This window comes from Solanum lycopersicum, chromosome 12 (assembly GCF_036512215.1).
Source record: "Solanum lycopersicum chromosome 12, SLM_r2.1".
In the NCBI taxonomy this organism is placed as follows: Eukaryota; Viridiplantae; Streptophyta; class Magnoliopsida; order Solanales; family Solanaceae; genus Solanum; species Solanum lycopersicum.
This window is the reverse complement of record NC_090811.1, coordinates 47,353,257-47,425,345: the sequence shown is the minus strand read 5'-3', so window position 1 is coordinate 47,425,345 and position 72,089 is coordinate 47,353,257. Positions and strand designations below refer to the sequence as shown.

Sequence of the window (72,089 nt, the reverse complement as noted above, 5' to 3'; positions counted from 1 at the left end):
TAACTAACTAGAAATATTGGGACAAGCCCCAGCTAAGTCTAGAAAAAACTAAAACTAACGAATAAATACTGAAAAGAAACTCATTACTATTGTCCTCAGAGAATGAGGGCTCACCACTGAATCTGCTGAACTAAAGATTGGAAAATCAATCTATGCGTGATCTGGATGCTGAGAACGTGAACCTATATCACGAGAAGATGTAGCGCATGTATGCGCCAGTACTTGAAAGGTACTGAGCATGTAGGACAAAATAAAGCTGAAATAAAACATAACCAAACAAGAATAAAAACAAGTATAATATTCTGAAGATGATATGTTGATTTCTGAGCTAGCTGGATGCAATGACCAATTTATAACATGCTGAAACGGAATACTGAATATACTAATAAATGGTTTATGCAAGAAAGTGTGGCTGAACTATGGGAGCTACTAATAACCTATAATAAAATCACAATGATCTAAATGTGGAGTCTGATGTATACGCCTCATCGGGAGGACCCAATATACCCTACAAGAGGTATAAAGTCATACTGAAGTGATCACTAAACTGATTACTCATGGAGGATACTTACAACAAACTTGGCTAGTAGTTCTAGGACTAATTGGGTATGCTGAGCCCTAGTCAAACTCGGTATTATGCTACTCCCATGAATTATGTAATTAACTGATTATGACTGAGTTTCTATAAATACTGGATAGCTCAAAACTGAACATGCAAACTGAGAATGTGAAAAACAATCTGGTAATTATGCATTTATAACTGAGGCATGTACATCTTAAGTAATTGAAATATATAACCTAGCATGTATAATTTTAAGAACTAAATATATACATATGTAGGGTTTTGAAATTCATGCAATACACTGAATAATAACATGATAATCTGATGTGGAACATATAACTAATAAGTTCATGAAGTTCTGTTGAAGTTCTAGAAACCCTATGTCTAATCATGGTATGGAAATTAAGAATCTGGCTAAAAACTAGGGACCCAATGGGTGAAAGGAACCCATTAGTGAAATTCCACATACCTGGTGATGAAATTCACGGAAAAACACATAGGTTTAGGGGATGGAACTACTGGAAACTTTTTGCGTTCTTGAACTAGGGTTCTTGAGCTTTTTCTCCTCATTTGCTTCTAATTTTCTAACTTTTGATTTATGATTTTAACCTATGTAAGTTCTTGTTATGTTTCTAGGCTTAAACTAACTAAAATCTGATGATTTAAGGTAAAAACGATGTATCTTAGGGTTAAAACAAAGTGGGAAAAGACCAAAAGACCGCTGGGTAAGTTTTTATCGGACAAACCGACGACCAGGACAAACGGTCTATCGTTCAATTGATGCTCCGTCATTTGGTCCGTAGATTAGGCCTATTCAACAGGTCTTTACTAAAACAGACATAACCTTTTACTCAGAGCTCTTATTTTAGCAAAGTTAGTGTCTATGGAAAGATAATTCAATTATATATCTATAGATATGTCATGGGACACCTAATTTATTTTGTGCTAAGAGATATGATCATTTGAAGTTGACCCAACTGCATTTTCCCCCTAACTGTCTACTAGTTCCCACCTACGGTCAAACGTACGGACCGTGGGTCCACTTATGCACCGTGTTGGTCAACATAATGCTTGTCAAAGAGTGGCTAAAAGAGGGTATCGATTGACGGCCACGGACTACGGACCGTAGTCTGACTTACGGACCGTAGGTCTGTCCGTCGATCAAGACTTATCCAAATTTTCCTGGGCTAATATTTTGGGAGTGTCTGACCCCATCGACAGATGTGAAGGATGAACCGTGGGTCAGTCTACGATCTTTCAATGCCACCGTTGGTTGCACCTGCATATATTTTTATGTAAAGCTGGTTTTTGGACTCTTTTTGATACGGGGAGTTACATTTTCTCACCCTTGGGAACATTCGTCCTCGATGAAGACTAAACTATCTTGAATAAAGGGAGAGAGCTGAAAACCCTACTACTAAACACTGAAAACTAAGTTTCTGACTGAATTGAGTTTCGAGAATATGCAAATACGCTAAGAAGGCAAGTACAAAATTAGGGAACATGATTCTAAAACTAAATTCACGCATGAATGAATGGAAAACTGAAGAGGAACTATTGCCTCAAGATGGAGTTGAATCGGAAGGAAAGTGGTGAGAATACTTGACTTTCATGGCTGTTTCTGCTTCCCAAGTAGCTCTCTCTATGGACTGACTCCTCCACAAAACCTTGACTGAAGCGACTTCTTTGTTCCTCAACCATTTAACCAGACGGTCAAGAATCTCAACTAGTACAGCCTCATAAGAATTATCTCACCGCCAAACTCTCTAATGTCACTATAGAGGCTGCATCACCCACACATTTCTTCAAGAGTAAGATGTGGAAGACCGGATACACTACTGCTAATTATGCTGGCAACTCTAACTCATATCCCACCTTGCAAACCCTTTTCAAGATCTTGTAAGGGCCTACATATCTGGAACTGAGCTTGCCTTTCTTTCCAAATCTCATCACCCCTTTCATAGGTGAGACTTTCAGAAAAACTCAATCATCAACTTGGAACTCTAGATCTCTTCTCCTTACATCTGCATAAGAAATCTGACGACTTTGGGTTATCTTAAGTCTATCTCTAATGGGTTGCACTTTATCCATAGAATAAAGGAGTGAATCTGGCCCTATTACACTTACTTAAAACAAATTAACATGAAATCTACATCTAGGACCATATAAAGCCTCATAATGGGTCATTTGAATGCTAGAATGGTAGCTATTTTTGTAGGCAAACTCAATAAGAGGAAGGTGATCATCCCAACTACCCTTGAAATCGATCACACAAGCTCTCAACATATCCTCTAAAGTCTGAATGGTACGCTCTGCCTGCCCATCCATCTGTGGATGAAATGTTGTGCTAAGGTTAACTTGAGTACCAAGACCCTGCTGAAATAACTTCAAAAATGAGAGGTAAACTATGGACCTCTATCAAAGATGAAAAACAAAGGAACCCCATGCAATCTCACAATTTCATTAATGTAAAGCTTGGCATAGTCCTCTGTTGAATCTGTAGTCTTGACCACCAAAAATCCAGAAGACTTAGTCATCCTATCAACTATTACCCAAATGGAGTCATGTTGTCTGCGAGTACGGGGTAACCCTATGATGAAATCCATATTGATCACTTCCCACTTCCAAGTAGGAATGTTGATCTCTTGAGTCATACCTCCTGGTTTCTGATGTTCTACCTTGACTTGCTGGCAATTGGGGCACTTACTCAAAAAATCTACTATATACCTCTTCATGCCATTTCACTAAAAGACTTCCCGCAGATCGTGGTACATCATAAAGGCACCTGGATAAATAGAATATCTAGAGTTAATACATTCTGGAAGAATATGTTGTCTCAACTCGCCCACATCAGGAACACACAATCTATTCTGGTAGCGAAGCACACCATCTTCCCCTAGCGAGAAAACCTCCACTCTCTGATTATGGACTGCACACCTAAGTTCAAGCAAGATTGGATCCCTGTCTTTTTTTTCCATAACTTCCACTATCAAAGAAAATTCTGCCCCATTCTGAATTGTTACACCATTGTATGATATGCTCATAAGGCAAACTCTCAAGAGAGTAAGCCTATGAACATACTTCACTAGCTCCTTTCTTTCTTTCTCAACATGGACTACACTATCCATAAATAATCTACTAAGAGAATCTGCTACTACATTCGCCTTACCAAGATAGTAATGCACACTAATATTGTAATCCTTAAGGAACTCTAGCCATCTCCTCTGGCGAAGATTCAACTCTTTATGGGTGAATACATATTGAAAGCTCTTATGATCAGTGAATACATCTACGTGAACACCATACAAGTAGTGTCTCCAGATCTTGCGTGCAAACACTACTACTGCAAGCTCGAGGTCATGAGTTGGATAGTTCTTCTCATGCACCTTAAGCTATCTAGAGGCATACGCTATAACCTTATCTCGCTGCACCAACACACAACCTAGGAAAACTCTGGATGCATCACAATAGATCACATAATTATAGGAACCCTCTGGTAGAATCAAGACAGGAGCAGTAGTCAATCTAGTTTTCAATTCTGCAAAGCTTTTCTCACCATCATCTGACCATTGAAACTTAACCATCTTATGAGTCAGCCTAGTCAATAGTGAGGCTATGGATTAAAATCCTTCAACGAACCTTCTGTAATAACCTGCTATGGCTAAGAAACTTCTGATATTCGTAGCAGAGGTAGGTCTGGACCAGTGTTTCACTGTTTCTATCTTTTGCGAATCAACTCGGATCCCTTCGCTAGATATAATGTGAACAAGAAAAGTAATGGATTGCAACCAGAATTCACATTTACTAAACTTAACAAATTACTGGCGATCCTTAAGAGTCTGTTGAACAACTCTAAAATGACTTGTATGTTCTTCCTCACTACTAGAGTAAAGGAGGATATCATCAACAAAGATTATAAAAAAAAATTTGTTTGAACACTCTGTTCATCAAATCCATGAAAGTTGTTGGAGCATTAATCCAAATGACATAACTACAAATTCTAAATGACCATACCGAGTTTTGAAGGTTGTTTTTGGAATGTCACTATCTCTAACTTTGAGATGATGATAACCCAATTTGAGGTCTATCTTTGAGAAATGGCTAGCACCCTAAAGTTGGTCAAACAAGTCATCAATCCTGGGGATGGGATACTTATTCTTGATTGTAACCTTGTTCAACTTTCTATAGTCAATGCACATTCTGAAACAACCATCTTTCTTCTTTACAAACAACGATGGTGCACCCCATGGTGAAATAATATGTCTCATGAAACCCTTATCTAATAGGTCTTTCAACTGCTCTTTCAATTCATTATGCTCTAAAGGAGTAATTCTGTAAGGATAAATAGAAATAGGTTAGGTTTTTGGAAGGATATCAATTACAAAGTTGATTTCCCTTTTGGGAGGAACTCCGAGAAGATCTTCTAAAAACACTTTTGGAAACTCACAGAAACTGGAATTGACTCAAGAGTTGGGGTTTCAGAGCTAGAATCCTTAACCCAAACTATATGATAGAGATAATCCTTGGAGATCATCTTTCTATCCATAAGGTACGAAATGAATCGACCCATAGGCGCTAAGCTACTACCCTTCAATGTTATGATTGGTTCGTCTGGAAACTGAAAAACAAACAATCCTAGTTCTACCATCGACTGAGGTAAAACATGAATGTAACAAATTCATTCCTACAATGAAATTGAAGTCTACCATTTCTAACTCTACAAGATCTGCTGAGGTAACTTTCTGAGATACTGTGATAGGGCAATTTTTGTATACCCTTCTAGGTATAACTGGGTCACCAACTGGAGTAGAGACTGAGAAAGGTTTTGAGAGAGTTTCTGGACTAACACTGAGTTGGACTACCATGTAAGGAGCTACAAAAGACAAAGTCGTCACTGTTGTCTTTTCCACTGAGTGAACCATATGTGAGTCACATCCTTAAGCTAGTAGGATGACAATTTAACCTATTTCTATGGTTTTATTAAAAATATATAAGTAAAGTAAAAAATGACCAAAATTCGAAAAATCAATTAATCTTACTATTTAAGAAAAATCAACTTTCCAAATTAACATAGTCGTCACTTGATTTTTTAGTAAAATCAAGAAAACTTAAAATTATTTTTCAAAAGATTTAAAATAGATAAAATCAGTTGAAAAATGGTTTGAAGTTCAAATGTACATTATGAGAAGGTATTGGGCCCTCAGAATGCCCGCTAACTCACGGTTGATCGGCGATTCGACTGAATGACCTAATTTTTGACGTGTTTATTTTACTCCTATAATATTTTAGTAGGGAATTTTATTTGTACTTGTATTTTGGGTGTTTTTTTTAAAATATTTTATTGGCTCAAATGAACCAATTTTGTTTAAATTGGGCTGATTTAGATGGCCCAATTGATTTTGACCCGGTCAATAGAAATGGTCAAGATTGAATCTCAACCATTTATGATATTCTGATTCAAGGCTATTATTGGACCAAAATAAAAATACATAACTCCAAAAAATTAGCTTTTTTTATTTTAGATTTTTTTTTCTTCTTCCCTTACTACCATGCCGCCGGCCGATCACCGCCCGGCCACCACTGCCGCCAGCACCGCCCGGTGGCCACCACCTTTTTGGCCGGAAAAAACTTTATAATTTTACCATCTTTTCCTTTTACCCTCCTCTACCTAAATCTACAAACCATTAATCCATATCTATAGTCAAACTATGTAGATCTAAGGAAAACGGAATATGAATTTTACTTTTTTCCTTAGATTTATAAAGTTTCAGTCATTGTCATCCCAAACCCTTTACATAAATGTGTAGAGCTCTTCAAGGACTATCATTTGATATAGATTTTAAGTTCAAAATCCGTCAATTTTTCGTCGACCTTCATTTACCCGGAAGTTATGTCAATCTTTTCCTCCCCCCCCCCTAAATCTTTATCCAAATTCATCATTATCTTTTTTCGTTTGACCATATAAGTCGTTTGATGTCGGATTTGTGTTATTAATGTTCTTTTAGTTTATCATGTTGATGATTTGCTTGAAGTATTATTATTATTTTTTTATTTCATTTTTATGTTTATTATTTTTTATTTTTTTTATTTTTTTCTGCATTATTTTGTTGTGTTTGATCTTTAATGTTTTATAGATGTTTAGATTTTGTGCTAGTGTGTCAATTTGTTTGGGTCTTGCTGAAATGGGTCAACATTTGGGTCTATTTTAGATTTTTTCAGATGGTCGATCAGCTATTATTCAAACAATGAATAAATTAAATGTGTCATCTACATGACATTTGGGCATTTTATTTTTAGATGACCCATTAACTATTATTCAAACAATGAATAAAAGAAATGAGTCATATAAATGATGTTTGGACCTATTATTTTCTGATGACCCATATAACTATATTCGATTAATGAATAAAGTAAATGGGTCATTTAAAAGGGCAAATGATTCATTCAATTAATCTGATTTTTCTTAAAAGAAAATAAAATCATTGGTCATCTTAGGTGGCACCTTGGAAAAACAAAGAGTACAATTCATGCATTGGCTCTTAAGTTTTCAAGAAAAGTGAGAGATTTAATGTTAAACGTCTATTTAAACTCCCTTCTTTTGGGAAAAAAAAGGGGGGGAGAAAAAAAGATAAAAAGATAGAAAGAAAATTGCAAGAAAAAAAAACTTAAGAAAAATTCTTCTTATTAAAAAAAAAAGAAGATATTTCTCTTGGGTTGTCTTAAAAATTCAATTGAATTTGCTTCTATTATTTGCTTGTCATCAACTCTAGGTATCTCTTTTTACAATTTAATGTAATCTTGAATTAATGTTTATGTTATTTTTATGTTCTTTTTTTTAAAAAAAAATTGTTGATTTTTTTTACGAAGTTTATTATGATTCTCGTATGATTATGTTTATTCTTATGTTATTTAGTTATTCTATTGTGTTTCCCATATGATTGTGTTTATTATGATGTACATACATATTATTAATCATATTTAGTTTAAATGTTAGCATTAGTAAGTAAATAAAAAGGTAAAATAAAATAAAAGATAACGATTGCATTTTTTTTAGGTTTTTGGTAACTTTGTTTTTTAAAAACGAACTTAAGAAAAAAAATGTAAAACTAGTCATTTTTTGCAAAAGGGTTTAATCTGGTCATTTTAACAACAAAAGAAAAATGTAAATCTGGTTATTTTTGAAAAATAAAAAATATAAATATGATTTTTTTTATAAAAAAATATAATAATAATAATAAATTCTCTTAAATAAATATTTGAATTGACTATCAACGTAAAAATACAAATTTAACTAATTTGACTTAATAATCTAATTAGTAGAAAATTTGCTTTTTTGCAATCTTCTATTAAATAAGTCAAGGTAGTCATTTTATAAAAAAAAAATACCAAATTGGTCATTTCTTCAATTTTTACCAATATAAAAAAATTAAAATTAGTATATATTTAGTTTAAGAGAGTGTTTAATTAAAATTTTGTAAGAGATTTTTTTTTTGTTTTTTCTTCTTTTGTTGTCATTATCTAGTACTAAAACTTATTTGTTTTTTTTTCTTTTGGTAAAACAATAAATATAAATGCTAATATTTTTTTAATAATAAAAAAATAAATAAATACTAATGATTTTTTGGTCTAAATGTTGCACCATTTTTTTCATGCATTTTTATCATTTTTTAAAAAAAATTGAGTAAGTAATTATTTTGTTTTTTTAAAAAAAAATAAAACTTCAAATGCCATAATGTATTCGGTTATGTTCCTTGGTGTGTATTCTTTTCTAAAAAGAAAGGTCTTGTGTGTGGTTACGCTCTTAGGACAATCAAATTTTTTAAAATAGTAATTAATATAATTTTTTCACTTTTATCCAAAAAAAATAAATTTTTTTGGCCAAATATAAGTTATAAAGTGATCGTTCTAGAACCACGGGACTCGGGGGTGCCTCATACCTTCCATCCGGTCAATAGAATTACTTACCCAATCTCTTTTTTTTCGTAGACCAAAACAAAACAAAAAAGAGTTTTTATTTTTATTTTAAACTAAGAACTATCTGGTGACTTTGAACACATAAAAAACTCAATTCCAAGTGGCAACTCTATATATATATATATACATATATATACATATATACATATATATACATATATATATATATATATATATATATATATATATATATATATATATTAAAATCCGTTATATCCTCAACAATTGTAAAAAATAAAAGAGATGTGACAGATTTAGCGACTCCGCTAGGATCACTTTTTTTATAATTCGAGTTTTGTAACTTTTTTTTGGCTATTTTGTTTATTTTGATAAATTTTATGTTGGGATGTTAATTGTGTTATTTCTGCAATTGTTTGTTTTGTTATTGTATTGTATATAAAGTATTTCTCTCACACACCTCTAGTTTCTGTAATTTTATTATACACTGTGTGTGCGGTTACGCTCCACAGGACTTTTGTCTAGGATGAGTCAGTGTGCGGTTACGCTCCTGATTCTAGGTTGTCAAACATGTTTGGCGTGGTTGGACCACCAGTTAAGCCGGAATAGCTCTGTTACCGGTACGCCGACCCTCCCCGACTCGTGTAAGCCAGGCTAGACACTCTCATAAATGTCAAACCTAGAAAAAATTTCTCTGGTATGCTGTTTTTTTTCTTTAATCATGTACATTTGACCTAGCAAAATTTAATATATGTATCCGTGCTAGACCAAAATGTTCATTTTATATTCTATGTAAAAATAGTTGGTTCAGAAGGTCTTGACATTGTTGACCATCTTCAAAACAACTTTGTGAGTTTAATTTTTTTTTAAAAAGGTCAAATAAAAGTGGTAGTATTCCCAAGAGAAGTTTTTCTTTTATGAACAACGCACACCTGATTATCACTAAAAAGAGATACGTAGGCATCCCTTCAAGGGGTCGGTGTTTGTACAAAATGGTGTTTTATTTTTATTTTTTTAAAAAGAATTAATTTTCTTCCTTCACTCTGTTAGATTTTCTCATAAAAACCTTTATTGCATTCTATTTAAACGTACAAATGGCACCATCGACAAAAGGACAAGGTTCAAAAAGGCCTAGAAGCGAAGGAATTTCAGAGTCCATGATCGTAGATAATATACCAAAAGATTTATGAAAATGGTGGACAGACATGGGAATTCATGAGAAAAAACAGTAAAGGAACACTTGGGGCATTTAGTGCATCTTATTGATATTGACCTTAGAAGGGATGTGGTCGAGGCATTGATTCCTTTTTGGGATCCCAAAAATAATGTATTTTGTTTTCTGACAGTGAGATGACACCAACTTTGGAAGAAATTGCCGGCTTGATGTGGAAGGGGTCTTCTGTTTGAGGTGCTGATCTACGCAATAAAAGACCCATAATTCCGAAACATGTTGATGCCAAAAAATTCTTGGAACTTCTCAAAATTAACCAAATAGAGAAAGAGAGTTTGAAAAATGGGTGGGTCTCATTGGACTTTCTATACCAGAGTTATGGCCAAAGGGATGGTTTCAAAAAATATCGAAACCAGTTGAGTAATCAAGGGGTTAAGAGGCTTTGAAGGCAAATGGATGTTTTGCTTTTATGGTCGCATTTTTGGAGCTCATTATTTTCCCCCAAAGGTACAAGCATATTGACATTCGTCTGGGCTGTGTGGTGAAGGCGTTGACCATAATGGAGAGTCCAACTATTATTCCTTTGATCCTGGCAGATATCTTTCGTGCATTGACTAAATATTTAAGTGGAGAAATTTACTTTGAAGGCTGTCATATTTTGCTTCAAATATGGTTTATGGAACACCTTTATCACCATGATCGTGCGCCTTGGTTTACTCCAGATTGGTGCAACTATGTTTCCTCTCATAAGGAAATGGAAACCAAAATTGATTTTCCAAAAGAAATAATAGCGTGTGAAGCAAAACTTTCATTAATCACATCTGATGAAATAGTGTGGAATTATTACTGGTTCCCAGCTGAGGATATCATTTGCATGTCTAGTGGTATCTTATTTCTTGTGTTGATTGGTCGTAGAGGTGTTCAACCATATGCCCCACTTCGGGTTATGCGTCAACTAACCAGAGTTCAAGAAATTCCACCCAATGATGATATGAGTAGGTTTGCATATGACACTCCACAAGGTTTTGCTTTTAATAGCAAAGAGATTCTGAAGATTTGGTACGTGGGTATTATTTCTGAGCTAAGTGAAATGGTTGTGGAGAAAGATAAAGGAAGGTGGTTCCTAGGTACCTATCGTGGTTTTGTGATTCAATCACATTTGGTGAAACTCCCGAAGGATCTAGCAGAAAAAGAAGAGATCAACATATTAGAAGACATTTGAAAAAAGAGTTGGAGAAGGCCAAAGCAACCATTGCACAGCAAGAAGTACAGGTCCAAAGAGGAAAAAACACAAGTTAGAGTTGCAAGATATGGGAGGAGAATTGAAGCATGTAGAGGGAAGATTAGCCCGATTGGAGGAAGAATTGCATAGAAGAATCCACTTGGCAAGACAGATAAGAAAGGAGCATAGTTTTGAGATCTCTCGATTGAAGAGGGACTTAGTCGCATCCGAAGAGGTCGTGCACTATCAAAAGGGATAACTTAAGCGCCATAAGGAAAAATTTGAGAAAGAAAGATCGTGTTGGATGCATCAGTTAGAAGAATGTAAGAGAAAAATCAGTCATTATGTTGATATCGAAAAGGGGCAAAGACAATTGATCATCGAGAGCAACACTGCGCCATCAACTTGAAGCAGCAAAAGGGCGAGAGGTTCTCTTGAGGAATAATCTGGGTGATCATCAGGCTTGTTAAATGACTGTCATCAAAACATGGGAAGGGCTAGACTTCAAGTTCATCAACTGGCAGAGCAAACCTCCTATGTTATTCAAACTCCATATGAATGATCAAGAAGTGGCTGAGCAAGCACGGACCATTGTTCCCCATCTGCCGAAGGTGTTGCTGAATTTGTATGAGACCTTGGGACGAAAAAGAAAGCCCCAAGAAAGTGATGAAGATTGAAGAGAAGTTTTTGTTGTTTTTGTTGTTGGTTTCATTTTGATTGTTGAAAGACTTGATTTTTAGTTTAAAATTTGGTGTTTAAGGATATTACGTTGATCCGGGTTGTGTTTAAACCTTTTGATTTTGTCGTTTTCTTGATGTTTTTGCGAGTGAATTCCAAATTAATCTTTTTGAGTTGTCTAAATCTTTGAACTATATAATCATCTGATTCATGCAGTAACATGATACGTAGGCAACCTCCAAAGGGTCCGATCAAAATTTCTTTTTCAAAACTTTTTCTTTTTCCAAAAAAAAATGACAATAAGCAAAGCAAAGATGGGATAAAACAATGGCCTTCTGAACCCATGTTACTATGTGAATAATAAGTGTGTGATTGATTTATAAAATTGTCAAACCCCTAACTAGTTTGTTCATTTCACATCAACTCTAGTTAGTTCGGTGGTTGGTTTGTGGTAAACTGGCAGAGCACTCGTACTTTACCAGGTCTAAGGTAAGAGCGTCAATGACAACCAATACTGAAACTATAGTGAATCTAGTGGATACTCCAATTGATTGAACAACAACAGATACAGTCACTTTTGAAGAAAATCGGACGTTGAGACATATTATGGCACAATTATGGCAAGACTGGGCCAATGGAAAAGAACCACCAACGTCTATTCCTTGTTTTCCTGAGATCACTAGTATCCGATCTTCATTTTCTCAGGTCCCAATATCAGAACCTTTCTTCCCTCCAGGGTATGGTCCATTTGATAATTGGGGGGCCAGGCCATCAACAACATGTCCTCAAGGCATGCCATTCAGGAATACTCCCATTGTCACAACAACTGCACCGGTCTATACACTCCCACAACCGACTGTGACGCAAAGAGCAGCTCAAGAGGGACAGTTTACCACTCATCCAAAGCAGTACTATACTCCTGGGATAGAATTTGGGGGCCCTAAATCTATTCAATTTGACTCCCCCATTTATGTTGAGAGGCCTACTCCATGCTCAGAGCAAGAAGAAATGTTGAAAAAAATTAAAAGCATCGAGCAACATATGAAGAGCATGAAAGGGTTAGGAGGGCACAAAAGTGTCTCATTCAAAGACTTGTGTATGTTCCCAAATGTCCACCTGCCACCTGGGTTCAAAACCCCTAAGTTTGATCAGTATGATGGACACGGTATCCCATATCCCACCTTAAGAGATACTGTAATCAACTTCGGGGTGCAGGGGGCAAAGAAGAATTGCTCATGGCTTATTTTAGTGAGAGCCTGACTGGTGTTGCCACAGAATGGTTTATAGACCAAGAGATTTCCCACTGGCAAATATGGGATGATATGGCTCGAGATTTTGTTACACAATTTCAGTACAATGTCGATATTATGCCAGATCGTGAAACACTCTCCAATACAAGAAAAAAACCAAGTGAAAGCTTCAGAGTATATGCTATCAAATGGAGGGAACAAGCAGCCCGAGTCAAGCCCCCATTATATGAGCAAGAATTGGTTGATATCTTCACAGAGGCTCAAGATCCTGACTACTTCCACCACCTCAAAGCCGGAATGGAAAGACCGTTTCATACAGCAATCAAAATCGGGGAAATGGACGAAAGTGGTCTCAAAACATGAAGGATCGTGAGCCAGGAAGCAATCAAAGCTACCACACAGGCCATTCAAGGTGGTTCAACAAGTTAAAAACTTCGTAAAAGGAAAGAGGAAGTTATTTCACTGGCATCAGGGTCAAGGGGAGCTGAGAGAAAGTCTAATTGTCTTTACACATCAGTTCAGGGACAACATAGCTATCCTCAACATTATTACCCTGATGCCCCTCAATATCCAGTATCTCTATCTCCGCACACGGTCTTAAATGCTCAGTCATGTGTGCATTCTCCCAATCGCCCATATTTTCGGGCCCCATCTCAAGGAAACTTTCAGCCACAACGGCCACCCTATCAGGTCCTTTACAACTCCCCTCTTATGCATAATTATGCTCAAGATCAAGCACAGAAAAAGAAATTCACTCCATTGGGAGAGTCGTACTCCAACTTGATTCAAAAATTAAGAAAGATATGAGTGATTGAGTGTATCCCACTACATTGTCTAAATCCAAATGCTCCAGGTTTCCAAGCCAATGAAAGATGTGAATACCATTCAAGATCCCCAGGACACAACACTGATAATTGTTGGACCTTGAAGGGAGCAATATAGAAGCTGATCGAGCATGGAGTTGTTGTTCTGACGGATGATCAAAACACTCCCAATGTGACCAATAACCCACTTCAAGCTGAAAACAACTTAGTGGGTATGGTTTGTGATGATCAAGAGTACAAACTCCTCAGCAAAATGGGAAAGTTGTTTAGGAAGATCGAAGAAGAAGACAAGTCTATGAAGAGGTTAGAACCAGTTGCATCTCAAAGTGTGGAAGGTGTCAATCTTGACACCAAAGTCTTGTGCGTCCTGGGGGATTCAAAGGGGATTGAAGTTTGAGCAGCTATGCCAAAGTTGTATGTATCAAAGGCTTTTCATTAACACAACATGACCAAAGTTGATTGATCAATTTGAAAGAGCATATTTTTGTTAAGCCCGTTCAACAACTTCCAGTAATTGATTCAAAGGATGTCCCTTGGAACTATAACAAAACAACAGTGGTTTATTGAGGAAAGGAGATTGTCGAAGAAGTTAATGAAGCGGGGGTTTTGACACGTTCCGGAAGATGTTATTCTCCAGAAGAATTAAGAAAAGGGAAGATGACTGAAAATATCCAAGTACCACTAAAGAAATCAGTTACTGAGGAAGAAAATGTAGAATTTCTAAAAAAGCTTAAGGTTCCAGATTACTCTATCGTGGAACCATTGAAGAAGACGCCTGCACCGATTTCGCTGTTGTCTCTACTTTTGCACTTAGAATAACATCGTCTTGTATTAAATAAGGTTTTGAATGAAGCACATGTGACAAAAGAGACCACAGTAAATAAGTTTGAGAATATGACCAAGCGCGTCTTCGAGTCAAACGCCATCACTTTCACTAATGATGAGTTTTCCAAGGAAAGAGGTGGACACAACAAAGCTTTGCATCCTATAGTGACATGTGAAGGTTACTATGTAAAGAGGGTCATGATAAATGGAGGGTGATGGGTAGACATATGTCCTCTTTCTACGCTGCAAAGCTTGAAAGTTAACATGACAGAATTCACCCCAATAATGTATTTGTGCGAGCTTATGATGGCTCAAGGAGGGATACGATTGGTGAAATAAAGTTAAACATGACAATTGGGGCAGTAGCCTTTATGATTGTGTTCCAAGTAATGGATATGGAAACATCTTATAATTTTTTACTAGGGAGGCCATGGATCCACATGGCTCGAGCCGTACCATCAACTCTATATCAAGTTGTCAAGTTTGAATACAACAATCAGGAAATCATTGTTCATGGGAAAGATGATTCACCTATTTACAGAGATCCATCTAACCCATATATTGAGGCAAAAGAAGGATGTGATTCTGTTTTTACTAGTCTTTTGAGGTTGTATTAGTCGATCTCTTTAAAGAAGGAGAATCTATCATCCAATCATGTATCTCTTCTTCCGCTTCAATGGTAGCAACGATGATGCTCAAATATGGTTATTAAGCCGGTAAAGGTTTAGGAGTATATTCACAAGGAATCGTGGACCCCATTACTCTCTTAGGAAACCAAGGCACCTCTGGACTCGGATACAAACAAAGAAAGAGAAATGGAGATAAAGGTAAGAACCACAAAAGGATTGATTGGTCGATTCCACAATTGATTCCCCATATTTCTCATTCTTTTATCAAACCTCAAGGTCTAGAATTAAAATATTCATTCACTCTTGAAGACATTGAAGAAGTTATTAAGGATCTCTGTCACTTGTTTTGTGAAGTAAATATGGTCCAAGTTGGTGAAGGCACAATTCATGCCAATATGCAGCTCGTGAGCTCAGGTGTTGAGTTAAGCATTTGGGAAGTCACTCCTTTCCCCATAAGGAAGGAGTCGTGGTAGTTTGTTTTGCTACTCTTTTGTGTTTTGTTGTTCTCAGGGTTGTAATCAGAAAATTTCAAAGTATTTTGTTATTATCAACCCTTCTGTCCCTTTTGATGTCAATGAAATGAAATTAAGTTTCATAGTAAAATTTTTTTTTCCTCACTTAATTCTTATTCTCTATGTTTCAGTTCTATAAATGTCGGCTTTGATAACATGACATGCATGCGGAATTCACTCCCTGATTTCAAAGAGTTGTATATTCTTGAATCACCAAGTCAAGAGGTGGAATATGATGAAGAAGAGGCTTTTAGGGAAATTAATAGGGAACTGGAACAGTTTGAGCACAAATCGAAGCCTAATCTTAGTGAAACTGAGACAATCAATTTGGGAAGTTCCGAGGATGTTAAGGAAATAAAAATAAATTTACATATCAATCAGGATATCAGAGAGGCAATAATACAACTTTTGTTTGAATACAAAGATGTATTTGCTTGGTCTTATGATGACATGTCAGGTTTGAGTGTTGATTTAGTAGTTCATAAGTTTCTCGTTTATCCTAATTTTCCACCCGTCCAACAGAAAAGAAGGAAAGTCAAACCGGACGTGAGTGAAAAAATCAAGGAAGAAATAATGAAACAATTGAATGCAAAGGTGATCCAAGTTATTCGTTACACTACTTGGTTGGAAAATGTTTTTCCTATGCCGAAAAAAGATTGAAAGACAAGAGTTTGTGTTGACTATCGGGATTTGAACAAGGCTAGTCCAAAGACAACTTTCCATTGCCAAATATCCGCATCCTAGTTGATAATTATGCAAAACACAAGATGCAATCTTTTGTGCATTGTTATGCGAGGTATAATCAAATCTTGATGGATGAAGAGGACGCTGAGAAAACTGTTTTCACCACTCCATGGGGACTTATTGCTACAGGGTCATGCCATTTGGTCTTAAAAATGTTGGAGCCACTTACATAAGGGATATGACCACCATGTTCAATGATATGATGCATAAAGAAATTGAAGTATACGTCCACAACGTAAAAATCAAGTCTAAAACACAAGTTGATCATGTGCAAGATCTGAGAAAATTCTTGGAAAGAGTGCGAAGATATGACCTCAAGCTTAATGCAGCAAAATGTGCATTCGGAGTTCCATTTGCAAAACTTCTGGGTTTTATTTCAATTGAAGGAGAATAGAATTGGATTCCTCCAAAATAAAAGCCATTCAAGATTTTCCATCCCCGAAAAATAAGGCCGAAGTCATGAGTCTACTTGGGAGGTTGAATTACATTATAGGGTTTATTGCTCAACCCACAACCACATGTGAGCCCATTTTCAAACTTCTGAAGAAGCATGCTGCTGTCAGATGGACAGAAGATTGTCAACAAGCTTTTGAAAAAATCAAGGAGTATTACTCCAACCCTCCACGTGTTGGTACCGCCTGAACCTGACATGCCTCTCTTTCTATATCTTTCAGTAACAGATAATTCCTTTGGCTGTATTCTCGATCAACATGATGCTACAGGAAGGAAGGAGCAGGCTACGTACTACTTGAGCAAGAAATTCACTAGTTATGAGGTCAAGTACACCCTTTTGGAAAGGACGTGTTGCACCCTAACTTGGGTAGCTCAAAAGTTAAGGCATTACTTATTGTCCTACTCAACATACCTCATATCAAGGATGGATCCTTTAAAGTACATCTTTCAAAAGCCAATGCCAACTGGTAGACTTACGAAATGGCAAATTTTGCTCACTGAATTTGACATTATATATGTCACTCGCACTGCAATGAAAGCCCAAGCTTTGGCAGACCACTTGGCAGAGAACCCAGTCGATGGTTATTACGAATCATTGGATACATATTTTCCAGATGAAGAGATTAACTCAATTGACGAAGTAGGTTCAAATGGAAATCAAGCCTGCCAATTGTACTTTAATGGAGCAACCAACAACAAAAAACACAGGGATTGGGGCAATTTTAATATCGCCCACAGGGCAACATTACCCTACAACAGCTCGACTTTTCTTCTTTTGTACAAATAAGACGACCGAGTATGAAGCTTGCATCATGGGTCTAAATATGGAAATAGATTTGGTGTGCAAGAATTAATTATGTTGGAAGATTCTGATTTTCTTATCTGACAAGTTCAAGGCGAATGAAAAACTCGAGACCTCAAGATCCTTCCATACAGACAATGTGTGGAAGATCTTAGCAAAAGGTTTATGTACATCGAGTTTAGATACATCCCTAGGTTTCATAATGATTTGGCCGATGCCTTGGCTACTTTGGCCTCAATGCTTCCCTATCCGGGAAACACTTACATCACCCTATTAGAGATTCAAGTTCGGGACCAACATGGATATTGTAATACAGTGGAAGCAAAACCTGATGGTGAGCCATAGTACTCAGATATCAAGAGTTTTTTTGAAGACAGGGATATGCCCCGAACATGCCAACAGAAGCCAAAAAAGAACTGTTAGACATCTGGCTAATGGTTTCTTTTTTAGCGGGGATGTTTTGTATAAACGAACTCCGGATCTGAATTTATTGAGATGTTTGGATGCTGAATAAGCCAAGAAAATTATAAATTAAGTGCACGCTGGGGTATGTGGACCGCACATGAACGGATATGTCCTTGCAAAAAAGATACTCTGGGCGGGGTATTATTGGCTTACCATAGAATGGGATTTATTTTACTTTGTGAAAAAATGACATCAATGTCAAATCCAAGGAGATCTCATTCATTCACCTCATTCAGAGTTGCACCCCATGGCTGCTCCTTGGCCCTTTGTTGCATGGGGAATGGATTTAATCGAACCAATTGAGCCAAAAAGCCTCTAATGAACATCAATTCATTTTGGTTGGAATTGATTACTTCACCAAATGGGTTGACGCGATCACTTTCAAAGCAGTCACCAAGAAGGCGGTCGTGGATTTTGTTCATTCAAACATTATTTGTCGATTTTGTACCCCAAGAACTATCATCACGGATAATGCTGCAAACCTCAATAGTAATATGATGAAGGAAGTATGCGAGCAGTTCAAAATTGTGCACCACAATTCTACTCCATACCGACCAAAAGCCAACGGAGTTGTGGAGGCAGCCAACAAGAATATCAAAAAGATTCTAAGAAGTATGGTTCTAGGCACTAGACAATGGCATGAGAAGCTACCTTTTGCACTTTTAGGATATCACACAATAGTGAGCACCTCGATTGGTGCAACTCCTTATTTGCTGGCATATGGAACTAAGGCTGTGATTCCAACAGAAGTCAAAATTCCATCTCTTCGAATTATTGTCGAGGCTGAAATTAAAGATACTGAATGGGTCAAAACCCGACTAGGCAACTCGCATTAATAGACGAGAAACGATTGAGGGTTGTCTGTTTTGGTCAGCTTTATAAGAAAAGGATGGATCGTGCATACAACAAAAGGTGCACCCAAGACACTTTGAAGTAGGTCAACTGGTCTTAAAGCGCATTCTCCCGCACCAAGAAGAAGCCAAGGGAATGTTTGCCCAAAATTGGAAAGGTTCATATCTTATCAAGGAAGTATTGTCCAAAGGAGCCCTGCACCTTACTGATGAAGAAGGGAAAATCACGGGCAAAATTTTTAATGCAGATTCAGTCAAAAGATACTACAACTAATGCATTTTATGGTTTTTCAACAAGTTTGGGGTTGAAAGAACAAAGGCACCTCTCAAAAAAAATCTATCACTGAAAATTCTGAACTACGTTTGAACTGATCCGAAAGGATACGTAGGCAATCCTTTAGGGGTTCGGTCATATAAAAAAATCAGTTTTCCAAAAAACTGGGGCATTGTTTTAGTTTTTTTATATAGAATAAGGTCAGATTGTAATTCTGTTTATTCTGGCAACCGATTCTTGATTAAATCTGAAAATGATATTAATCATCAAAGGCAACATCGAAAAAAGAAAGAAAAAAAACTTATGAGTGAAAACCCTTGGGGGTACCATAAGTAAGTAAAAAAGAAAACGAGCGAGAGAGAGAGAGTCTTATCGGTGAAAACCTTCATAGGCATCATAAGACGAAAAAAAATCTTATAGGTGAAAATCCTACGGGCACCTTAAAATAAATGGAGAGAACATCATGAATGAAATTTGCAAAGATGATCATTTCTCGACACCTCTGCATAAAGGGCGCATAGATCAATTGGCGATGACTCAGATTTTGAGAACTAAAAAACTCAAACGGATTAGGGGGCAAGTGCAAGTGCATGTCATGGTTCAATCAACATCGTCATATGTCTCCAGATAAGTTCTATTTTCTTATTTTTAAAGGAATATCTTTCATTAAGTTTATAGTATTCTTGATCCAATCTTTCCTACTCTTAAGTTTGATATTTTTTTTATCTCTCTCTTTTGAATATAATCTCTTGACAAAATAAAGTAAAGAGTACAAAGCTTACTACGGGTTTCCAAAAGTAAAGCTGAGTATTTGAGTTGACAAGCCATTGAGCAAGGTCTAAAAACACCTCAGATCTTCACTAAAAATTCATGAAGGTCATCATTCTTTGGACATCACACGCACCATAGTATTTTGTAGTACCAAAAGATCAAGGCCCCTAGTTGACAAAGAGGGAGCTTCAAAGGTTGCTTAATCAAGGAGTTGTAGTAGAGTTGGAGAAATTGGTCGTGAGTATGGTCAAGTCGTTGGAGAACCAAGTCCACAAACCAACCACCACTTTAAACTAAAAATTTTCTCTTTCATTTGCTCAACACAGAAAGAAAAAAGAAATGCAGGGTTACAAGTCAAAAGAAAACATCAAAAAAAAAGGAAAATCTCCAAAGTCTTCAAATGTTTGGTGTTTCATCTCATTCTACTCGCATTTTTGCCTATCAATACGAGAGTTTCGGGAAATACGCTCCAATATGAATTCCGTGCAATAGGCACACGTCCTTTATTCATGGGCAATACGCACCATCCTTTGTTCATGTGCAATATGCACCTGTCTGAATTTCGTGAAATACGCACCAATCTGAATTCCGTGCAACAAGCACATGTCCTTTATTCATGGGCAATTCGCACCATCCTTTGTTCATGTGCAATACACACCTATCTAAATTTCGTGCAATACACACCAATCTGACGTCCGTGCAACAGGCACACGTCCTTTATTCATGGGCAATACGGACCATCCTTTGGTCATGTGCAATACACACCTGTTTGATTTCGTGCAATAAGCACACGTCCTTTATTCATGGGCAATACGCACCATCCTTTTTTCATGTGCAATAAGCACCTGTCTGAATTTCGTGTAATACGCACCAATCTCAATTTCGTGCAACAAGTAGACATCCTTTATTGATGGGCTATACGCACCATCCTGTGTTTATGTGAAATACGCACCAGTCTGAATTTCGTACAATACGCATCAATCTGAATTTATGTGTAGGGCGCACCAGTCCTTATTCACATGCAATACAGATCAATTCTCTATTCATGGGTAATACGCACCATATGCATATCTGGAGCAATATGCACCAACATTCATAGGTTATATACACACTATTCACATTTTGAGGATACATCCAATCTTAGACAATGCGTCTTATTTGGAACTCTCAGGGCAACACGCCTCACTTAACCTATTCAATTTAGGGTTATACTTCCTAGTTCAAGATTCTTATATGTTTTCTTCTTTTCTAAAGGAAACATATTCTTCATGGGTTCTTCATTTTGTGATCTTGAGTTTTGAGTTTCAACAACCAACTCAATTTAAAACATACACTTAAGAATGATCCACAAGCCGCCAAGACAGCATGAAGATCGATCATAATGATAATGCACAGAGCAAGTGAAAGATCTAGACAAGATCCTAAGAAGATAAATCAATTATGGATATTGTAACATTTATAATGTAGAGAGACATAATTCTCTAACTTTTTTCTTTGTAACTATAAAGAGTAGATGATGACAAGCAATATGAAGCAATCTTTGGCCACCGTTTCTGATAGTTTCGGCTATCAAAGTTTCTAGAACTACACTGATCTGATTTCCTTTTAATCAAGTAGATGTAGACAACCTCTGAAGCAAGGTTCGTTCATCTTATCAAAAATGGCTTCATCAGAGTTTGAACAGCAAAAAATTAGCCACTTCGTTCACTTTCTTTGCTTGAAAATTTTTCATGTTTCCAAGCAAAGAGGGGCATGCTGTGAACACCTAATTTTTTACGTGTTTATTTTACTACTATAATATTTTAGTAAGGAATTTTATTTTTATTTGTATTTTGGGTGTTTGTTTTTAATATTTTATTGGCTCAAATGACCCAATTTTGTTTAAATTGGGCTGATTTAGATGGCCCAATTGATTTTGACCCGGTCAATAAAAATGGTCAAGATTGAATCTCAACCATTCATGATATTTTGATCCAAGGGTTATTATTCGACCCAAACAAAAATACAAAACTCCAACAAATTAGAATTTTTCTTATTTTAGATTTTTTTTTCTTCTTCCCCTTACTACCATGCCGCCGACCGGCCACCGCTGCAACCACCACCGCCCGGTGGCCACCACCTTTTTGGCCGAAAAAATCTTTAAAATTTTACCATCTTTTCCTTTCACCCTCCTCTACCTAAATCTACAAACCTTTCATCCATATCTATATCCAAACTCTATAGATCTAAGGAAAACCAAATATGAATTTTACTTTTTTCTTATATTTATAAAGTTTCGGTCATTCTCATCCCAAACCCTTTAAATAAATGTGTAGAGCTCTTCAAGAGATATCATTTGATATAAATTTTAAGTTCAAAATCCGTCAAAAAAATTTCGACAAAGTATTTCGGCGACCTTCATTTACCCGGAAGTTATGTCAATCTTCCCCCCCCCCCCCCTCTTAATCATTATCCAAATTTATCATTATCTTTTTTCGTTTGACCATATAAGTCGTTTGATGTCGGATTTTTGGTATTAATGTTCTTTAAGTTTAGCATGTTGATGATTTGCTTGAAGTATTATTATTATTATTTATTTATTTTTATTATTTTTTATTTTTTTATTTTTTCTGCATTATTATGTTGTGTTTGATCTTTAAAATTTTTTAGATGTTTAGATTTTGTGTTAGTGGGACAATTTGTTGGGGTCTTGATGAAATGGGTCAATATTTGGGCCTATTTTAGATTTTTTCAGATGGCTCATCAGCTATTATTCAAACAATGAATAAAAGAAGGGGAAATCTTTCAAAATATCAATATTTTAACATTTAAGAGGGCTCATTAGCAACACTTTTAATATTTAGTAGAAATGTCAAATTTTAGTTTGTTATATATCTTATTTATGTTTTTATTATTTATTTTTATTTAAAGAATATAATTATTTAATAACAAAAGGGAGAAAATCAAGGGAGAGAATATTTAAAAAAAATGTAACTTAATTTTCTCATCAGTTACATTTTTAAATAAAATTTAAACTTTGTTCTTTTTTTAAAATATTTTTTACTGTTTTAAGATTATATTCATTACACAATATATTCTATTTATATTCATTATAGTTTTTTATTAGTTTGTATTCATTCCAATAGGTATGTCAAATGTATCTATATAGTCATTTCAGAAATATATTTGTATTCATATATTTTTTTTCCCTCTGTAGTTATTTTTTCTTCAAAAATCTTATATGTATTCATTTCAATATGTATTTTATTTGTATGTCTATTTATTCTAGCTTTTATTTAGAATTTTGTAGAATAATATATAAAATACGAAAAATTAGTATGATGAAAAAGTGAGAATGAAATATAAAATTGAAAAGAAATAATTGAATATTTGGTGTAATCATTCTTAAATAAAATACATAACTAGTTGACATACCTTTAGAATAAATACAAATTAGAAAAAAATGTCAAATTCATAAACTATGCAACATAATTTTTGAATGAATACAAATATTAATTGTATACATACGATTTTAAATACAAATCGAGAAAGGATACAAAATTCTGAATTTTATATATATATATATATATATAAAAGGAAACTAATAGGATTTTGTTCTTCATGTAAATAATATGCATATCTAGTTAATATACATTTTGGATGAATTCAATAAGGAACGAATACAAAATTCATAACTATACAACATGAGATATTAAATGAATATAAATATTAATAGCATACATACTAATTTGAATATTAATTGAGAAAGGATATAAAATTCTAAGAAAAAATTACAAACACAAATACATAAAAATTTCATAGCATACAACACAAATCCAACAAAAGTTCATTAACAATATCTGAAATGTCATAGTCATGTAAAATGTATTCATAAATTATTGAATATCTACAAATATGAAAAAATATAAAGGAATGAAAAAAAATAATACATTATCAAAATTAACAAACACTGACCAAACAAAATACAATAATAAAATAACAACCGAATATAAAATACAAACTAATAAATATTGCACAATGTACATAACAAGAAATTTACAAATGTATTCAATACACATTGTTGAACAAAGTGTTATTTAACTTCAACTCAACATGCAAAAATCTAAACATGTAAAAAATATTTTAAAATACCTCTTCATCAACCATTTGGTCTTCACCATCATTTTCTTATACCCTACGAGTTACGTTTTCAATTTGAATTTGATGAAGACTTTATTCTTGTCGTTTCTCTTCCCTAATTTTAGAGATTTTACAATATCCGCTATTTCTTGAGTAATTCATAGATTAAATGATTGAAAATCACCAAAAACCGTTTTACTAAGAGATTAGTGTCTCTTAGAATCATTCTTTGAAGAGTGTTTTATAGTTATAAACGAGAAGAATCCTACTTTCACCAATTATTTAAACAACAATAAAATCAGAAAATAATTCTAAAAAAAAGATAACGATGAAAATACCTTAATTAGAGGAATTTGTATGTCCAGATTTTGAAGATAAAAAAAAATAATTCAGTAGAAGATAATAAAAAAATGGAGTTGAAGAGAAGAAAGATTTAAAGGTTGAATAGGAATATGAACATGAAAATATGGAAAGAGATAATTTTATTTTTTTTACTTATGGGATAAATATGGAGAGAGAGATATGGAGAAAATTTGCAGATTTTGATTTTTTAGAAATTAAAATAATTTGGAAAAAGTAAACTATGGATATACATAGAAATATAAATAAATTATTTTATAGGAGATAAAATAGGGGTTTAATTAGGATACATATTCTTTTTCAAAATAATTACATTTTTGACATTTTAGCTAATATTTTTAAAGTAGTGAGTTTTTTACTAATTAAGTTTTTTATTTTGACTAGTTTGCTAATTTTTCCTAAAAGAAATGGGTCATCTACATGACATTTAGGCCTTTTATTTTCAGATGACCCATTAACTATTATTCAAACAATGAATAAAAGAAATGGGTCATCTAAATGATATTTGGGCCTATTATTTTCTGACAGCCCATATAACTATATTCAATTAATAAATAAAGTAAATGGATCATCTAAAAGGGCAAATGAATCATTCAATTAATTTGATTTTTCTTTTAAAATAAAAAATAAAAAATTCATTGTCCATCTTGGGTGGCACATTGGCAAAACAAAGAGTCCAATGCATGCATTGGCTCTTAAGTTTTCAAGAAAAGTGAGAGATTTAACGTTGAACGTCTATTTAAACTCCCTTCTTTTGGAGGAGAAAAAAAAGAGAAAAAGATAGAAAGAAAATTGGAAGAAAAAAAACTTTTTAAAAAAAATTCTTCTTCTTAAAAAAAAATATTTCTCTTGGGTATTCTTGGAAATTCAATTGAATTTGCTTCTATTATTTGCTTGTCATCAACTCTAGGTATCTCTTTTTACATTTCAATATAATCTTGAATTAATGTTTATGTTCTTTTTATGTTCTTTTTTTAAAAAAATTGTTGATTTTCTTTTACTAAGTTTATTATGATTCTCGTATGATTATGTTTATTCTTATGTTATTTAGTTTGTATATTTTATTAGTTTATTCTATAGTGTTTCTCATATGATTGTGTTTATTATGATGTACATACATATTATTAATCATATTTAGTTTAACTGTTAGCATTAGTAAGTAAAAAAAGGGTAAAATAAAATAAAATATAAAGATCACATTTTTTTAGATTTTTGGTAACTTTTTTTTTTTTTTTGAAAAATGAACTTAAGAAAAAAAATGTAAAACTAGTCACTTTTGCAAAAGGGTTTAATCTGGTCATTTTTACAACAAAAGAAAAATGTAAATCTGGTTATTTCTGCAAAAAAAAATATATATATTTGATTTTTTAAAAAAAATTCTCTTAAATAAATATTTGAATTGACTATCAAAGTAAAAATACAAATTTGACTGATTTGACTTAAAAATCTAACAAGTAGAAAATTTGCTATTTTGCAATCTTCTGTCAAATAAGTCAAGGTAGTCATTTTGTATAAAAAAAATGTACCAAATTGGTCATTTTTATTAAATTTTTATCAAGATTAAAAAAAATTAAAATTAGTATATCTTTAGTTTAAAAGAGTGTTTAATTGTAATTTTGTAAAAGATTTTTTTTTTTTTGGTTTTTCTTCTTTTATTGTCATTGTCTAGTAGTAAAACTTTTTTTTCGGTAAAACAATAAATATAAATGCTAGAAATTTTTTAATAATAATAAATAAATAAATACTAATTATTTTTTTGGTCTAAATGTCTTTAAAAAATTGAGTTATTAATTATTGTGTTTTTTTCTTTAAAAAATAAAATAAAACTTCAAATACCTCATGTGTTTGGTTAAGATCCTTATTGTGTATTCTTTTCTTTAATAAAAAAAGGTCTTGTGTGCGGTTACGCTCTTAGGCCAATAAATTTTTTTTAAAATAGTAATTAATATAATTTTTTCACTTTTATCCAAAATAAATAAATAAATTATTTTAGCCAAATATAAGTTAATAAAGCGACCGTGCTAAGACCACAACACTCGGGGGGTACCTCAATAGAATTTCTCACCCAATCTTTATTTTTTTTCGTAGACCAAAACAAAAAAAAGGAATTTTTTATTTTAAACTAAGAAATATCTGGTGACTTGGAACACCTAAAAAACTCAATTCCAAGTGGCAACTCTAAAATAAATAAATAAATATATATATATATATATATATATTAAAACCCGTTATATCCTCAACAATTGTAAAAAAAATAAAAGAGGTGTGATACTTACCAATTGCACAAATATGTAATATAGATTTTCGTCTTCTAACGTCTTTCAAGTTTAAAAAACTGGCACGACGTAACCTACACACAAGCCTCAATAGTAATTAACCCTTTAACTACAATTTTAAAACTTTTCTTTCAAACTCGCAACACTCCCCAAAGTAAAATACAAAATTCTCTCAATTTATTTTTAATGAATATTGCTCTATTTATAGATCAACTTCTTTTAAAACCTTGCTCAACTTGGGTTCTACTTCACGCCTCTTTTGTTTAGTTTCCTTCTTTGACTTGGCTTTGATTTATCTCCTTTTTAAATCTTTGTTCACGTGGTTTTCCTACTTTGTGTGTGCTTCCTAATAGATTACAAATCTCTACTCGATTTTGGAATTTTTCTTTCAGTAGTACTAGTTAAACTCCGATCACGTTTTCACAACTTGTTCTATGATACAACTTTTGTTAGTATTCAAAATATATAGTGATGTGTACCTAAAAAATTCTCCTTTTTTATGATGGAAAATACCTTGCATTCTGAACAATATTTTGCTATTCGCAATTTTACTTCCCCTTTTTGACATCATAAAACGTGGTCTAGAAACAGAACCTACACAATCTAAAGAAAAACACTATCATAGAAGCACAAAAACTTAGTTAGCTATAATAATGTTAACATTTTAGAACCAGAAAACAAAAAGAGGAGAAACCAAATATCCGCAAAACAAAAACAGAGTCATCAGTTAGTTAAGTACATCACTTAAGGTAAACAAAACAAACTTAGAAGTATATTGCAAACGCTAAGAGTTGAGGACTTTAGGCTTGTTTGAAGGAAGGATAAGCAATGGAGGTATGATGTGTCTGCAGAATATCAAAGATACCCTTAGGATGAGCTGAATTAGTCAAGTGTCCTGTCTCCAAGGCTGTCTTATTCTGTAGCACCTCACGCTTTAATTTTTCATTTTCTGCAATGAGCTTGGCTTCTTTATCCTTATAAGATAAGTCCATCTCATCGATAGTTAGAATATGTGATACCCTCAAAGTCTCTATATCCTTTTCCTAGTCAGCAAACTGAGACCTCAACCTTTGTAATGGGGCATTGGCACCTCTTTTAAGTGTAGAAACACTAGTCTGATTAAGATCGCCAATAACATCCTTGACATCCTGCTCTTGCCATTGTTGGACTGGAATATCTAAACCCTCAAATAATTCACCTAACCAAAACACATAACCTAGACCATGCAACTTCTGATCTTCAATACAAATATGATGCATATGACACATCATAAATGAGGTAAGTTTATAGGATGTCTAAGAGTAATATTCCATGATTGTGAGGTCTAAGTAACTAGCTTCAGTTCTCTTCACCCTCCTAGGAAGAATGAACTTATAAACCATATGAAAAAGAAGCTTGTGTAAGGGTTGCATAGCACCCTTTTCAATATGACAATAAGTTGCAAGAATACGATCATTGGAAAACTTTCTGGATACGTCTAAAGCACTTGGAAAACCATCCAATGGTTGGCACTCCCTTTTCACAAAGTGCCACCAACCAAAGTTAGGTATCCTTAGTATCGTAGAAATAACATCAACGCTAAGAACCAGAGCCTTTCCATTAACAACACTAGAGATCAATGTAGGTGTCCCTGACGCATTTATATTATATTGTCTTGTTTCTTCTCTACCCATTTTCTTTCTACTTGTCCCTTGAAGGAACACGTCTATCCAACCCTGTGCATGTAGTATAAACAATAACTCCTTCATCTCCTTACCACTAAACCAAGTGATTATACGTCCCCTTATGATCTTTATTTATGCAAAGTTTAAGATTCTACTTGTGTATGCATCCACACTATCCTCAATACATTCAGTAGTTCCCCCTAAGTCAGTCACTCTCCTGTTTTTGCTAGTCTTTTGTAGTCCTAACAGTGCAGAAGATCCTGAGTGTAGGCAATTTTTGCAACTGTGTATGCAGAATGGGAGACACATGTTTTATCAATATATTGTATTTGGGGTTTGCTAAAAAATTTAGGAGAATAATGGAGGAGAACCATGGGTAGTTGGTTGTTGTCGACGGATAATGATGGCGGAGATGTTGAGTCCATGATAATTTTGTGGATAGGATTATCAAGACGAGTTTTGTATGTGAGTTTCCTTTGGAGATGATGAACATATGTATTTTGAGGGTGGGAAGATGAAGAGTTTTTTTTGGAGAAGGTTTGATGTGGATGGAGAGGGAAGGCTTTTTGGTAGTATATTTAATCATTACAGATTAGCCATGTGTGGAAGGAACATGTGTTTACGAATTAGACTTCTATAATTTATTTTGTTAAACTTAACTGATTGTACATACTTGAGCCTGACTTCTAAATTTTGTTCGTGGAATTTTTACATCAACCTCTTCTTTCAAATCTGAAAAATGAGAAATGCATAGTTATAGTGCATAAGTCTTTTATGAAAATAATATGATAGGTAAGACATAAGTAAGAGTGAGTATGCAGTATTGTTGTCCTCATGCAGTTAAGTGTTTATGCAACCTTCATTAGTCCCAACTCCAACCTGTTCCTTTCAAAATTTACCTTGCCAAAGCCATAGTGAAGATGTCGGCGATTTGTTTCTCAGTGTCACAATATAGTATGGAGATCTTGTTTTTTCAACATCATCCCTTAGAAAGTGATGACGAATGTCTACATGTTTTGTCCTTTTTATGTTGGACAGATTCTTTGCGATGTTAATCGCACTTGTATTGTCACAGAATATTGGTACATAGTTAATGTGTAGTTCAAAGTCTTTGAGTTGTTGTTTGATCCATAACAATTAAGCGCAACATGAGGTAGCAACTACATATTCAACTTCGCCAGTAGATAGTGCAACTAAACTTTATTTCTTTGATCTCCATGAAATTAAACAAGACCCTAGGAAGTGAGCCATATCAGTTGTGCTTTTTCGATCAACTAAGTACCCAGCATCATCAGTGTCACCATACCCAACCAATTCAAAATTGCTTCCGTTTCGATACCATAATCTTAAGTTTGTGGTCCCTTTTAAGTATCGAAGAATTAGTTTAACTGCTTGAAGATGAGATTCTTTGGAATTGATTTGAATGGGAGCACATAATCTTTCACTAAACATAATATAAAGTCTGCTGGCTGTAAGATACAAAAGTGACCCAATCATGCCTCTATACAATGTTTGATCCATAGTTGAACATTTTCCTTCCAGGTCTAGTTTTGTGGTTGTGTTTATCGGTGTATCAATTTTTTTAGCATCTACTTTTTTAATGTTTTGAGTAGTTCCTTGACGTACTTTTGTTGATGAATTAATGTACCTATAGGTGTTTGCTTTATTTGAAGCCCTAGAGAGTAATATGGTTCTCCCATCATACTCATTTCAAATTCGTTGCTCACAAGGATGGAAAATTGTTTAGTAAGTGCCTTGTTTGTGGATCCAAATATGAAGTTGTCAACATATATATGTACAATCAATAGATCCTTTCCCTTGTTTCTAAGAAAGAGCTTATTGTCAATTTTTCCTCTTGAATGGCCATGACTTAGTAGAAACTTTGACACTCTTTCATACCATGTCCTTGGAGCTTGTTTTAACCCATAAAGGGTTTTACGAAGCTCGTAGACATAGTTTGGAAAGTCATTGTTCTCAAAGTCAGTGGTTGTTTGACAAATAATTCTTCCTTTAGTAACCCATTAAGAAATGCACTCTTTACATCTATATGATACAAGATGAATTCCATGTGAGATGCAAAATGCTATGAGTAATCTGATTGCCTTGAATTTTTACACAGGTTTGAATGTTTCATCATAATATATCCCTTCTTCTTGATTGTACACTTGGACTACTAGCCTAGCTTTGTTTCTTTCTACTGTATCTTGTTCATCTAACTTGTTTCTAAACACCCACTTTGTACCAATTATACTTCTATTTAATAATTTAGGAACCATATGCCAAACTTTACTCCTTTCGAACTGATTTAGTTCTTATTCCATAGCTATGATCCAGTCTGCATTGGTTCCCCCATAGATAGGAATGCATTAAAGGCATAGTCGTTTTCCAGCCCTGATATGGTTAATATTTTGAAGTAAGATCCGGAAGTATGTTATCCAAAGGATGAGAGCATTGATACTTATATCCCTTTATTTCAGGCTCATTGTGTTCCTCAATATCATTATTTCCAGCTTCTCCTTTACAAATATCAATTTGATCTCCTGTATCTTTAATTGAATCATAGTGGCACTGATGCAATTGATGTACCTGTTTCATTAACCTGTTTTTGTGCAAATTCAATGGATGTTCTAGATAATTCTTCATCGTCCTACAATTTGTGGTTAGTCATGGCACTTTCTTTATCGAAAACTATGTGCATACTTTCTTCAACACACATTGTTATTTTATTCAACACCCTATAAGCTTTGTTATGTGAAGAGTATCCTAGGTAGGTTCCTTCATCACTTCTAGCATCAAATTTCCCTAACAAGGTTTTTCCATTACTGTGAATAAAATATGTGAACCCAAAGGATCTTAAGTGTGATATTTTCGGTTTTCTCCCTTAAAGTTATTGATAATTGATCTAGGCAAACATTTGTTAATAATGAAGCAAGCAGTGTTCATTGCCTCAGCCCATAATTGATTAGTCATTTATAGCGAGCATCATCGTTCTTGCCATTTCTTGTAGGGTTTTATTCTTCCTTTCTATTGCCCCATTTTGTTGGGGAGTTTTAGGAGTAGAAAAATTGTGTTCAATACCTTGAGTGGAACAAAATTGGATAGACTGAGAGTTTTCAAATTCTATTCCATGGTCATATTTGATTACGACCAACTTATTCTCAAGTTTCTTTATTAAAGAGCAAAAGGCCTCAAACGTATCATCTTTCGAAGTGAGAAATATTGTCCAAGTGAACCTAGTGTAATCATCGACTAGCACGAATGTGTATCTTTTTCATTCTCTACTTTTAATCTTATAGGCCCGCAAAGTTCCATATGAATTATTCCTAATAATTTAGTTGTAATGATTACTTGTTTAGATTTGAAGGAGGTTTTAACTTGTTTTCCTTCAGTGCATGCTTCACAAGTCTTATTATTTTTACTTAGTCTTAGGAAGTATTATTATTACATCTTCAGAGATAAGTTTATTCAATTGTACTTGACTTGCATGACCTGAGGCGTTTATGCCATAGAAGAGGGTCCTTCTCCATTCACTTAAACGTATGAGTTTTTCTATAGAGAGTTTCGAGGTATCTACAGCGCAAACATGTTTGTTCGTTTGTCCTTTTTAGAACAATATCGCATGTTTTTAGATTGATTACTTCAACACTAGTGGAATAATATTACCTTGTTTCCTTTGTCTCAATGTTGAGAGATTCTGAGGAGATTGTGTTTTAGACTTTCAACACTATAAACCTTTTCAACTAAATATTCATCATTCATCCTGATTGTTCCTATGCCTTTAATTTGTCCCTTTTTCCCCCCACCAAAAGCTACCAGGCCACCTTTCTTTTCTTCAAGTGAAAGGAATTTTATTTTGTATGCTATCATGTGCCTTGAGCAAGCGTTATCCATATATCCATTTTACTTGCTTACTTTCACTTGTGCCTGAAAAAAAGACTTCAAAGATTAGTTTTAGGTACCCAGATTAACTTTCTTATTATAAATGGGTGAATTAAATCCTTGTTAGCCTAGTTTGTAAGAGGTTTTTTGTCAGAAACAGACTTGTACCTTAACTTGTGGTTATAGTCTCTTTCATTGTTTTTGTTAGAGTTAACTTTTTTTTATGACAGGATTCTTTGAATGTCCTGTTTTTCCACATGATGAGCAGAAGATAGGGAATTCTTTTATCGTTTTTTTTTCATACCCTATGCCAGCTTTAATATTCCTAGTGTTGTATCCCAATTGTTTTACAATGATAGTCGATTTTGTTCATTTGTTTGCTTGATCAAACTCATTTTTTGTTTTAGCTAGTTTAAGGCCTATTCTCCTGGATATCTCTTTTTCTGATAGTAATTCTCTTTTTATTTCATGACTTCATGTTCACCTAAGCGTTGATCACAAGCACTCTTTTTCTTTGGTACGTTTTGGCTCAAGTATTCCATTTTTAATGACATGTTACAAGTCTCGCCTTGTTTCACCTTTTCCGGCAAAAGTTTATTTTTCTCTTTTAGATCAATGTTTAATTTTTCTAGGTCAATATAATCGAACTTTAGACTAGTGATGGAATTTAACAGTTGACTCTTTTCACTATTTAAGTCTTGTATAGTTCCTATGAGTGTAAGTCAGACTGGTCAACGGAACGGGACGTACCGGTACCGTTCCGGTTCGTTCCGGTTCGTCCCGTTTCGGTTGCCTACGGGATGGGACGGGATAGTCTGAACCGGTACACGGAACGGGACGGAACCGTGATTTCGTACCGATGTACCGGTATCGGTTCATCCCGGTTCATTCCAGTTCCGTTCCGGTCCGGTTTATTTAATATATATTAATTTTTTTATATTTTATATTTTATATAACTTATATTTAATTTAATTTTTTTAAAATTACAAATTTTATTTATTTAATATTTATAAGATACAAGTTATAAATATAACTTATAAAATAAATATTAATGAATATAAGTAATAACTTATAAAATATAAACTTCAAAAGATTTAAATTTTGAAAACTTTATTAGACTTTACGTGCAAACTTAACAACAACAAAAAAAAATTAATAAAATATCTTTAAAATAAACTTAAGTAAAAATTATAGTATAAATTTAAAAACTATTAATTTATACTTAAAAAATTAAAAAAAATAATTATATTTTCGTAATTCCAAAAAATATAGTCCCGTTAATTCCGTCTCATTCCATCCCGGTCCGTTCCGGTTCATTTCGGTTCCATCCCGGTATATAATGGAACGGGACGGAACCAATGAATCATCCTGGTAATTTCGGTCCGGTTCATCCCGGTACCGGTCAACGGGTTCCGGTCCGGTCCGATACCGGTTCATTCCGATCCAGTGAACCGGTTCCGGTCTGTTAACCAGTCTTAAGTGTAAACATGAATGGGAAAGTTTCTTTTTAGAAAGTGAATCTAATCTATCCTTTAAATCAAAGAGATTTACCTAATTTTCTTTTTTTTCTTCAGTTCGTGTTCTATGTCTTCTATGGCCATTAAGGCAATGTCCTCTTATTCATTTGCGTCATTTGAATGAAGTATTCACCTTAGAAAGGAATATCCTTGATTTCACTGTCCTTAATAGTTGGCACCGAAATTCCATTGGTAACTCTTACCCATAACTCATACTCTTCAACTTCAATGAAGTCTTCCATCCTAGACTTCTATCATGAATAGTACTATCCATTGAATAAGGGTGGTCTGTTGATGTTTTGTCCTTGAACGTGTTCGAGAGGAGGTGCAAAACTCATAGTTATCTTTTATCTTGAGTTATTAGACTCTTGATTAAGATAACCTACTCTTATACCACTTTTTAGAATTATGACCTCCTAATTCTATAAAAGAACGTGTACAAAGTATTTGTTCTTTACCGTTTGCAAGTTGTTGAAATAATTTAGTAAACTAACAATTGGTTTGCACCTTTGTATTATTTATTTCAACTTCAACAAACACAACGATTACACATATATGTAATCTACAGAATTATAAACTCTAATTCCTAACTACCCAAGATAATAATTCGTCTTTCCATTCTCACAAACACACAAGATATAACCTAAACTCAAGCCTCAATTGTAATTAACCCTTTAACTACAATTTTACAAGTTTTCTCTCAAACTCGCACACTCCCCAAAGTAAAAATACAGAACTATCTCAACTTCTTTGATAGTTTTTTTATTTTCTTTCTGTGTAAGTGTGCAATTTTTCAAATTAACATATTGCTCTATTTATAGACCACCTTCTCTCAAAACCTTGTTCAACTTGGATTCTATTTCACGCCTCTTTTGTACAGTTTCCTTATTTCACTTGGCTTAGATTTATCTCCTTCATAAATCTTTATTCATGTGTTTTTCTTACTTTGTGTGGGCTTTCTAATAAATTACAAAGCTTTACTCAATTTCGGAATCCTTCTATTAGTAGGAATGTCAGTCTTCAAAATATGTATACCTAATAGAGACTTTTTTGTTTGAAATGTTATTAATAATTGTGCATTTGCACCTGTGCCAATTTGTTTCTATAAAGTACTATAGTTCAGTCACAACTACATTAGAAGCACCAAGTTGGTGTCCAAAAACTTTACGAATCTTTCTTCTGAAATTGTCTAGTTTTGGTTCATATTTCTTGTCTAATGATGATGAATCTGGTAAGCTGTTAGGTTTTTAAGTTGACACTTCTTTAAAAGTTCTGCAAAGCACCTCAAGGTGGTTAAGCACTATAACGGGTTTAGGCATTGATGTATCTGTCTCAGAAAGAAAAATATAGTCTACATATCTTTATAGTTTTACCTACTCATTATGCAAATAATAGATGATTTATTATTTAATCCTTCTTTTCGGCTCACATGGTTACGTGTTTTTCAAATATCCATCTTACACACTAGTATAGTTTTCACTCTTTCTATCCACATCCAGACATTCATTTCCTAACTGTGTGCAACTCTGGTGGCATTTACAAAAAAATATGTTTTGTGCATCTGATACTTTAACAAATTCTAACCTCTAAGGCAACAACTTTGTCATTAATCCAACAGTTATAGATAGTTATATTTTGAGGTAAAATAACTGGAAATTATCTTAGTCATTTGCCTCTCTTACTTGTTACGTTCCTTCCATTATCGATACCACTGCCGCTAATGCTGCTGTACTAGGTCTCTGCATCCTCTACATGTTGTGGATCTATCCAGCCTTCTCCATATTTCCCTGTAATCCATTTGTCTCATTCCTCTTCCAAAGCCATTAAAGTAATCCAATTTTCTCCATATTCCCCGTAAATTAACTTCAGTATATATAAGCATAACAAAGACAATGAAGATGGTAATGTAGGATCATTTCCATTTATTTTTCTTTTGGTACAACCTGTAGAGATCCACTTTTTACAATTGCTTCTTTCGGCCACCTTCACAGAATTGATATTTTTCTTCTTCTGCTGCATCCTTTTGAGAATGGACAGTCAAAATAAATGTTCTTCATCGTTTCTATAGAGCCTCTATTTGGTAAGTAATCTTCCATGAAGGGCTAACCAACAAACAAAGTTGTGCTTAGGAAGAATTCCCTTACACCAAATCCACCAGCTCCACGTCCACTCTATTAATTCGCCTCTTCTCTATGTATACCCGTTTACTATCGTGTATTTGCCCTCAGGTTTAAGCCATCCATTTTGATTGTATCCTGGTGCAAATTTATCTCTAATATGACAGATCTTTTTCCAATACCAACAACTATATATCATATGGAATAGCATATTGCCACCAATCCGTGCCCTTTATCATGCCAAAGAGAGTGCAAGAATTATTGTTGCAGCAGACTTGTTGTAATCTACTGCCAACCAAAAATGATCAGCTTGCACATTTCTTCTCCACATGATATTGAATTACCTAAATGTTTCCTACTTGTAATTTTCTAGATTAGTCACACTACTTTGCAATATATTTATATTTTGGATTTTATCTATTAACAAATTTCTTCTTTATTTTAGGTTATACTATCTGAAGTTTGCAAATTTCCTATGTGGGTCATTTTAAAGACATAATCCGAAGAAGAGTAAAAAAACTTATTTGAAGACAGTATTCAATAGTTTGAATTGTCGTCAAAACAACTACCTTTTCGAAACTATTTATTTGTATTTACCAACTTAAACAATGGACGTCAAAGGACCATAGATAGCCAATATTAATTGCCTTTAGTAGCAAACATAATTGCCACTAACAATCTCCATTAATATTACTACCCTTTAGTGGCTATTTATTCAGATTCATCGACTTAAACAATGGACGCTAATAAACCATAGTTAGCCGATATGAATTACTTTTAGCAGCCAACACAATTGCCGCAAACAATTCACATCAAAAGTACTACCTTTTAGAGGCTATTTATTTGCATTTATCGACTGAATCAATGGATGCTAAAAGACAATAGTTAGACAATATGAATTACCTTTAGCATCCAACATAATTGCCTCAATCAATTGGCGTAAAATCTAATGGCTAAGCGGCAATTCATACTATCCTTTACCAGCAATCCTACAATGGCCGCAAAAGCCTTTGCCGACCCCAACATTGCCGGCTAAAGTTCATTGGCCGGTATAGAGTGTCGTTTCAAATGGTATTATAGCTAAATCCATATTGTATTGTCGCTAAAGTTCTCATTGTTAGTAGTGATTGCATCCATGAATATAAATAATCTTAAAACGATTTGAAATTGGAGATTAAATCGGGCTCAATTGAGGTTTATCTCAAAATGGATTAAGGTTTGTATTATTTGAGATTGAATTCAATTCAAATTATCTTGAATCCAACTCTTAAAATACTGGGTTACCTATAGTTGGGCTCATTTTTTACACCCCTAATATGATTGAATCAACTCTTTTCTAGATACTCAAGTCATACATCTTCTTAAAACACACCTGGACCAGTGTCCTCTATTACTCACTTTGTTCAAGGAAAATATCTTTTAAAAGGAGAGTATATCTTTGGATTAGGAACTATCTGTGGGTCTCACATTCAAACTTTATCAAAATTATTGATAAGATTTGGAAGGATATCCCTTTATTAACAAATTTCATTTGATCTTTTGAACAAGACATCGCATCCTGAAATAGGGATACTCTTGGGAATATCGACAACAAAAAATATATATATTTGAGAAGCTTTAAGGTACGCATAACTCAAATTAAAAGTTATCTTGCAAATCCCTTTCTTTTAATCCTTGAATAAAATAAAATCCATGAATCCAATTCAATCCTTAAATGAAAGAAGATTTATGAAAGCTAAAATCTAAAATTACTTGGCTAAATGAGAGACACTAACAAAAAAAAATATTCATACAACTACTTTAAATTGCAAAAGATGAAACAGAATCCTCTCCTCATAAGCCATCGGTGATTCATGAATTTAATTCAATCTAATATTATAAATCACACAGCTATTTTTTTTCTCAAGGAGTTGTTTGGAACATCTCACTCATAAAGCGAATCAAAATTATTTATTAATGGGAAATTCAAGATGAAATCAAATCTCTTCAACATGTTAAAGAACTAGGTCCACATACTCTGTAGCGAAATCAGTCTGCTCATGCCTTACAAAAACATACAAAACATATAGTAAATTATTATATTACAAGACTTGGGTTTAAACACCTCAAAAGACAAAAACGTATAGCCATACTTATGTTATAACCCATGCTGACATGACCAAATCAGCCCTCAAAATTTTATGTAAATATAGAACACATAGATCATGTACAAGTCCCAAGGTTTATACAAAATATATATGCCTATATGCAAGTGTAGTCTTCCTTAAGCCTTTAAAAATATCCATCTTCAATGTCTAGCTTCAAGCATCCTCTCGAACATTCCCTACGATAGAAACAACTATCACAAAGCATATAGCTTAATGGTGTAAAAACTATAGATCCGGAGCTGTGAGATTCACCAAGTCATCATTCTCAAGTCAAGGGCAGCATAATTGAAACACAATAAGTACATCAAGTAAACAATATACAAAAAGCATCAAGTTGGAAACTTAAAGCTCCAAAATTCAATAACGTTCATAACACCATTTTCCAAGAGGCTCAATAAAAAGATTCGCCCAATATATACACCATATCGTCACACCAAGTACAAACATATATCAAGAAGGGTTGATGCCTTGTATCAAGAAGGTTTAAATCCCAATAATTGAGAGAACCAATAACCATATTAAAAATGGCTTTCTAGTTCGTACTCAAAATGGACAACTCTCATACTTAAGACGAACTAAAAATCTAGAGTCAAGATAGAAAATGATCCAAATTAAGAGGCATGACAATAGTGAAAAAGGCATAGCCACAAGAAGGACAAGATCCCAACAAGAGTGCCTAGTGATGAAGCAATTCATACAAGTGAGAGAGTTACAAAGATTCTTCAACGTCACAAATGACAACAACACGACAATGCAAAGTGACAAGAGGTAATCAAGGTACCAAGATAATCTTTCAGATATACCAGCAAGTAAAAATAATACAAGTACAAGTTTACACACAAAATCTCAGTTTTTTAGACAAGAAATAGTCCAACACCCCTTCAAGAGTTCAAACCGTAGACCAACCAACGTATGAAAGTCCTCAACTTGTTCACGAGTATATACAACCTTAAAAATGCAATTAAATAAGTTCTTTAATTTCTAATATCTCAAAAATATCGAAGTAAAACATGATAACCCTCACAAGTATGCTTAGCCTTTACAAATACGACTATTGCTCCTAGAACAATGATTCTGGCCAGCATAATCTCTCATGTCGTAACTAAGATTTGAAAGAGAAAATGGTAAAACTGGACTTTATATCCTTCATAAAAGATGTAGGTACATCTTTTAAGCTTGAAAATAATCAAGAATCACCTCAAAATACGTTTTGTACAAAACAATATAATGAAAACACTAATAGTTGAACAGACAAGATTTCTAATTCCAGACGCTGAACAGAACTTGTGCTATTTTGGATCTCATATTTCGAATCCATAACAGCAAATTTAGAGTTTTCCATAAACATAAGAGTTTTAAAATTACAAATTATCTTTCCAAATCATATTTACTCACTGTATACAAAATTCTATTGAATGAGATATGATTAAACTACCAAACACGATCCTGTATTAAAATAAATTATTTGTCACTTACCAAGATGAAGTGTGTGTGTCAAATTTCGGCCAAAAGGAGATAGTTTTTCTCTTGATTTTGAAGAACAACTCTTTAACTAATGTTCTAAGGTTCCTATACTTCAAGTTAGACGAAATTCACAAGAGGAAGTGTGAAATATATAGCTACACAAATGATTCTCATCACGTGGACAGATGTCACCAAAAGGTATTGCCCAAATAATTGTGTGTTTTTCAAAAATGCATACATATCACCTATATGTATATACTTGATGCCAATAATTCCAATTTATTTGTAATTCTAATTAGTCAATTTACATAAATACTCGTGTACAATACATTAAATTACGATAACACTTATGTTTACCAAGGTTGTAAGTATCCCAAATTTTCAAGTCCCCAAATGAGAATAAAACATATTATAGTAATTAAGCAATGATGTATTGACATGTAAATCATGGTCTAGTATTTTAGGGGTGTATTGTTGGGTTATAAAAGTTGTGAATGGAAAATGAAGAGTTGCGACTTTTATGAAGAGTTCTGACTTTTATGAAAGGTTGTGACTTTTATGAAAGGTTGCGACTTTTATGAAAAGTTGCGACTTTTATGAAAAGTTGTGACTTTTATGGAAAGTTGTAACTTTTATGAAAGATGACGACTATTCCGAAAGAATTTATGGACTTCTTCTTCTACTACTAAATTTAGTATTCTAAGTAAACTTTATTGTCGTTGACTGGCTTACTGATACCAGTGTTTTGGGTATCAATACACTGGTGATTGAGATAATTCTACCCTGGGAGGACATATTGCAAATCAAATATCGGATACTAGAGGGGAATAATTTCCTTAAGGGGACACTGTGCATTCAGTGGGCTTGATCTTCATTATGTTTTTCCAGATTTTGGTATGTGTTACAAATTTTAGATTTGTGAATTAATTTTAGCTTTTCTATTCTTTTATTCTTCACTGGTTCATTAAATTTTGGTAAGTTCGTGTTTCTGGAAAGATTGTTGAAATCAGTAAGATTCTTTAGACACATATTAACAACAATTCTTCTTTAAGAAAAATATTTCGTATATTTTTTCTAATCTATTTATGATTCTAGTTTCGCTACTTGTTTTAATTTTCTAGTTGTGAAAATGTTCTTAAACTTTTCTGTCTTACAAAATTCTTCAAAGTTTTGTTCTAAGTATGTTAGAAATACAAGATGAACAACAGTTACATACTCCCTATCCTTTCTTTTTCCCAACAATATTGGAACACAATAGGACCCTACGTAGTCTCTTCCCAAAAAAAAAAAAAACTTTCAAAGATAGATGCATTTCGATGGAGATAAACAAATCCACATTTGTATAATCCCCAAATGTGTCAATGTAACAACTTTGAAAAACAATCGCCCCATTAGCCTTTTCAATATCTCTTATAAAATAATCACCAAAAACATCTTGAAAAGACTTAGACCTCTCGTGAATAAAATAATAGGACCATGCCAAACAAGTTCTCTAAAAAATACATAACCTGCCTAACAACGCCATCATCATTAAGAAATTATGGAACATGAAGGGTAAACTTGATCAACACCATCAATGGTCTTTCATAAGGTACACCTCTATTATTTTAACCTTTTCTCATATATTGTTAATCTCAAACATCATGCATATGTTCTAGTACTTTTCTCATATATTGTTAATCTCAAACATCATGCATATGTTCTAGTACTGTAGTTATTCTCATCAATGGAACTATAATGAATTTCTTTAGTCCATAAGTGGATTACAACAAAGGGATCCTATGCCTCCGAGTATCTTTATCTTAAATAAATATGTATTTTTAACCAGTGGCATATATAAGATTTTTTCTTAGAGGTGTCATTCATCGGTATCTAGGTAATTGGAGTGGCTAACCAACTAAGTTACACATCCTTTTGTGTCAAGGAGTGTCGTCACTTTATACTGTATATCCTCTAAATTTTCTTTTGATATTTTACTAATTATATAATTTTCCTGAAGAAGCAGTGTCACGTGACACTGCTCGAGCTTTAATAGATTTGTCTTTTAACCCTCTAAAAGAAAGTGATCAAATTATTTTCGTGAGACAAATCACTTCGTTGAGGAAGTGTCACAGGTTGACACCGAAGGAATTTGGTGATTTTTATGCACTATAAAAATTTGAGTTACGTTAAATTTCTCTAAAAATAAAAAGGGTTTGGGTAATATATATATAGTTGATTCATATAATTTTAGTGGGTCGTATAAAGTGTGCGCTAATAATATGACATTTGACACCTTATTTCTTAAATAATCTTATTGAATGGATGTGGTTTTGGAACTCTAATCGAGTGATTTTTTAAGAGAATTATCTATAGTTATTCAATTTTTGACTTATAAAATCAAATTGCGTGACTTTTTAAGAGAAAGGAAAAGACATATATTCCCTCTAAACTTGTACCAAAAAATCAATGACACACTTAAACTATCATGACACCTATTACACACCTATAATATTTAAAAGTGGATTTATTTATTCACTAAATTTGATGTGGCAAAATAAAATAATAGAAAAACAAATCATGTGTGTCAACATCTCTTCTTCTTCATACCCACCTTTCTCATCTTCTTCACACCTAAATTTAGCTTAAATAAATCAACAACAAGAAGCAATGTAGTAACAAGTTACTTCAAAAACATCACTTTTTTACTCACAAACCTTCGAACAACAGTACTAGGTGACTTATGATTTGTGGTTTTTAATTTGTGTTTGTTTACATCATCGGCGAGGTAGAATTTTTTTTTTTTTTTGGGGGGAGGGGGGGGGGGTTAGTCAAATTGATATGGTGAGATTCTTTTAGTAAACAAGATAGGCAATATGATTGAAAAGGGGAAGAAAATTATTTTTCTATTATTCCTATCTATTAAGAAACCTCCATGAACGACATAGAAAAAAATATGTTCCGATCTGTAAAATATTTACAATTGGAAGCTCAATTTCACAAGAAACGGAAGCAGTCTTCTTGTAATTCATTTTGGAACGGAAGAAATTTTTTCACTATACAAATCAACTTTGAATTTCGAAAAAATTTCTTTGCTGCCATTGTAGAAAGCTTCTTCATTGCAATTTGCTATGAAGAAGATATAATTATTAGAAAAATATAGCTAGCAAAAGAAAACTCAATTAATAAAGAAAACATAACAAAATTTACGTGGCGCTAAGATATCGTTAATGTGACAGTGAGTGTAATACATCATATAATGTGAGAGTGGTGTTACACGTCCAAGATGATATTAAATTCATTTTCAAGTGGTAAAGATGTGTAGTGAATAGTTATGATAGTTTAAATGTATAACTGATTTTCTGATACAAGTTTAAGGGTAACTTATCAAATTCACTTGAGTGACTGAGAAATTATCTTTCACAAACTCCTAGAAGGTTGTCTTTATGAAGAAGATTTGTTTTTTTCTATTTCGTTGGACAGTTCTTTTGAAAAATATTCTATCTATGAAAATAAATTTCCTTAAAGTAAGGAGAATAACTTCACTAATATGGTTGAGCAAAACAAGTTCTATAATGGACATTACATATTTTATCTTTTCCTATAGTAGTAATTATCTTTTCCCCATCCTATAACACACCCACACTCCTATCATCTACCCCACCCCTATAAGTGTTTGCCTCATATATATAGAGATAAAAAAAAGTTGAGATATATATTTTACTTAGTTATCAAGTACTAAAAATAAGTAAAACAATCCACTTACTTTTTGAGGAAAATATTTTTAAGAAAACTCATTTAGTGGAAGACATTTTTCCTTTCAAACCAGCCATACCCTAAATGTTTTCAAATAAAGAAAACAAAATTTATTTATATGATAATTGAGCACAATGGGGATGTAGCTCCAATGGTAGAGCGCTCGCTTTGCATGTGAGGCTGTGATTAATTATACCTCCATAATTATATTTTTAAAATGTTAGAGTTATATTAACATATTATGTCCATGTAATTGTGGCAGTACTAATATAATTTTAAAAAAAGTTAATTGTCAAACAATTTATTTATTTTCTTGGAAAAAAGCTATAGAAAATAAAAATTACTAAATTTAAAAAAAAAAATATCTACTTTTTGAATCTTGAAAATATATATTGTTATGATTTGAATAAATTATGAAAAAAAATTAATAGAGGTAGATTTTTATTTAATTCAATAAGAAAATGACACATAATAAATATCACAAAAAAAATTGTTAGTTGCAAGGGTATAAGTGAGCAAAAAGGTGAATGGAATGATAATTTTAGACCAACAAGATGAGTAAAAGAGTATTTTTTAGACCAAAAGATGGATGAAGGGTATTTTAAAACGTTTTCTTGTAGCTCAAGGATAATTTTGGATTTTTTTCATGAATTTAATTGGGGGCATATCTAAAGGAGTTGTTCACTCGAACTTTCTTGACAAAAAATTACATGTTTAAAAATTTTCTTGATATTTTAAATTCAAATCTCTAAGCACAGATTCTCCGAATTAAAACCACATTAAAATGGATAGAAATTTATATATGTCTCAATGATACTTCCAAATCAACATAAAAAGGATTTTTGATAAAAGGAGAAAAATTATATGTATAATTCTAAATCAATTTTAATTGATTATGTACATCGTCAGGTATAAAAAAAAATAAATTTATACATATCAAGTCATTGCTACATGTTTATAGATAAATTGTTTTTTGGGAGTGGGAGGCTGGCTGCTGGTGGGGGGTTAGGGATCGGGTTAAAAAAATAAAATTTTAAAATTAATTTCTTTTTTAAATTGTTGTTTTTCTCAAAAAAAAAATGTAATTTTGAATTTAGAAGGGAGTTTTGGAAATGTTTTTCTTAGTTTTTGAAAGGAAGTCATTTTTCTTAATTTTGAGAAAAATAAATTAATTTGAAAAAAAATTCAAAACTTTTATCTCAATCAAAAATAAAAAAATTAAAAAATATTTTCCAAAAAATATTTACCTTAAAAGAGGCTCACCCTTAAATATCATTCGGTGATTTGAAAAATTAATAAAATGTGTTCCCCGTATTATATATGATTTAAACTCTTATTATCAATATGTTAATCACATCCTTCATGATATACTGACACGATCTGAATTCATTTTCAAATTTTTTAATTATAAAATTTTGCTAGGCATATTATTGTTATTATTGCATGGGAGTTCCCACAATTTATTCCTCCACCTCATACCTGTTAGCCCTCGTACGTTATGACAAAAATGTGAATAAAATGTTTAAATGTAATGGCATGACACCTGTTATGCGACATAAAATTTATCGCAGATGTATGATCATGATGCTTTATTTAAATTATTTGTACTATAACTTTTAAAAAAGAAAAATAATTTATCTTTTTTAAATAGCATAACAATATATTTATACAAAACCACCTAAGCATAAAGCATTTAAGAACCACATGCAAACAATCAATTGCAATTCAACCCATGAAATAATTTAAGACCACATGCAATAAATCAATTGAAATTCAATCCATGAAATAATTTAAGACCACATGCAATAAATCAATTGAAATTCAATTCATGAAATAATTTAAGTTATGAACAACATTATCATTAAAGAGAATGTTTTTTGCTTAAGACAATGATTTTGTCATTGGTACAACATGGAGAAGGAATGTCAAATAAGTGGGTTGGATTGGAATTGGGGAGATTGAATGAGTAAAATTGGAGAGAATAGAATGGGTTGAAATAGAAGTGGGTCGGGTCTTGATCAGTCCAAGTTTACTTTGGGCTGTAATGAGTTGGGCTAAAACGGATTGGGTCTCGATCACCCAATTTGACCCGATTAATCTCAATAATAAACATATTTATATTTCACTTTTATAATTACGGTTTGATTTTCAGCTCATGAATTTATTTATTTTTTAAAAAAGTAACAATAGGATAGATACACCCTAAAAGATGTTAAATAGATAATAATTCACATCTTAAACATAGGAATATATCTTAATAAAAAATTTTAAAAAAGGTTGAAACTGGAGATTGAATTGGTCTTAATTGAGAATTCTCTTCAAATGGGTTATACTTGAATGTGTTGAAATTGAACCCAATTCAAATTATCCCGAGCCCAACCCTTAAAATTTTGGATGGGTTACCTATGTTTGGATTTATTTTTGACACCCATAGCATGGAGTCTAACTATCTTCCTAATATACAATGTTGCATAACCGTCGGCCCTAAAAATAGTCTTGACCAACAAAAAAATTGGTTTTATGAGTCTATCCATAATCACTCATATGGAATCTAACGTGAACATGGTGATCCATGGACGTCTTAACCACTAGCCTCCTGAAGTCATCGCTTGGGCCTCATATTTTTTGGATAACTTTCACATATAGGAAACATAAAAATTATATTTGTAATTTAAAAATATAGTTTGTATAAATGCGCTCCATAGCGAACATAAATATGTATATTTCGCTATACCTATATAAAAGAAAGCAGTTGTATTATCTACTTCGGTATACATATACAAAATACAATTGTATAATTTGTGTTTGTATAAAGCGAGAAAGAGAGAATGACAAAAGAAAAGCTGATAGGGGAAGATATATCGCATTTGTATAATCATAAGTGTATAGGACGATAATATATGCATTTTTATTTGTATATAAAAAAATTTCTCGCTTTATACAAACACAAACACAATGTATACAATTTTGTTTGTATAAAGTGAGAGAGACGGGTGAGCGAGCGACATCTGGGAGAGTGGCGAGCGAGATTTGGGAGAGGGGAGAGAGGGGAGAGGGGAACGAAAGTATATGCATATATACAACTTTCTATCATTTTATACCAACAAAAATACATTTTATACATTTGTATTTATATATAAATTGAGAGAGGCGAGTGAGTGAGCAAGCGAGATCTGCAAGAGTGTCGAGCAAGATTTGAGAGAGAGAAACGAAAATATATGTATCTATATAATTTTCTCTACCTTTATACAAATACAAACGCATTTTATACATTTGTTTTTGTATGAAATCAAGAGAGGTGAGAGATAGAACGAGAGTGGTGAACGAGATTCAGGAGGAAAGAAGCGAAATAGCAACAATTTGCTATGAAGTACAATTAAATCAAATTATGATTATAACATTTAATTTGAATTAATAGTCTGCTATTATATATAATTTTCCTTTCTTTGGAGACTTTAAAAGTACTTATACATATTATTTAAAAAATTATATATACTTTCAAATTTGAAAAAAAAAAATGAAAGAAGTAAAAGAAAATATCATTAGTTTTCCCACTTTTTTAAGGGAATGAAACATTGTTTTAGAATAATTTCCATGTGTGGGAAATTATGCTGCCTTATTTATCTCTTAACAATTTGACCTTAATAATTTACCTCATATTCATCTTTCATTTTTTTTCTATTTTATTATTTTTATCTTTAACATTGAACTCTTTCCTACAAAATCTTTTGATTTACTATTGCTTACAAGTTACAATAGAATAAATTTTCTTTTGAGTGTCTTCTTCAAAATTTGAAGAAGTACAACAAGCAATCATTATATTAAAGGAACACGAACTATTTCGATATTTTTATATAATCTACTCAAATTTGTGTCAATTTTTTTTACTCTAACTTTATTTTATATTTTTTTTCTTGAAAACTTATTATTGTTGATATTCTAAGGTCCTAAGTGTATATCTTCTTGTTTTGAACAGTTTGAAGCATATGAAAATATTGTTTGTTTCTTATTTAGCAGTGAAAATTTGAGAGCACTAACAGATGAGAATTTTAAAAAAAGATTGTCATAACATTGAACTTTCTTTTAACACATAATAGATATATGATATTGATGAGTTACATTTATTTTTAAAGTAAAAGTGTTAAGAGAAATAATACAAGTAGAAGATAATGATATGATGAAAATACTCAATCGAATAAAAATACTTGATTTTTTTCCTAATGCATATAGTTGCTTAGAGAATAATTTTAATAGTTCATGTAAGGTTGTAACCATTGCTTAAGTTGAAAGAAATTTTTTGAAACTAAAATTGATAAAATCTTGTCTAAGATCAACAATGTCTCAAGAGAGAAGGAATGTATTAACTATATTATCAATTGAAAATGAATTACTAAACAAATCGAGTATAAAACAATAATTAATGACTTCAAATTATAAATCTAGAAAAGAAGATTTAAAATATAAGTATATACGATGATTTTTCTTTTTTTAAAAAAAATATTAAAATATTAGGGTCCCTTTTTAAGGTTTTACTTTAGCCCTATTCTTATTGAGTTAGTAATTTGATAATCATTTAACAAAATCCACATTTATCACCTCTCACTTTCACATGAAAATCACTATTTCCTCGCCTAGCCCCTAGGCTCACGATGCTCAACCTTTACCTATTGGCAGTTGGAACACTAAGTCACAAACTTAGTGACATCTTTTTTCATCCCATGACACCAACAAATTATGTTGAGGTCATGATATATCTTGGTCGAAGAGTCAGGGGCATCATGAAGGATACTACCTTGCGACACATGGCCCATTTTGCATTGTTTTAGTCTAGATTCGTTTGCTTTGTGTTTCAATCCATCATAAGGGTATTTTCTTACTGTTTTTGTGTCACAACCCCGACTATCGCGATTGACACTCACACTAACCCTCTGGTTGAAGAACCATTACTACAACTCATATCAAGCAACTAAACCAAAACTAATATATTTGAGTTACGCAAGCAAGTCAAATACTAAGGAAATAAATAGACTTCTCATAAACTCTAACAAAACTCTATCCAACTAAAACCAAATACGGAAGAAGTGACCTAGAAAGTCAATGTGCCAAAAAATCTAAACAATGAACCGAAGTCTAAAAGGAAAATGGGTACAATCGAACCATTATAAAAAGCATCTAAGAACTAGTATAAGTCCAAAAAATTTGGACAGAGACTCAAAAAGAATCCAAGACAACCTAGAAGAACTAGATCACTCCCGAATCCGGAATAAGCACTGGTTCTTCCTTTGAGGGAAGCCCGACCAACAATAAATTCGCTTCAAGTCTCGATACATCTTCGTAATACTCGATTTAATAGAATATCCAAACCATGAGACTCTATCAACAACTTTTGAATCAAATCATCAACTCGAGGAACAAAACTTCTTCCTTTGTAACTAAGTATACCTTCCGCATCAAGAGTGGTCTCTTGTGCCTTACCAATCACAGTCTTTTTCTAATTTCATTCAAATTCTCATACTAAGTTTGCTTGGCCTTGATCTCTTCAATGAATGTGTCCCTCATTTCAATGCTAGCTAACACCACACCTTTCTCTGAGATGCCCAATTGCATGGATTTATACTCCAAGGTCTGAATATCTTTAGCCAAAGATCACTTGGATACACTCAAGTAGTCTAAATTACCCATATTTACCGTCTTTTGACTCAGAGCATCTGCCACAATATTAGCCTTACCCAGATGGTATTGAATGGTCACATCATAATCCTTGAGTAACTCCATCCACCTTAGTTGTCTCAAGCCCATATTTACCGCCTTTTGACTCAGAGCATTTGCCACAATGTTAGCCTTACCCAGATGGTATTGAATGGTCACATTATATTCCTTGAGTAACTCCATCCACCTTAGTTGTCTCAAACCCATATTTATCGCCTTTTGACTTAGAGCATCTGCCACAATGTTAGCCTTACCCAGATGGTATTGAATGTTCACATCATAATCCTTGAGTAAATCCATCCACCTTAGTTGTATCAAACTCAAATCTTTTTGAGTGAACACCTGTTGCAAACTACAGCGATCAGTTATACCTCACACTTAACACCATAGAGATAATGCCGCTGCCAAATCTAAATCATGTGTTGGATGATTTCTCTTATGCACATTTAATTGACGCGAGACATAAGCTATAACATTCTTAACCTGCATCAACACAACACCCAAACTAGAATGTGAAGCATCACAATAAATAATAAAATCTTTACCTTCAACCAATAATGCTAGAATAGGATGTGGTGGTTAAGAGATTCTTGAGCTTTTGAAAGCTCTCCTCACACATTTTCAGTCCATTCAAACGATATCTTTTTTTTTTAATCAAATTAGTCAAGTTAGTGGCAATAGAAGTAAAGTTCTTCACAAATCAATGGTAGTAGCTAGTAAACCCCACAAACGCTCCTTACCTCCATCACAGAGTTAGGCCAAACTCAATTCTTAACCGCCTCAATCTTTTGAGGATCTTCCATTACCCCATCCTTTGAAACTACATGTCCCAAAAAATGCAACAGAAATCTATCAAAATTCGCACTTCAAAAATTTAGCATACAACCTTTGGTTCCTAGAACACCCAGAACAATACAAAAATGGTCGGCATGCTCTTCCTCACTTTTCGAATAGACCAAAATATCATCAATAAGGACTATGACAAAAGAATCAAGAAATGGCTTGAGCAGCCCATTCATTAAATTCATAAAAGTTGCAAGCGTATTAGTCAAGCCAAAGGACATAACTAGAAACTCGTAGTGCCCATAGCGGGTTCTAAACGCCCTCTTGGACACATCTATAGGACTAATGTTTAACTGATGGTAATCAAACCTCATATCAATCTTGGAGAAAACTGATGCACTTTGCAATTGGTCAAAAAATAATCTATTCGAGGCAAAGGGTACTTGTTTCGAATAGTGACCCTATTCAGTTGCCGGTAAGCTATACACATCCTCAAACTACCATCTTTTTTGTCAACAAACAAAACTGAGGCACCCCCATGGGGAAGCACTTGGTCCAATAAATTCTTTATTAGGAAGCTCTTGGATATGAGCCTTAAGCTCTCTAATTCTGCTGGAGACATGCGATATAAAGGGATGGAGATGGGACGAGTATCGGGTTCCAAATCAATTTAAAATTTTATATCTCTATCCGGAGGCATGCCAGACAAATTAGTAGGAAACACTTCTCTAACCAATAAATAAAATCTCAACCTCAACATCCTGAATATAAGCCAAATAAGCTAAACAACCCTACACTACCAATTTGCTATCCCGAATGGAGGATATGCTCTTAGCTTGCTTAGGCTTGTACACCCCTTTCTACTCTAATTTTTCCCTTCCCTGAATTTCTAGAGTTACAAACTTGGTATTAAAATTTAACACAACATAATAGAGGGACAACCAAGTCATGCCTAAGATAATATCAAAGTCAGTCATATCCAATCACCAAATCATCCTAAGTTTGAAGACTCATACGCAAAATAGGACAAGTACGATAGACATGAGCGACTATGACTAACTCTCCAACTGGGGTAGAAACATGGATAGGGGCATCAAGAACACCACAAATCATATCAAACTCTGATGTAAATTGCACAAATACATAGGAATAAATAGATTTCGGATAAAATAACACATTAGCCATCCGGTTATAGAAAAAATAGTACAAATAGTACATGTGATCACTACATCAGACGCCTCTGTCTCATTCTTGACTGGAAAAGTATAACACTGAGCCATATGATCTTGATGAACCACCTCCATGCCTGGTTGCACGTTACCTGCATTACCATTTCCTCTACCTCCACGGCCTAGCTAATTACCTCCTCGCTCACCTTGTGGACTTCATCGACCATTATTACCATTTCTGCCTAGTTGCATAAAATTTTGTTGTATTAAATTTAGTAAGACTATTAATTATTCTGAAGTAATGGATGTAATGCACTATGTATTTTTGATAAATACAAGAATAATTTGTTTTCTGTCCTAAATATTGTTAAGAGACCACAAATTACCATATCATCTACATTTAGTTTATGCTTGTATTTCTTAAAATATATGTCAATTAGCTTATTTCCTGTTGACTGTCCAGAAATCTGCACTTTTGTATGTTTGAATTATACAGTGAATCTTCTCTTTCTTATTTACAAGCCTACTATTCTACAAAATTTGCGCTATGATGTGACTGATGATCTTCTTATCTGGAAGTAAGTTCAACGGATACATCCTCTTTGCAAGGTATTGTAAGACCACCCATTGGGTGATCATAGCCAAACTCCTCTTCGGATTTAGCTAACAAGTCTTGACATAAAGACACGACAAATCTCTTCTGCTGGCTCTCTCCTACATATACTGTACAATGACCTTTTGTAACACCTCCGATTGAAGACCACCGATTAGCTTAAATAAATGGAATCATTTTGATACCCATTTTCGTCAATGAATTTTTTATGAAAGCAAAGAAAGATGAACAATTACATAGACAATGAAAGTTTGTGTGAATGCTTTGTGTTCAGCTCAAATTCATGAGTTCTATGTGGTCAAATGAAAAATACAAACCACAGGCTTGGGTCGAGGCAGATGTTATCAAGCTCAAGGGATAAATTCGTTAGGTCAAAGCGGACAATACATGTCATATGCTTGGGACTTGACATATTTGGAGCACTATATTGGAAATTGTCTAGGCAAATATGACTAAAGAGTAAGTAATTTATTAGAAGTAGAACTTTTGCTACTTATAAAATTTACAATGAAAAGGACCTATCTCTAAAGTTTCCTCTTTTTCATTTACAAGTCCTATTTTACATAAAAAAAAAAATTGTTGAAGGATTTACACTGTATGATGTAACTCATGATCTTCTTAAGTGGTAAAGATACACTTTAATTATTTTCTATGTTAATTAAATGCGTGAATAAATATATTCAATAAAATTATTTATAGAGATTCATATAAATAAATTTTTTTAGTTTTAATTTTCATTAAAATAGTTTAAAATCTAAAGAAGTAAACAAATGAAGGAAGTTCTACATCAAAACATATACATGAAAAACAAATTCAACTACGTATGAATAGTATCATTTTTCACTGACGAGGTTAGAATGAACCCATCTTTTTAGTATAGGTAGTCCATAAGTGCATTTAGTGTAGTTAACCCAAAAATAATACTTACGTGACTTATTTTCCTACTTATGTGATCCTCTTAGATCTATTTTCTTTTTTTGCTTTTCATAATAACGAAAATTAACAAATTGTATATATTTTGCTTATATAGAAACTGAATTAATGATAATATAAGTGATGTTGAAATACACGTTTAAATTGGATTAAATATTTGATTTACGAAACTTAAGGACCCAAGACATATGCTCTTCTTTTACGTTTCTCCCACATCGAGTTCAGTGAGAAGTTTACGGCAAATAAGAACCATGGCGAAGCAAGAGTTTTCCCTCTGAGAACATCCGATAAAATTGAAACTATACATAGAAAATTAGCATGACTCCTGCATAAAGATGACACGCACAAATTAAGAAATGGTCTAAAAAATTTTTTAGCTATATTATCAACATTTGATTTACATGGTTCCCTATCATAGAAAAACCTAGTTCAATTACTTTCATATCTAAGTCTTTCAAGTCAAAATGCATAAATGACTTTTGAATCAAAATCGAAGGCTAATCAAGAAAAGAGAATTAGGTTATATATATGGTTGTCAAAGAAATAGGCTTGAAAAGGATTAGCTAGGGAGAATGTAAAGGCATGTATACAATATGATAAATGTGGGTGTATACAAGAAGGCCTTGATCACCTAAAATAATTCCAACACCACGTTTAATATTTCACACATATGACAAGTTCTAGATGTATATATACATGAATGAATGCATAAACGCTCACCAACAATATGGCAAATTAACAGTAGTCTTACTGTAGATAGTACATGTTCCTCCACAAATGACTATTTCATAACTATTATTGAGCATTTGAGTTGTGTACTCAATCTGATGATATGTCTCAGGAGGAAAATCTATATTGAGATAAACGTGCATCGATCCCCGAACCTTTATGAAATAATCTAAAAAAGTTCATAGTAATCACCTCCACTAAGTCACAAACGCAAAGACATCTTTCTTCATCCCATGACACCAACAAATTGGCCTATTAGGTTAGTTTTTTAAAAATAATTATTTGAAATTTCTGACCTCGTGAGGTCAGTTGGTTTTTTTTTTTTTTTGGTTTAAAAAAAAACAAGGTCATTGGGTGTTTCCATGACTATTTTATTCATCACTAAAGTCTTCCAGCAAAAGACAGAAAAATAAAATTAAAAGCAAAAGGAAAAGAGAAAACTTAATCAGAAAGAGATGAGACAAAACGCTAATATAATTGTTTTATTAAAATTACAAAATAATAAAATGCACTATTCGGGGTTGGGGATGCGTATTAGTTAAAGCCTTTTAAAAAAAATATATATATACTCTTTAAATTCCTTTTAAAATGTGGCCTTCTGAAGTAAATATATTAAAAAAGAAAATGCATAAGTACCTGAACTATGCTCGAAATCTCAGAGATACACTTATACTATACTAAGGTCTTATTATCCGTTGAACTTATTTTATAAATAAGGTCTTATTATCCGTTGAACTTATTTTATAAATAATTTTTTACCCTTTTCGGCTTACGTGGTACTATCTTGTGGGCCTTGTTGACAATTTTTTCAATTATAGTGTCACATAGGCCAAAAAGGGATAAATAATTATTTATAAAATAAGTTTGAGAGGATAATAGGACCTTAGTAAAGCACAAGCATGATTCTGGAATTTCAGATATAGGTTAAAGTGATGCTTATGCATTTCCTATATAAAAATGATAACTTTTTGCAAAACTTAAGGTTTAAAGATCGATTTTTGCAAAAGAAATAGTTAAAAATCAACCTCGAGAGATCAATTTTGCAATCCCAAATTTTAGAGCTAAAAACCCAAACTTGATCTCTTTTGAGGTTGATTTTAAGGAGATTTTTATTAGTGCGAGTGTGTGACTCATGACCGCTTTTTCTGTAAATGAAAATATTTTCTTTCATAATCAACATTGCATCCTAAAAGGAGAAAAAGAAAAAGTACTTGTTATTTGAGAATACTTATTCCTTTATATAATAAGAAAATATATAATATAAATATCAATATGATCTCTTGGGTTACCATTTTTGTTGAATGCCTTGAATCGGACCCGCTACAAACAGAAAGGACGGTATACAATGTTGTTGTATTGGGCCCTTAATTTTCTGTTGATTCTGTATGTTGGGCCCAAGCCTGTTAGGGCGTAGCTTAGCACTATATATAGACGCTATGGGAAACCCTATTCTGTAATTCTGTTTTTGCCTCTCCATAATAAAACTGCTCCCTCTCTTCCCGTGGACGTAGCCAATTTATTGGTGAACCACGTAAACTGTTGTCTTGTTTTTCGCGTTTATATTTTCTCGTATTATCTCAAATTCCGCACAACAATTTTTTATTCATATCAAATATGAGTAGGTTGGATATAAACTACATCAATTTTTCTTCAATTCATTTTCAACTCGTCTATTTGTCACCCCTATTATCATCCCTCTTTATACTTTCCTTGTGCCTCACTAAGTGCATGATGTTCTATTATATTGATTTATATTGATTAGAATACATACAATTGAACCTTTTTGTCAAATATCCATGTTGGTATAATTTATTTAAAATATATTGTAATTTTAAGCAATATTGATTGGCTGAAAACTAACATATATAGAGTTCATTTTTATCTAGTTAGCATGAGAGTATTGGGAGTCTAAGTAGATAGTAGTGGTCATTACCTTTGTTCCCTTCCTATAGAGAAGGGCTATGAGTCATAATTTTGTTGGACAAATTGAAATCCACTTGGCATTACCCAAACTATCTTCCCCTTTTCTTTCTCCTCTCTTTCTTACTCTGTCTATTCTCTTTTCTTCATCCATCTAATTTGATCTCTATGTTTTAATCATACTAAATTCTCCTTAAATCTAATGAAAATTTGTAGACAAATTTCACATTTCAATTGCTTTAGCAATTTCATAAAATGATTAGAGTGTCACATTTCCTCCAAATACTTGTACATTTTTCATGTAACAATCCTAGTCCCATTTATTGGTGATTGTTTTTAGATCTTACATAGATCTTTGTTGTTTTTGGTGATCTTATAATGGTGTAAGATATTAGAAGAACAAGATTAGGAATCACACATTGTTATGATTATATTATTAATTGTTATATCATAGTACTAGATAGAAATTAAAGTATAGTCTCAGAAAATGAAGCATGAAACACATCAAAATCAGATTATCTCAGCAAAACTTTTCAATTCTCAAAGGTATATCCATAGCCTTATTGTGTATTTTCTTTTCTTTGGTTCTGGTTTGGTTATAGGAATATCATTAACCTTCTATCTAAAAGATGTTCCAATCACATTAAAGAAAAAATTATTTACTATCCAACCATCTCCTCCATTAATAGTACCACCAAAATCGCGCCCTCCACCATCTCTTCCAATATTCCATCAAGAACAAGACGTGACAATGAATAATAATATCAAGAGGAAAATCCCGGGTGTTGGTAGAATAGGATTAACCGATTATATTAAGCCTCCTGAAGCAATGCATGATATGATGGATGATGAGTTGATATGGAGAGCTTCTATGATTCCTAAGGCTAAGATATTCCCATTTAACCGTACCCCAAAGGTCGCGTTTATGTTTCTAGCAAGAGGTAGTTTACCATTAGCACCACTTTGGGAACGATTCTTCAGAGGACATGAAGGTCATTACTCCATTTATATTCATTCTCAACCATCTTTCAAAGGGGATGCACCTGAAGAGGGACCAATTTTTCATGGTCGAAGAGTCCCAAGTAAGGTATGTTACTAGAACTAATTGCAATTATTCATATTTTATGTGTGATCTGCCTCTATTCATTTTTACTTGTTCATTATTGCAAAAATAGATTTTCACTTTTAAAAAGATTCATAAATTATTATTTTTTCCATACTTAATTACCCTTAGAATTAATTGCTTATTCTCATAGTAATTTTTCAAGTCATAATATTAAACATCAAATAATAGGGATTAGTATGGTAATATAGTCATATCAATTGTTGTTTACTGAATGAGCTTATCAAATTCAATGTAACAAGTACAAGTGAATCAATCATAACAGTATGTGTGAAAAACTATTGAGCTATAAGCATTGATCTCACTTTAGTCTTTCAGTGAACCAACATACTTTGTCTTTGGGCTTGAGTTGGCCCAGTCTCACTTGGAAGGCTAGTTCATAATGGCCTTCCAAATGAATTATTATACATTTTTTACTTTTATTATGCTACTCTTATTTGAAATATGTAACATTAATGATCAAAGGATGGAAAACATTTGATTTGATAATATCTTCTTTATTGAAAAATATGTAGAGAGTAGATTGGGGAGAATTCAGCATGGTTGACGCAGAACGAAGGTTATTAGCCAACGCTTTACTCGACATGTCAAATGAACGTTTTGTGCTTCTTTCGGAGGCTTGTATTCCCTTATATAATTTCACAACTATCTACACCTACATCATGAACTCCACAAAAACGTTTGTGGAATCCTATGATGAATGGGGCCCCGTTGGACGGGGCCGCTATAATAGTCAAATGACACCATGGGTGACAATCGAACAATGGAGAAAAGGGTCTCAATGGTTTGAGCTCGATAGAGAGATCGCGCTCGATATGATCACCGATCAAAAATACTTCAATTTATTCAAAGATTTTTGTAGGCCAGCATGTTACTCTGATGAACATTATTTACCAACTTTTGTCACCATGAGATATTGGTGGAAAAATGGTAATAGAACGTTGACTTGGGTTGACTGGACAAAAGGTGGACCCCACCCTACAAAATTTGCTAGAACTGAGGTAACAAAGGAATTGTTACACCAAATGAGAACTGGAATTCAATGTATGTATAATGGAGAGCCTACAAATATGTGTTACCTTTTCGCAAGAAAGTTCTTACCTAGTGCGTTGGATAGGCTTTTAAAGTTTGCTCCTAAGGTCATGATGTTCTGATCAATATTTTATTGTATCGTATTGCTTTCATTTCATAGGGAGGGACTTGTGCCTATAACGAAGGGTCAAGTGATTGCAACCGAAATATTGACCTTTCGTTTGATTTTTGTTTCTTAGATAGGTAATTTAGGCGAAGCAGTGTTTTTATAAAATGTTGTTGGAGCTAGTTTGGATTAAAAAGAAATAAACCAAAAAAATTCAATATGTCATGTAATTCTTTACTTCATTATTATTTCTTAGTTGTAGCCTAGTAGGTCCTTAATTGGTTGGATAGGTCCTACCTCATTTTCAATGGGACAATATTGAACAAAAGTCACTAATGTTCATTTTTTTTTGTTAGTATATTGATTTGTCTGTTGTGGGTGGAGATAGATTAAACTATTTACCGAGAGTTCTTAGATTATTTAAATTCTGCTTGGAATTGTGTATTAATATATTTTTTAACATTACGGCGAGTGAAAATATTTTGCTTCTTTTTATTTCGATCATCCACACTAACTCTACGATGGGAGCATCAATACCAACCCAAGCTTAACCATAAAAAGCAAAGTCATGTTATTAAATACTTAGAAAATCATTTTAAACAATTACAGATCAAATTCTCATAAACTTGACTAGTCAACAAAACAAGTGGGGAATGAACTTTCTAGAATCTCTAAGTCATAGTAAAGGAATGAACTTTCTAGAATCTCTAAGTCATAGTAGAAAAGATCCAACAAGTGTAAAATATGGGGATGCAACCCAATCAGAAAACATAAAAGATGGACAACAAGGTAGGGAAAAATTCATGATAGCCCAAAAGAAGTAATTCACCCTTGAATTCAGATGTTGTGTATCTCACAACTGAGGTCTCAAATCATTCGCCTAAATATGTCTTTTACTCAATAAATTTAGAAAAAGTGTAGTGTTAATACACAACCAAACTAACTGGTAGGATTATCGGCTAGTTCCAAAATATACAATATGAAGAGGCAACCATAAATTAATAAGCAGATAATATACAATGACAAACATAAGAACAACATAGCCTAGACTCCCAGTTCTTACCCTAAATTGAAATGCATAACCAACATGAATCATCACAACACAATAAGTTAGTATGATTCTCTCATGCAACTCATACTTACAAATTGTCATGTACCGGTGCGGTACCCATTTTCATAGTTAGTATACGCTATTGGGGTGGAACTCGTTCCCATTGTACTAGTGTGGTACCCATTGGAGGACCTAGAGGTTACTTAGGGGGTTCACCAAAAATAACATTGTATAATTTTAAGGTATTTTAAGAATTTTCATTTCTATATGTTGATCTTGAACCTTCTGAATGTAAGATTAGAGGTTTGGTTTGCTTAGTCCTTGAGGGTTCAAAACTCACCTTAAGGTTTCAAAATCAAATCTTAGGCACTACTTTTTTTTTCGAACTCCCTTAATGAAAATCATGGATCCGCATGCTGGTACTTATTCCATATGTTAGCGTATCGACATGGAAAATGCACAATTAACACTTAACTCGAATCAAGCCTGAAAACTCTAAAGAACTTGAGTTTTCCCCTCATTAAGAATTCCACCATTAATTATAGTTCAAACCCTTCACCAAGAGTAATACACCAGATTTCAAAGGCTTAAGAATCAGAATATAAGTTAGGAATGTTATTGACTTACTTTTACCAAAGAACTTGCTGGAAAACGGAAGGAAGCTGCCCTAAATCGTCCTTTCTTTATTCAAGAAAAAAGTTATAGAAAATAAGAGGTTTTGGGACTTTTTCTTCACAAAAAACATACTAAATCCTCAATAGTGGCCCGACACGCTATAGCGTTGTCACCATAGCAGCCCACCTACTTTAGCAACAATTAATCCATCCCTCTATAGAAGCATGAAACCCACTATAGCGTCTTGTATGGAGACAAAGACTCGTAAATCCTCTCCAAAGCCCCTATTTAGCAACACAACTTTGAAACTTAATGTTCTATGTTAATCCTTTCATGTCAAGTTCGATTCTAGAGTTTTTCTCACCCAAATTTGATTCGGAATGGCCCTATAAATTCTTTAATGTCTTAGATACTAGGAATCATAGGTCAAGCTTAGAAATACCAAACAATCTATTCCCAAATCGTCCTAGACCTTACCTTTCTCAAATTCTGTCTAAGACTAGCCTAGCCTAGACTTTTAAGTCATTAACCAAAAAAAAATTTGACTCGTGCCACATAAATTGACATAAATGGAGTAACATATATTATTTGAAAAATAAATTAAGAGTACTATACATCAAAATAATTAACAACTTAAAATTAAAAAAATAATATTAGAATTTGGTTAACTCTCAAAATTTTACACGTGCCACATAAATTACGAGAAAGAGAGTAACATATATCATTTCAAAAATTTCATCGTAAATCGCAATAATTAAAACTTAAATATTTATGAAAAAATACATAATTATCCTGTCAAACTTATACTTTTATAAAAAAAGAAAACCCACTAAAACTTTGAAAAGGTCTTAATACCCCCTTATTCTAGCTCGGAGTGGATTTATTTTCCCTTATGATCCTATGTGGCACAAGGAGTGTAATTCACTCGCCACTAGCGAGTGACACAAGTAAAAAAATATTATTTATTTATTTTAACATTCATTTAATTAAAATATTATTTTCTTTTATTTTATTTGTTTCATGGTTTCTTTCGTCTACTTTTACCCAAAAGAGTTCTTAGACTCTTTTTAGCTGAGGGAGATTAAATTAGTGAGATAAAGAGATGAAAGAGGATTGAGGTTGAGGAGTAGGATAGAAAAGGACCAGAGTTAGAGAGAGAATTTCAGTTTTTATAGATACAACAAATGTTGATTTTGAGCAAAACTTAAAGGCGACGTACACAAAAATGGTTGAAGTATTGATAGATTTTTTCTTATTTCTATTTTATTTTTGATTTCCTAGAGAGAGAAAAAGTTAAGATGGTGTTAAAGTATGTGGGTGGTGGCTATGGTAGAGAATCGCTGGCGGCGTCAAAAAAGAGGTCAACAATGCAGTTGAACATTGAAGTAGAATAAGAATAGATATTTTGCTTTTTTAGAAAAATAAATAGAATAAGAATAACATATATAAATATAAAAATATACAAAATAAAATAATTGACACGTTGTAAGTAATAGTTGGTGCATGTATACATGTCATACCCCAGAAATTTTTTTAACTAAGACTCGAACCATTCTTTGTAGTGAGTAAGATTTTTGCCAAGAAAACTAAAAATTTCTTAATATTAAGGTCAGGTCAGTAGATGTATCACCTTTGAGTTCTAAAATAACTAAATTGGGAATCAAAAAAATCTGAGATTTCGAGATTTAAGCTAAGTATGAGTTTTGGATCAAATTCAAACGACCATAACTCCTAGCACAGAATGATATAGGTGTGCTACAAGATATATTAGGAATTATCTTTGAATTATATTTCCAACACCACTAAGTTTGCTAAGTTTCGAGTTTGGATGAGTCAGATATAGCCTTTGAAGTTAGGTTTTCTAGTTAAGGAAAGCTAGCCGAAAATGGTAAGAAGCATTTTGATTTTTTCTTTACCCAATTAGATTTAATTTGTTATTAGTAATATTTTAAGGCTCTAATCTTATTAGGTTCAGTTTTATAATCTTAATATACGCCTAGGATTTTAGTTGAGAGTTCAAGAAGAGAAAAGAGGAGAGAATCAAGCATTCATCGAGATTCTTACATCTTGATGCGGATTTTTGACATGGGTTTAATCCCTAAGAGTATTTAAGCTTCCACAGTTTTGGTTAGTTCACCCACACGCCAATCCTGTTATATTAGTGAAATTTCATTCTTGAAGTTGAAAGATTAGAGTTCTTGATGAGTTCTTGATAGGTGTTATTGAAGTTCATTCTAAATCTTGTTGTGTTGGGATTTTGATGATTTCTTGAGATGAATTTAGTGACTTAACTATTTTTTGAGTATATTAGAATGTAGTTATGTTACGTATTCAAATCCAAGTGATTGAGAAAACCTTTCGATTCTAGGCGAATTAGGGTGAAAAACGAGCAAAGAATTTCGTCGAGTCTTTTGGGTTGGGGTCTAGAGCGTCGCACAAGTCGGAGGCCCCTAAAGTATTCCCTGAACTTTAGGGTCTGGTTCCCCGCGCCACACATAGCCCCGGGATCACATGTACCATTTAGTTTACAACCAGTTGCTTCGTTTGAGTTCTTTCGAAGGGTAGCTTCACTCTTTTCCGATTCTATTTACTCTAAGCTAATTCTAAGTACCTAAAATCACTCCTAACATGATCATAATCTTTATTTCATTCAAATTCAAGGTAGAGTTGGGAGTTAATTTTTGAGGATTCTTTCGAACATTCTAAGAAAGTCCCTTTGAGTCCTTTTGTGGAGTTTTCTACAACTTCTAGTAACTTGTTTCAAGACTCGAGCAAGTGATTATGAGAGTGAGGACAATGTATTCATGAGTCTAATTGTTTATTGCGATATCATTCATATCATGAACCATAACTCTTGAATTCATAATTCACATTCAAGAGAGAGTTAAGAGTATATTTCAAGAAAGTCTTTGAGTTCAATTGTGAATGCTTTGATATTAAATATCGATTTGAGCTAAGTTTTAAGGAAGTAAGAATGAGGATGAGAAGAGTCATTTACATGATTTCCTATTGATGTTTTGACCTTTAAGTCGAGTCGTTCATGCTCATAACTTCTGCATGAACTCCATCAGTTGAGTACCTATGAAAGGAGTAGTATCTTCAAGTTATAAGTATTGAGTTCTTAATCCCCTTTGACTTTATCTTCCCGGTCATGGGACTATTACATGTTACCCATGAAGTCTTAGAGTTGAGTAGTTTGTACACATAATTTTGCATGGACCTTATAAGTCGGACAATCTTGAGATGAGAAGTGTCTTTGAGTCCTTGAGTTGAGTAGTTCATGTTCATAAATCTACATGAACCCTCTGAGTTGAGCATTCTTGAAATAAGTAGTATTATTGAAGTTCTTGAGTTTCAACTATTAAGTTCTATCTATGGTTATTGAAAACCTTGAATTGAGTCGTGCACGTCCATAATTCGGCATGAATTATATTTTAACAAGTGTATTACAAACGTTTCAACTTTGTTTTAAGACTTAAAGTTCAAGTTGAGTAAAGAGTAAAGAGTAAAAAGTAAAGATTGAAGTTTATTTCTTCAAAGAAGTATATGAGGATTATATATTCCCAAAGAGTTTAAAAATATATTCACATTTGAGCAAGAAAGGGAACATTGATTTCAAAAGAGCTTTTAAGCTAAGTTTTAATTAAATATCTGAAATCAAAAAAAGAAGTTTGTTTTAAAAGCTTATGAGTTAAGTATTTTTTGGGACTAGTATTGACCATTGATATGGGGATGCGAGTTCATATTAACTCAAATCTACATAACCCATGTAGCCATCATGGGTAGTAAATATTTCGAGCCAGACCGTTGTGATTGGCACCCACACTGACCCTCCGAGGGATAACCACTACTGCAACCCAAAACAAGCAACTAAAAAAAACTAAGGCAATTAAGTTACGAAAACAAGTTAATTAACTACAAATATGGAAATTTAAATACCTAAAATCTGAAAGTCAATGTACCAAAATATCTAACAAGATCCATAAATCTAACAATAAGAGATACATCCCCAATTAGCTACTCATGTATCTAAAACAAATGCCTAAGTATGCAAATGGTGGACATAGATGAAAGAGAATCTCACGACAGCGCGGAAGAATTGGTTCACCCTTGAATTTGAGCAACGCTCAATGATCCTCTAAGCAAGGTCTGTCAATAGTCTTTTAAAATCTGAAAGTCAATGTACCAAAATATCTAACAAGATCCATAAATCTAACAATAAGAGATACATCCTCAATTAGCTACTCATGTATCTAGAACAAATGCCTAAGTATGCAAATGGTGGACATAGATGAAAGAGAATCTCACGGCAGCACGGAAGAATTGGTTCACCCTTCAATTTGAGCAACGCTCAATGATCCTCTAACCAAGGTCTGTCAATAGTCTTTTAAAGATGCAATGTACTCAACAAAAAAAAGAGCAAGTGTACAATCAGTACACAACCACACTGTATGGTAGGATCACACGGCTATCCATAAGTGTAACATAGATAAGTCAAGAAATATTATAATCACATACATATATATCAACATATACAAAACTATCAACATGAAAAATTAACTATACAATTCACATTTATCATCACAGCATTGGTCCTCTCATGGAACCCAAACTCAAACAATTAGCTTGTCAGAACGTGACATCCGATCTCATTATTATGTCGGAACGTGGCAACCTATCCCAGTTATCTTGCCAGAATATGACAATGCGATCCCATTTTAATGCCAGACGTGGCAACTGATCCAAGTTAGCTCGCCAAAATATGGAAATTCGATTCCTTTTTAATGCCAGAACATGGTAACCAATCCAAATTAGCTTGTTGGTACTTGGCAAACTGATCCTCAAACACACATCAAAATCACAATCACAATTATATCATCAAGATCATATATTTACATCATGATTTAATGGTAACATCATTCATTTATCTAAATTACAACAAGTGTGATCAATATTGCAATATTCATACATATACAAGTATCAAAATGAAGTAAGAACATTCATACATCGTACAAATATAGAATCACAACCATCATGTACCTCGAAACAAGCTTGAAACACTAAGAAAATTGGTCTTTTCCTTTCCAAATTTGTTTGACTGGCTCTTGGTCTACGAGCAATCATAATAATATGAGAATCAACAAACAATCGCTAATTATCCAAAACTATAAAAATTCTATGAACCCTAGATCAAACTCATGATCCCAACTAACCGATTAGGGTTGTTTCCACCATATTGTCCATAACCATTCACTTCCCAAGAACTAATAACCCCTTCTGTTACATTCTACTAATCAAAAAATGGATTTGGAGAGTTAAAAGTTTACTTTTAGCCTAAAGAATGGTGAAAACATGTAGAGATATCCTGGGGTCGTTCCTTATCTCTACAAGTCAAAAAGTGCATAATTGAGGTCGTTTTGGGGTTTATAAACGACTTTAACTCACGTCCTGTCCATCACAGCGGCACCCATTCTGCCTCAACGGTGATGCCTGAGAGGCAAAATCCCCCGCCAGAGAGGGATTCTCAGATCAGTCATCTCCCTCAATAATTTCCAAAAACCCATTTCACAATACACCTCTAAACCACGACACTCAGAAAATACCATTTACGCTAAGTTTGATTCCCGAAGATCTACTCACTCAAATTCAATTCCGTAAATTCGTACGGGTTCATTAACGAGTTATCTAACACCTCATGTAATCAAATTCTTAATTAACTCACCCAATTGCTATCATATTTTCCTACACCTCAAAGACTCCAATTTCCTCCAAATCTAAACAAGCTTGGAAAAATCCAACTGCTACTAAAAAGTTTTTCCTACCCCAATTTTTTCCTGTTCGCATTTTTATAAATATTAAAATAATTTTTTTATAATAGATACCAATTTACCCATCACTCATCCCGGAGTGACCAAATTAGAAAAATAGGCTAAGGAATAAAGAGGTAGTACTTGATTCGATGAACAATTGAGGATACTTGTCTCGCATGTACTTCTCTATTTCCCAAGTAGCTTCATGAACTACATGATACTTCCATTGAACCTTAATGGAGTTGATCTCCTTGGTCCTCAACTTGCGCACATCACAACTAAGAATAACAATCGGTTCCTCCTCATATTAAAGGTCTTTGTCTAGCGCGATCAAGTCTCACTTTATGATATAATATCTGTCACCACGATATCTCTTCAATATAGACAAATAAAATACCAGATTAACATTGTATAGATTAGGGGATAGAGCCAATTTATACTCCACTGGCCCTACAATTCAAGGACCTCAAAGGGACAAATATGTCGCAGACTTATTTTACCATTCTTACCCAATCTCATTTTCTCTTTCATGGGTGATACCTTAAGTAGAACTTTCTCACCTGTTTGAAATTTCATATCTCTTATATTATGATTTGCATACTTCTTTGTCTACTCTAGGCATCTAGAAGTTTAGCTTGAATACTCCTCACCATATCTTGAGCATCATTCACTAAATCAACCCCCAAAGGTTTTACATCTCCAACCTCAAACCAACCTATGGGTGATCTACATCCTCTCACATAGAGTGCCTTAAATGGTGTCATACCAATATTGAAGTGATAACTATTATTATAGGAGAATTCGCACTAGGGTAAGAAATTATCCCAATGCCCTTCAAAATCAATCACACACGCTCTCAACATGTCTTCCAACAGTAGAATAGTCCTCTCTGATTTTTCGTCCGTCTGTGGATGAAAAGTTATACTAAAAGTGAGTTGGGTGCCAAATTCATCACGCAATTTCCTCCAAAACATGGAAGTGAATTGGGCACCACGATATAAGATGACAGAAAAGAGCACTCCATGAAACCTCAAGATCTCTTTAACATACACCTTAGACAGTTGTAGACATTATAATCCATTCTCAGCAAAATAAAATAGGCTGACTTACTCAATCTATCGACCATTACTCAAATACAATCGAGCTTCCCCTAAGTCTTGGGAAGACCAACCACAAAGTCCATGGATATTCTTTTCTACTTCCATTTTGGAATTGACATTCCTTGAATTAAACTTGCCAGCCTTTAATGCTCACATTTTACTTGTTGGCAATTTTGACAATTCACCACAAATTTTGTGATGTCTTTCTTCATACCCGACCAACAATAAATACTCTTCACATCTCTATGCATCTTGGTTACACCTGCATGAATAGAATATCGGGAATGAATTCTGCCAATAATTTTTGGTACCAAGTCATCAACTCGAGGAACAAAAATTCTCCCCTTAACACTGAGTACACCATCCCCATCAAGAGTGGCTTCTTGTGCCTTACCATCTGCCATTCTCATCTTGAGTTCATTTAAATTTTCATCCTCAAATTGTTTGGTTTTGATCTCCTCAATAAATGTAGCATTAACTTAAATACTAGCTAACACCTCTGTAACATCTTGCAATTCAAAATAAAGTAGGAAGAAGCTAAAAACTCGAAATAACCATTTTTAGAAATAATGACAAATCTAGAAGTTTGTTTAAGTTAGGAAATATGAGTTTTTGGTCAACTTCAAATGGTCATAGCTTCTAGCTCAGGATGCGTTAGGTGTACTTCTAAGTATTTTTGGAAAGATTTTGGAATGATCTTTCCAAGGCAGCTAAGTTTGCATAATTTTGAGTTTGTGTGAGTGAGATATTGCTCTTTGGAAGTTAGAATGTTGGAATTAGGAAAGTCCAATCCGAATTTTGAAGGGGAAGTTTGGTCTTTTCCTTGCCCCAGTAATTTATTTCATTTTTTGTAATTAATTAGGGGTCTAAGTTGCATTAGATCTGTTTACACTTTTACCAAAAGAGTTAGGGTTTTGAGAGAAGAGAAAAGAAGAGGATAAAAGAGAAGGGCGTTCAAAGATTCGTCGAGATCATCGAAGTTTAACTTGTGGATTTCATCAGGGTTGATCCCCTAAAAGGTGTGTCAGCTTTTCATAACACTGGGTTCGTTCACCCACGTGTCAAGCATATTTGATTCAGCGTAAATTTGTTCTAAAAAGATTGGTATTTCAATGTTCTTGTTGGTTATTCTTGAATTGCTTTCGTTTTTGAACATGAGTTGAGATTTAGGAGTTTCTTGATGTAATAAGTGATGTCTCTTGAGTTCATTGGGTTAGATCCTTGTCTATATGATGTGGGTACATGAATCTAAAGTTAATTTGAGAAAATGAATCAAATTAAGATGATTTAAAATAAAAAAATGTGAGGAAAAATTTGTTAGGCTAACCTGGGGATTCAAGCGTGGTGCGCCCCATATGGGGTGACGCACCTGCAATGCTCCCAAATGGGGCCTCTGAACTTAAGCCTGGAGCGGCTGCGCCTTAAATGAGCCCGAATCGACTCGTTCACCTAGTTTTCATAATTCAATCCATTTAATCCTTTCTAAAGTGTTTTAAAACTTTCTAATGATTCTAACTTTTCTAAATGACTTCTAAACGAATAGCAATCATCTAAAAACATGACTTTCAACCTTGAATCCATAGCTTCATATTCAAGGAAAGTTAAAAGCCAGGTTTAGAATGTTCTTAGAGTCTTTTCAATAAGTCTTTTATAAATGCTTTTATCTTTGTTTTAAGACTTAAAGATAAAGTTGAGTAAAGATAAAGAGAAGAAGTTCATTTCAAGTTTCCTAAGTCTTTCACAAGCGCTTTAACTTCGTTTTAAGACTTCAGTTTGAGTTCTGCTTAGAGTAAAGTGGAGTCTTTTCTTCAAAGAAGTATATGGGGACTAAGTATTCTCAAAGAAGTATAAAATGTTTTCACATATAAATAAGGTCGGTAATTGAGATTTCCAAAGAACCTTGGGGCTAGTTTTCAGAAAAGAGTAATATTTTTCTAAATGAAGCAAGCAGGGAAAATGAGATTGCCAAGATAGCCTTTGAGCTAAGTTTTGAGCACCAATCTCAAACAACAAAAGTAAGTATGTTTTAAAAACATAAAAGCAAATATAATAATATTTTAGGGAGTAGTATTGAGCACCGATATGGGGGAGAGTTCAGATAACTTACATTCCCTATAAACCATAAATCCACCATGGATAGAAAAGGATCATACTTTTTAGATAATTCATTTAGTGATTTTTAGCATAGAATAGTTGATCCACTTAGTAGTTCATGTTCTATACAATGGTAAGGTATAGGAAGGCCCTAGCAGAGTGAGGCAAAATAATGTATCATCACTATAGCTCTTAAGTGATAGATGTCGATTAGAGAAATCCCACAGAAGTTAAATGTATTTCATATACACAATTATTTGTATTTTAACATACATCTCAAATTTATGTTGTATCTTTACATACATATAGAGTTGACATCATGTTTTAAATAGTTTTTCTTCATATTGCACTTACTTTGAATTGTTATATATTATAGTGAGTTTAGTCTTGTAGAGATGAGTTGAGCCAGGTAAGTCCTTCAAATTCTCCTTTTGAATCCTATGTTAGTATTGTTTAGCATTCAAACTGGCACACTCATATCTATTGATGCCAGTTGGCCTGCATTATATTATGATGCTGACACAGATAATGAGGATCAACATCCAACGCACAACTGATCTAGTTGAGCACTCCAGAGCCAGTGGTGAGCATCCTTGCATCGGGGAGGACTCTTTTACTTGCTTTCTAGTACTAGATCATTAGGATGTTGTAGGTATGTCCCAACATCCATCTTGGTCATGTTAGAGGCTTCATAGACAATTAGATGTTAGTCCTTTAATCTTTCAGTATTATCTTTTATTGTTATAACTTAGGTTGCCAGTTAAAACATTCTCAGTCATTATTTTGATTTCTAGTTTAGTTAAGTTCATTTATATGATTATTGTCTTCTATTGAGTTAAGTAAGTCAGATCAAGGGTCCGCTCAAGTCCAGCAAATGTTCTTCGAGTGCCAATCCCGCTAGGGTGTAGGTTCGGAGCGTAACAACCTCGACCCTTTTAGAGACTCCCAACTGCATGAACTTGGACTCTAAGGTATCTTTTTCCTTAGGCAATGGTCGCTTGGTTACACTCAAGTAGGCTAAGCTACCATATTTACCATTTTTTGATTCAATGCACCCACCACAACATTAGCCTTGCCCAGATGGTATTGAATGGTAACATCATAATCCTTGAGTAACTCCATCCATCTTCGTATTCTCAAATTCATATCCTTCTATGTGAATACATACTGCAAACTATGATAATTGGTAAACACTTCACACTTAACGCCATAGAAGTAATGTCTCCAAATATTGAGACCAAACACTACATATGCCAACTCTAAATCATGTGTTGAATAATTCTACTCATGCATCTTCAATTGATGCTAGGCATGCACATAAGCTATAACATCCTTACCGGCATCAACATAGCAGCCAAATAAAAATGTGAAGCATCACAATAGAGAATAAAATATTTACTTTCAACCGGTAATGCTAGAATAGGATGGTCAAGAGAGTCTTGAACTTTAGGAAGCTCTCTTCACATTTTTCAGTCCATTTAAATGGTATCTCCTTCATAGTTAAATTAGTAAAATAGGTAGAAATCGAGGCGAAATTCTTAACAAGACAATGATCATAGCTAGCGAGTCCCACAAAAAAATCTAGCTTTCGTCACTGAACTGGGTCAAACTCAATTCTTAACCGCCTCAACCTTTTGAGGATCCACCAGTACTCCTTCTTTTAAAACTACATGCCCTAAGGGTGCAATCGATTTCAACCAAAATTCACACTTAGAAAATTTAGCATACAACTTTTTCTTCCAAGAACACCCAAAACAGTGAGAATATGGTTGGTATGCTCTTCTTCAGTGTTTGAATAAACCAGAATATCATCAATAAATACTATTACAAATGACTCAAGAAAGGTTTTGAACATTCATCAAACTCATGAATGTGACAAGCACATGGTCAACCCAAACGACATCATCAAGAATTCATAATGCTCATAGCGAGTTCTAAACGTCGTCTTGGGCACATACTTAAGACTAATTTTTTTCAATTGATGTTAACCGAACCTTAGGTCAATCTTAGAGAAAACCACTAGCCATTGCAATTGTCAAAGAGATCATCTATTCGAGCCAAGGGATACTTGTTCCGAAAAGTGACTATATTTAATTGTTGCTAATCCATACACATTCTCATGCTACCGTTCTTCTTCTTAACAAAAAAAAACTGGAGCACCCCATAAGAAAGCACTAGGGAGAATAAATCCCTTATCATGAAGCTTTTGAGCCTTAATCTCTCTTAATTTTGTCAAATCCATGCTATATGGGTGGATATAAATAAAACGCGTGAAAGTCTCTAAGTCAATGCAAAAATCTATATCTCTATTCGGAGGCATACCATGCAAGTCATTGGGAAACACTTCACTAAATTCGGACACCACATGAATAGACTTTATAGATAGAGCCTCAATTTCAACATCCCTAATATGAGCCAAATAGGTCAAACATCCATGCTTTACTAATTTACTAGCCCGAATGGAGGATATAATCTTAAGTTGCTTAGGCTTGTACACCCCTTCCCACTCTAAGTTTTTCCTTCCCGTTAGAGTTACAAACTTAGTATTACAATTAAGCTCAACATAACACGGAGACAACCAATTCATGTCTTATGTCAAAGTCAATCATATCCAAGATCACCAAATCAGCCTAAGTTTGATATCTCATAAATAAAATAGGGCAAGCACGTTAGACATGGGTAACTATGGCTAACTCTCCAACTGGGATAGAAACATGAATAGGGGTATCAAGTACATCATAAATCATATCAAACTTGGAAGAAAATCTCACGAATACATAAGAATAAGTAGAACCCGGATCAAACAACACATCAGTTATCCGGTTAAAGACAAGAATAGTACATGTGATCACCACGTTAGATGCCTCTGCCTCATTCTTGCCTGGAAAAGCATAACATTGGGTCATATCCTCTTGACTATATACTTCCTTGCGTGGTTGCCTATTGCCTCTACCTCCACCGCCATTTTATCTACCTCCACGACCTCGTTGATTACCTTTTTGCCCACCTTGTGGACATCCTCTGCCATTATTACATTTTTCCACGGTACCACTGCTCTGTATGTCTACTGTGCGGAGTCTAACACATGCAGATGGGGGAAATCTCGTCTCATATGTCTAACTTCCTCACAATTATAGAAAATACAATCACATGATGATCTACTGCCCGTCAAAAACGTGACTCTCTAGCCATACTGAAAATTATAAGATGGGGTTCCCTAATAATTACTTGTAGAGGTGTGCATAATAGACTCAATTATCTTAGCTTCCAACATTTGTCGACCGGATCCTCTATAATATGAGCCCTAAAAATTATCGGAATTCTTAATTAGCTCTCTTAGAAAACACCTTAGCCTGAACATCTAGCCTCACCCCCTCCACTTTCTTAACATAATTTGTCACCTCATTAAGGCTCCTCCCTACAGAATTTATATGAACAAATAACACTTGCAACTCTGAATTCAATCCCCGAATATATAATTGGATCCTCTCCTCTTTGGTATTCACTAAATGCGTAGCGTATATAGATAAGGCATGGAACGTGGCCTTATACGCAACCATATACATATCACCTTGCTCTAAGACCATGAACTCATCCTTCTTGCGTCCCTCAAAGTTTTAGGCACCTATTTTCCAGGAACAGAGCATGGAACTAGGTCCAAGTGAGTGGTGGTAAAGTAGAAGATTGTCGCTCCATATAAGCATTCCATCACTGTTTGGTCTCACCTTAATGTTGGAAAGACACGAACTCAACTCCATATTGGTGAACGATACCCAATTTATGTAGTCTCTCATAACAGTCTAAGATGAACTCATACGCATATTCAGCCTCAGAACCCAAAAATAATGGACGCTTAAGCTTCAAGAACTTAGTCAACATGTCATGCTCATTACCGGTCATAACCAAACTCAAGTGGGAGAACCATTGCCACCCGTCTTAGGCACAGTGCCAGCAATAGGAGGATTATCTTCAGCTTCAGTAGGTGGAAGAACTCCAAGACCAGCCAACCCTTTTAAGAACATCATAATTTGTTGAGCTAACACCATATCGACGGGGAAA

The 72,089-nt window shown here is 33.6% G+C and overlaps 2 protein-coding genes and 1 pseudogene across 2 annotated transcripts; all 3 read left to right on the top strand.

Annotated features, from left to right (window-relative positions):
- The first annotated feature begins 14,811 nt into the window (after window positions 1-14,811).
- Window positions 14,812-16,743, top strand: LOC138340393 (uncharacterized). Its single transcript, XM_069292116.1, has 4 exons — window positions 14,812-15,051; window positions 15,604-15,626; window positions 15,737-16,228; window positions 16,479-16,743. Exons 1-4 carry the CDS (start codon window positions 14,812-14,814, stop codon window positions 16,741-16,743), a joined length of 1,020 nt encoding a protein of 339 aa, XP_069148217.1.
- Window positions 16,744-52,715: 35,972 nt separating this feature from the next.
- On the top strand, window positions 52,716-52,824 carry LOC112939953 (U6 spliceosomal RNA; annotated as a pseudogene).
- Window positions 52,825-55,217: 2,393 nt separating this feature from the next.
- LOC101255566 (glycosyltransferase BC10-like) lies at window positions 55,218-57,702 on the top strand. Its single transcript, XM_004252381.5, has 2 exons — window positions 55,218-56,186; window positions 56,738-57,702. Exons 1-2 carry the CDS (start codon window positions 55,587-55,589, stop codon window positions 57,374-57,376), a joined length of 1,239 nt encoding a protein of 412 aa, XP_004252429.3. The 5' UTR covers window positions 55,218-55,586; the 3' UTR covers window positions 57,377-57,702.
- Window positions 57,703-72,089: the final 14,387 nt, after the last annotated feature.

Excerpts from the sequence above, each read along its gene's own strand:
- LOC138340393 (XM_069292116.1), top strand. The coding sequence starts at position 14,812 with ATGACAATTGGGGCAGTAGCCTTTATGATTGTGTTCCAAGTAATGGAT. Across the intron at positions 15,052-15,603 it reads CAAAAGAAGGATGTGATTCT|GGTTGTAATCAGAAAATTTC; the intron begins GTTTTTACTAGT and ends TGTTGTTCTCAG. Across the intron at positions 16,229-16,478 it reads GTTATTCGTTACACTACTTG|GGTCATGCCATTTGGTCTTA; the intron begins GTTGGAAAATGT and ends TTATTGCTACAG.
- LOC101255566 (XM_004252381.5), top strand. The coding sequence starts at position 55,587 with ATGAAGCATGAAACACATCAAAATCAGATTATCTCAGCAAAACTTTTC. Across the intron at positions 56,187-56,737 it reads GTCGAAGAGTCCCAAGTAAG|AGAGTAGATTGGGGAGAATT; the intron begins GTATGTTACTAG and ends AAAAATATGTAG.